This window comes from Trachemys scripta, chromosome 2 (genome assembly GCF_013100865.1).
Source record: "Trachemys scripta elegans isolate TJP31775 chromosome 2, CAS_Tse_1.0, whole genome shotgun sequence".
Taxonomy (NCBI): domain Eukaryota; kingdom Metazoa; phylum Chordata; order Testudines; family Emydidae; genus Trachemys; species Trachemys scripta.
In genome coordinates, this window is record NC_048299.1 from 55925205 (window position 1) to 55997293 (window position 72089).

General features: G+C 41.8%; 1 protein-coding gene across 4 annotated transcripts; it reads right to left on the minus strand.

Moving 5' to 3' along the window:
• Positions 1 to 24371: 24371 nt before the first annotated feature.
• On the minus strand, positions 24372 to 45985 carry TMEM196 (transmembrane protein 196). Of its 4 annotated transcripts, none has more exons than XM_034760586.1 (5): positions 45145 to 45985; positions 30497 to 30553; positions 28375 to 28629; positions 26411 to 26484; positions 24964 to 25047 (listed from the first exon to the last, which is right to left on the minus strand). In XM_034760586.1, the coding sequence occupies exons 1-5, from the start codon at positions 45289 to 45291 to the stop codon at positions 25041 to 25043; spliced, it is 540 nt and encodes a 179-aa protein (XP_034616477.1). In that variant the 5' UTR covers positions 45292 to 45985; the 3' UTR covers positions 24964 to 25040. The 4 variants fall into 4 exon arrangements, with proteins under 4 accessions (XP_034616478.1, XP_034616476.1, XP_034616477.1 ...); XM_034760584.1 differs by having other exon boundaries at positions 45127 to 45985; XM_034760587.1 differs by lacking the exon at positions 26411 to 26484 and having other exon boundaries at positions 24372 to 25047.
• Positions 45986 to 72089: the final 26104 nt, after the last annotated feature.

Sequence of the window (72089 nt, forward strand, 5' to 3'; positions counted from 1 at the left end):
AAACTCAAAAAAGAGACACAGCTGCACTGTTGGGCACTCAAATATGGACCATCAGAGCAAGCTGCAGAGGCCTTCGTAAACACAGAGTCTGATAACAAACTGGGAAGGGGGAAACAACCAAAAACCCAACCATTTTGTCCAGAATAAGATTCATAAGAGAGACCTACTCTAAACACAAGGTGGCACCTTTTTAACTAAAGGTGTGATTTAGAAAAATAGTTAAACTAGGCATTCTTATTCAGTGTAAATCCTTATATAAAACTACAAGCATTGCATCATTAGAACACTTTTACTGGGTGAACATAAGATGAAGGTAGGACAATATTAACTTTCAACAGGGTATCACAGGTGAAATGGACAATATACTTTGACATGCTTTATTACTATTAAAGATGTATGAGTATGAAAGAACTTGACATACAATATGACTTTCAGATGTTAGGTTGATTTGGCAGGGCTGACAGGAAAAATGTTTTTATCTAGAACATAAACTAGTTTGAGCTGTAATTACAGAAAATAAACACAGAACTCCGTTGGGCCATTTTTATGGAGTCTCTTAAAGGTAGAGCTGCATTTGAAATATACATGAAGTTGCTCGGTAAAAGGCATTAAACACATATAGTAAAAATCACAGCTGAACACTGCCATAAATAATTATTTTTAAACTAATAAAATGCACTGCTACTTGGTCTGACATATGAGAGGAAACTTGAAATGATTACTAATTATATAAAGTAATACAAAGAAAAAATGAAATGACATTTAGAGAAACATTATTCTAATAGAAACCTGATTTTAAAAAGATAGGTATAAATTTCAGTAAGAGAATACATTAAACATTTATTGCAATTAGGTTTCATTGTGTTAACCAAATATATCAAATGCAATTCAATAATATATCACCAGATGGCATAACAGAGCCTTGATGCTATTAAGCATAATACACAATAAAGAATAGTAACTGAAAACAGCAGAGTAGACTAAAACTATGAACTAGAATACAACATTCAAGTTACAGTCCTGTTTTCTCAGTGATTGCTGTGCCAATCTTTAATAGCTAGGAAAAGACTGTTACAGAAAACAGAGAAAAAACGGGATAAGATAGTAATTACCTTACATTTTTTCAATTAATAATTTTACATGATTTGTATTGGCAATTATGATGTCTGGGATGGGCATTTCCTGGCACTTAATAACTGGCTGGATTTGCGTTCGGCCCTCCATTCTCCTAGCGGGTCATTTAATGCCTGGAAATGGCTGATCTGAAAGTCATTATTGCCTAAATTATTAATCACTTTTTTTGGAAATAAAAATAATACAAAAATAAAACCTATTCAAGCAGTTCTCTTTTATCTGTTTTTAAACCCATGTATTCAAGAGACCCTTCCTTAAGCTGATCAATAATGAGCTATTGCTTTGTTTCCATGTTAACTTTTAAAATCTTAAGGCACTAGTTCTCAAAATGTAGTCGTGAAGCACACATTGTGATCTAGGGAGAGCTGGCTGGTCATATGATGCTAACACTTCTCGTTTCCAGATTGTAAATCATAATAAAAGTAGCTAAAACCACATTAAGTGATTTGAAAACATTACTTTTCTATGTAAACGATTGCTGTAATTCCCACAGAGATGTCACTGGGAGGAAAATGTGCCACATGATTATAGATGAGAAGGGAAATAGCCTACACAATTGTAAACAGGACAGGAGATGATCCACAAGACACTGTCTCTATTAGTTGGGGTCCATGCTGTGAGAAACTTTGAGCAAATCTGCTCTGAGGCTTTTAAAGAAGTAAAAGTATTGAAAATGATAAGATTGAAGGATCAAAGATAGCCCTCTCAGAGGAGCCCGCTGCGATTAATTTTTATTGAAAAAAATGTTTTGTCATTTTTGCAAACCTGTGTCCTGGCTCAGCGTGCTCACTGTATGGAGAGGACTGCTCTGGTTCTAATTGAAAAGAACACCCAATCCTTCAGAAGAGGCGCAGCCTGAACATGCAAAGTGCTGAGCACCTCTGGGAGATGCTGAGTGCTTTCAACTTGAACTGACTCCTAGTACTGCCATAGAATGCTCATTGCTTCACAGGACCAGGCCCATTGTATCTTTGTTTAAAGAACTTGGAGAACAGCCCGTGAGGCTGAGCTGTTTGATACCCATTGAGGATCCAGCCCCAAGAGCCCATTGATTATATTTTACAGGGGTTCTCAAACTTCATTGCACCGTGACCCCCTTCTGACAACAAAAATTACTTCACAACCCCAGGAGGAGGGACCAAAGACTGAGCTTGCCCAAACCCCACTGCCCTGGGTGGGGAGGCCAAAGTCCAAGCCCCGCCGCTCCAGGCGGGGGGGGGCCAAAGCTGAAGCTCAAGGGCTTCAGCCCCCGGTAGGGGGCGTGCAACCTGAGTCCTGCTGCCCAGGGTTTTGGCTTCGGCCCTGGGTAGTGGGGCTCGGGCTTCAGCCCCGGGCCCCTGTAAGTCTAAACCAGCCATGGCGACCCCGTTCAAAGGTCATGACCCAGAGTTTGAGAATTGCTCAATTATAATGTTCTATAAATTCGTCAGTTATCTTTTGCTTCTCTCATTTCTTTTTCTTTGTAGTTTCTTCTATGCGATTAAATTATCTAAAGAATTGCACCTGTGGATCAGTGCAAAATTTATCTTTTGTGATCAATAGAAAAACACATTTAGAGCCTGAACCTAATATCCTTACTCATACAAAACTCCTGTTGAAGCCATAGAAGTTTTACCTAAGCATAGAAGGATCTGGCCAGTAATATTACTTTACTTTTTCTGTTTCTCTCACTATTTTTCATTACTTAATAGGCATGATCTGTATGTTTGGCCAATAGATGTGGCCCTTAACCCAAGCAGCTTGCCATCTAAGGCCTGGGCCACACTTACAAGTTACAGCGCTGTAAAGCCTCCCCCAGCGCTGTAACTCACTCCCCATCCACGCTGGCAGGACACTTACAGCACTGTGTCTCCCTGGGTACACCGCTGCAGGTACTCCACCTCCCCGAGAGGAATAACAGCTGCAGCGGAGTGGCTACGACTCTCCCCTGTGAGTGTGTACCAGGAATCAACCTGCAGCGCTGTACTGATCACCTTGTCAAGTGGCCAATCCTCTCCATTGTTGTGACCGGCTGCAGGAATGCAGACATGCTGGTTTCAAAGCTCGTACCACAGAGAAAAAGCAAACAGTTTGCTGTTTGCTTTGAGTGAGTGAATGAATGAGCAGGGGGCCGGGAGTTCGGAACTTGCAAAATAGAGAGATGACATGCTCCAAAAAGCACTCTCTCTCCCCCCACACTCTCTGTCACACTCCACCCCACCCCACCCCGTTTTGAAAAGCACGTTGCAGCCACATGAATGCTGGGATAGCTACCCATAATGCACCACTCCCAACACAGCTGCAAATGTTGCAAGTGTGGCCACACCACTGCGCTGGCAGCTGTCAGTGTGGACAGATTGCAGCGCTTTCCCTACTCAGCTGTATGAAGACAGGTTTACCTCACAGTGCTGTACAGCTGCAAGTGTAGACAAGGCCTAAGAGTGATATTTCCAAAGAAGTCATTAACTTTAATGGAAGATATTTGTCTAAATTCCTTAGGCTGCTTTTTGCACTGTTGTTGTAGCTGTTTGGCCAATGACTGCAGAGATGTTAATGGGCCACTTTACCTTTAACAGTCGGTTAGAATGTGTGTTAACTTCTTGTGCTAAACAATCTGTTCCACCTTGTATTTAGCTGTGACACTGAATACCTTTCCCACACCTAAAGAGCTCTGTGTAGCTCAAAAGCTTGTATCTTTCACCAACAAAAATTGGACCAATAAAAGATTACCTCACCCACCTTACGCTGCTTTGAAAATCTCACCCTAAGGCCCCAGTCCTGCAATCTGATCTTTGTAAGTGGGCCCATGAAGATCTACACAGGCAGAGGCGCCGAGTTCCCTGGGGCTGCTCGATCCCCACTCTGCTCCAGGCCCCGCCCCCACTCCACCCCTTCCCTCAAGCTCACCCTATTCCCTCACCTCTTCCTGCCCCCGCTTTTTCCCCTCTCCCCCAGCGCTTCCTGCACGCCACTGAATAGATGGGAGGCACTGGGAGGGAGGCGAGGAGCTGATTGGCGGGGCCTGTTGGTGGGTGGGAGGGCTGGGGGGAGAGGCGATAACCAGGGGGGCTGCCCAGTGGGTGCTGAGCACCCACTATTTTTTTTCATGGGTGCTCCAGCCTCAGAGCACCCACGAAGTCAGCAGCTATGCACACAGGTAAATCTGGTTTCAGGATCAAGACCTAAATAATTTTTGTTGAAATTTATTAACAATGGACTTTAATGGAAAAAGAAAGTCCCGTGATATATGGTGATACTTTATTATACTTGCTTTTGTCTGTCCTTCCATCTATAGTGAAGATTGTATTTTTCATGCAGTCTAAAGAAGAATTTAGGAAAATAAAGAATCAACCTGCGCTTTCATCCAAAACTTGATGGAAACCACAGCCAAATCTTCTCTGAGGTTCAAAAAGTTCTATTAGCTTTTTGTTTGTTTTGGCACCTGACTTCACTCTGTGGTTTTATTTTGGACCAAAAGTGGAATTGCTGGGAATAACCTTTCTTATGTTATCCATTGTGGTTACAGCTTACTAGGAATCAAGGAATACCAGGAATTTTATGGGAGTTCCATCCGGGTTATAAACAAAGAGGTTTAGATAAACACCCAGACATTTGGATGTTGATTTAAAAAAAAAAAGTCTTTAAACATTTTGCTGTTTACCCATTACTGTCAACAGCTCCTTTCCCAAGAACATCTTTTGTTAACTGCAAAGGTCAATTTTTAATCCCAAATCAGAAATAAATTAGCTTGGAGAGATTATTGAGGAACTCTCTCTACAAAGTCCTCAGATGAGCAGAGAAACATGAAAACCAGAGTGGATGGCAATGCCATATGTATTACTGATTATCTTGGTGCTCTGCAGAGCTAGCATAACCTATGTTGCTTTAGGGCAGTGGTGCTCAAACTTTTGTACTGGTGAGCCCTTTCACACAGCAAGCCTCTGAGTGCGACCCCCCCTTATAAATTAAAAACACTTTTTAATATATTTAACACCATTATAAATGCTGGGGGCAAAGCAGGGCTTGGAGTGGAGGCTGACAGCTCATGATCCCCCATATAATAACCTCTCGGCCTCCTGAGGGGCCCTTAACCATGTTTCAATTGACAAGGCTGTAAACTGGGCCATGTCCTACATTCTCTAGATGAAAATAGATTTATTTGTCATCAGTAAGAATTGGGTATATGTATTGCAGGAAAAAATAGACCCTAATTTAGTCTTTTAAAGGCAGGTTGTAGATAAGTATTCTGGAATGTTTAACCAGTAGCTTCGTTGAGAGTATGCAGATTTGGGCATGACAGCTCCAGATATGGAAGCACCTGCGTCTGTTTCAATAATCCCACATTTTAATGGCTGCATACCGTGTGTTTACTGTAAATGTGTCATCTCTAGAGCAGGGGGGCTGGAACTATTTGTACAGTGGTGGTGCTGAGAACCATTGAACCAAACTGTAAACCCTGTATATAATGGAATCCACTTCAAGCCAGGGGGTGCGGCAGCACCACCCGCACCTGTACTTCCAGCAACTATGCTCTTCTAGAGTGTTTTATCATGGCATTTTTTAGGCAGTCATCAGGACTCGGATCCACAAAGGGTTTTAAACTTTGCAATGCAGAGCACCAACACCTCCTCCAGCCAGATTTTCAATAGGACCTGATCTGGTAGGCAGCGTTTGAGCACACCTACTGGATTGGGCCCCCACGTGAGCTATGCGGAGGAGTGCATATCTTCCCCTGGTTTGTGGATCCTCTTGGGGCTTAGGCAGGAGACAGGCATCTGGACATGAGGCAGCAGCGTGTATAGTATAGGATTATGGTGCATGATTGTGTCTTTAGTACAAACGTGTTTGTGTTGTGATGACAGCTGAACAGTTATGAGCATAGTTATTACCTTACCAGATAGAAACTCAACTTGACTCTCTCTCTCTCTGTCTTTAATGCCTTTTACTTTGGGGGCAATGGAAGCTCACTGTCACTGGAGGACAGGAAGCTCCTTTTTGAGAGTTCATTGGCCTGGTCTTCAGGGTTGCATTAATCTCAGTGATGTTTGCAGAGCTTCTGCTTTTTCCTTTGCTTCCCAGTCAGCTCAGGGTTTAGCTTGGCAGCTGTCAAGGTTCTCAGCAAACTGGGTCAACTGTTTACCATCACATCCATGATCCACCCACATGCAAAAATCCCAAGATGTCATGGTTATATTAAAACAAACCAAAGCCAAAACATGAGAATAATGGCATCTGCTGTGAGAGCTGTGCCCCAAATACATCCCTAGTGATCCCTATACTTGTGAAAACGATCAAATAAATTCTCTATGGGCAAAGTTCTGCCCTCAATTGAAAACTTGCCCTCGGTTTTCCAAGTGCAGCCTCAGTGGTGTTACTTTTCTTTGAAGTGAATGATTAAGCAAATATGTCATTTGTGTAAATTGTGAGCTTAGTCAGGGTTTTTTCTTTTTTTCTTTTTGCAGTTTAGTGAAATTCAAAGGCAATGGGCCAAATCCTAAATTTCTTATTCACCTTACTCAGTCCTTCTTCAGACAAACGTCCCTTGAAGTCAAAGGGAATTTGCCTGAATAAGGACCAAATAAATATCTTCTAAATTGGCTTGTGTTAATGCAACCTTAAAGCTAGGGTTGCCAACTTTCTAATCGCACAAAACGAAACACCCTTATCCTGCATCCTGTCCCAAGGCCCTGCCCCTTCTTTGAGGCTCCGCCCTTACTCACTCCATCCTCCCTCCCTCCGTTGCTCACTCTCCCCCACCCTCACTCACTTTCACTGGGCTAGGGCAGGGGATTGCGGTGTGGGAAGGGGTGAAAACTGTTCAAAACAATCCTCAAAGTGAAGTACCAAAATGAGCCACTGTGACGTTATTGACATAAACTGGGACCGTATAGATCATTGTTGCAACCAAGGTCCTGTAGTGGCATGCAAATCTTGTATAAAGGGGGTCAAATGGGGTGTCTAGGACAAGGTTATGGTTTACTGGTTATGATTATGCTGTCTATATGTGTGTATCAGTTTTGTAGTCGAAGTTATGAATATTGGCTCTGTCTGTATGGCAAACTTATGCTATGCTTCTGGGTGACATCCCAGACAAGCTGAGATTAGCTCTGCCTAGCCTGCTTGATGGCCCATTAAGGACCATCAGCTATACAATGGACCCATTGAGAGAAGGCAGATACGCCTTGTAACTCAGCAAAGTATGCAGGGACTGGCCCATGTGACTCCAGACTCCATTTTGCTGTAATTTTCCACAGTAAGAACAAAGAGGTGTTCTTACACCTGGAAAAGACTATATAAGGCTGATGCCTCATCTCCATCTTGTCTTCAATCCTGCTTCGTACCTCTGGAGGAACTTTGCTACAAGCTGAAGCTTTGAACAAAGGACTGAGGACCCATCCCAGCAGGGGATGTATTCCAGAGACTTGATTTGAACCTGCAGTTTATTCCATCGCTGCTGCAAGCCTGAACCAAGAACTGTGCCATTACTGTATGTAATTGATTCCATTTAACCAATTCTAACTCTCATCTCTATCTTTTTCCTTTTATGAATAAACCTTTAGATTTTAGATTCTAAAGGATTGGCAACAGCGTGATTTGTGGGTAAGATCCGATTTGTATATTGACCTGGGTCTGGGGCTTGGTCCTTTGGGATCAGGAGAACCTTTTTCTTTTACTGGGGTATTGGTTTTCATAACCATTTGTCCCCATAACGAGTGGCACTGGTGGTAATACTGGGAAACTGGAGTGTCTAAGGAGATTGCTTGTGAGACTTGCGGTTAGCCAGGGGGTGAGACCGAAGTCCTCCTAGTCTGGCTGGTTTGGTTTGCCTTAGGGGTGGAAAAAACCCCAGCCTTGGGCTGTAACTTCCCTATTTGAGCAATTTGTCCTGAGTTGGCACTCTCAGTTGGGTTCCGCCAGAACCGCATTGTCACAGCCACTTCCCGCCCTTTCTAGCTGGAATCCTTCCACAGGCCTCTACCTGCATGGTCCAACTCTTTGGCTCCAACAGGGCAGCAGGCAAGCTCCCTCTGCTGCTCTCCTAGTCCTTTCCAGATTTCTCAGGGTGCCTGAAGGAGCCACTCTGCTTTCTGCCTCAGGCTAACTGTAGCTTCCCAGGCGTCTGCCCCACCTAGCCATTCCACTCAAGCTTCCTTCAGCTTCTGTCTCCCCAGGCCTCTCCCTTATCAGAGGACTGACTGGGTCACATGACCCATTTTCCACACCTGGGAAGACAAGTTGAGCTTGTCATAGATAGACTGTGGCCCATCATCCTTTAAGGGGCTAGCCACCCTGTGACAGCACCCAGTGTAACTACAGTTCAGGTAACATTTCAGATTGTACGGTATAGAAAGAACAATTCAAAGCACAACTACTGTGTATTTGCACTATACCTACTGGGGTAGTCAACCTACCAGCGTAACGTCTGCAAATTGCAATTAGCTTTTCAAAACATTTCATCTTCAAAAAACGCTGTGACCCTCCAGCTCTGCTGGATTCTCCTGCTAAATACAGCATGCGATTGTTGTTATTTATTTACCAAATACAAATAATATGTTTGGTGCAGTAGGGAACACAGAAGAAATAACTTTTCCAGCCTCAAGGAATTTAAAATATAAGGCCCCAGTCCCACGAACATTTAAACACATGCATAACTTTACTCACATGAGTGGTCACATGAGTGCACTTCAGTGGGGCCACTAATGCAAATAAAGTTCCCGGTACTCACATGCTTAAGTGTTTGCAGGATTGGGATTTAAACTATGTATACAGACAGCATAGCCACACACAGTATTGTACACACATAGACCCCAATCCTGCAAAGGCTTATATGCATGCTTAACACACCGTGAGTAGTCCCATTGAAACTGATGGGGCTACTCACAGTGCATTAAGCTGTGCACGTGTTCATTTTTGCAGGATCAGAGCCATACATCTTAGGTATACATAGAAGGCAGATGAGTTATTGGTGGGAAGGATGAATCTTTATGCGTTTGGTGAAGTTAAACATCTAATACTTAACAGGTTATTACTGAAACACTTTGTGGCATTAGTAAGTTATAAGGAGGGTTTTGAATATGCAAAAGGCTTGATTGAAAAGCACAACTATAATCTTTTGCAAACACTTGACACAAAGTAAACAATTGGATTAATTATAAATATTTAAAAAAATATTAAAACATTTGCATGCTGTTAAAAATAACCTTTTGTTTTTCTTTAAGTCAATTGCTCTGCTTATAAATATCTCCAACTACACTGTATGCCTGGGAGCCTAGCACCAGAGAAAAGATCCAAATGTGCTAAAAGATTTCCTGGAATGTATCACTGAACCATGCAGTTGAACTGTTTGAACATTCTTTTTTCAAAATCTATTAAAAAGTATTCCCCGAGGGTTGCAGTTACCATGGGTATGTTGAGATTAATTACAGAATACTGGTGTGTTATTTTTTTTTCCAGTCATTGCTGGTCAGATAATAACTGGTTAGAGGATTTAATGGCCGGTTTAAGCAAAGTGTGCTGGAGGTTCTCACTGGTAATGATCAGAAAGCCATATATTACTACTATTAAACCCTCTTTTTCTTTTCTGCTGTTGCCATTAAAGAGTTTCTCAGAGTCACTTGTCTGAAAATCTGATTAATTTCACTTCCTTCTTTTTCAAAGAAATTGATGTGACTGGACAGTTTTCAATATTGCTTTTTTACCGAATAACTTTGACATGACTTTGGAATCATGTATGTTCATGGTGTATGTGCATGTGGTAAAAGTGGGAGTGAGAACTCTTGAGCTCTACCCCTCAGCTCTGCCACTGAGTGAATGTGAGATTTTGGGGTAGTTGCTTTACTGCAACCTCTTTGCCTCAGTTTACCTATCTGTCAAATTGGTACAATAATACCTATCTCACACTGATGTTGTGAAGCTTAATTAATGTTTCTGAAGTGCTTTGAGATCTTTGGATGGAAGGTGCTTTAGAATTCAGAAATATAATTATATAATAATAATAATTAATAATAATTAATCTTATTTCATCACAATGAGCAGGAAACATGCCAGTTTTCTTTTTTTCCATTCTACGCTCCTTCCCCCCCAGCAGGAAAGCAGCTGGTTCGCATAGTTGGGGCTTTCCTTTGAGAGATTATCACAAGCAGCAATTAAATACACATTTGTTGGCAATTAGAAATTAGGTTATGGTAGCATTATTTTTATTATTGTTATTATTGACACCATCATTATGTTATCATTAACTTACCTTATGAAGGAAAAACTGTTTAATCAATATGTACATTTTTTACCAAGTCACCATAACCATGCCATTTTAAAATGTCAGTTAACACAACAAATCATTTTCTTCCCATTGGTCCAAAACCCTAAGAGCAAGTTACATACAGCAAGGAGTGCATTAAGGTTCCCCTCCAAAGATGCTATTGATTTCACTGGGCATTGGATCAGTCCCAGATACACATAGCCACAGAAAGTGGTTGTATAGGAGGCCAACCAGTCCTGGGGGCATCCAGCCTAGTGCCATGGGAGTAGAAAGACAGAGGGTGTGGAGCAGATAAAAGATAATGTTTTCATTAATACATGAGCTTTCTGACTTCTGAACAGCTTTCCATGAAGACTGATTTGGTGTAAATGCATTGAGCCAAATACATCATTGGTGTAACTCCATCAATTTAATACAATAAAATATTAAAATTAAAAGGTTATATAAGGACATGATTTCTTCCATTAGTAGTAGCAATGCAGGAACAGTATTTTCTGTAGTCACTAGAAAATTCCCTAAAAGCATACATTGAGGTGAATGATACAGCTCTTCACATAACCTGATCATTATAAAGGATCAGTGTCATTCTTCTGGGTAATAGTCTTACTAACGTGATATTGGAATTACGGTAACTGTTGTTTTAGTAGATCATAGGAAAGTACAGTCTCGAAATACACAGACTGGAACAAGTTTATTCATTCTTTGAATGTTCATGCTGCTTGCAGATCTTACCAATCCTTACTTAATTTGCACATGCATTGTATGTCTGTGGGACTTTGGATGTGTCTTAGGTCTGGTCTACACTAGCAGGTTATGTCGAATTTAGCAGCGCTAAATCGAATTAACTCTGCACCCGTCCACACAACAAAGCTATTTAGTTCGACATAGAGGTCTCCTAAATTCGACTTCTGTACTCCTCCCCAACGAGGGGAGTAGCGCTAAATTCGACATGGCCATGTCGAATTAGGGTAAGTGTGGATGGAAATCGACGCTAATAGCTCCTGGAGCTATTCCACAGTGCACCACTCTGTTGATGCTCTGGACAGCAGTCCGAGCTTGGATGCTCTGACCAGACACACAGGAAAAGCCCCGGGAAAATTTGAATTCCTTTTCCTGTCTGGGCAGTTTGAATCTCATTTCCTGTTTGGACATCGTGGCAAGCTCAGCAGCACTGGCAACGATACAGAGCTCTCCAGCAGAGATGGCCATGCAGTCTCAGAATAGAAAGAGGGCCCCGGCATGGACTGATCAGGAAGTCTTGGATCTGATCGCTGTGTGGGGCGATGAGTCCGTGCTTTCGGAGCTGCGATCGAAAAGACGGAATGCAAAGATCTACGAGAAGATCTCCAAAGCCATGACAGAGAGAGGATACAGCTGGGATGCAACGCAGTGCCGTGTGAAAATCAAGGAGCTGAGACAAGGCTACCAGAAGACCAAAGAGGCAAACGGACGCTCCGGATCCCAGCCGCAGACATGCCGTTTCTACGAGGCACTGCATTCCATCCTAGGTGTGGCCGCCACCACTACCCCACCACTGACCGTGGACTCTGAGGATGGGATATTGTCCACGCCCGCTTCCTCTGAGATGGTAGTGGACGGGGAAGATGAGGAAGGAGATGAGGAGGACGAGGCAGTCGACAGCGCTTACAACGCTGATTTCCCAGACAGCCAGGATCTCTTCATCACCCTCACAGAGATCCCGTACCAACTGTCCCCAGGCGTTAACCCGGACCCAGAATCAGGGGAAGGATCAGCCAGTGCGGACCACTGTAGAAGCAGGAGCCTGGCATTCCTCGAGTTTAGAAGCGTCCTTTGCATCAGTACACTACACGACAGTCTGCGTCCCAGTTTCAACACTTTACCGCGAAAACAGTAATAAAGAAAACGTTGTTCATTAACAAATTTTCAGTGATTTTATTTTTAAATGTGGGTTGGAAGGGGGTGAATGGGGTGAATGGGGTATGAAACTGGAGAGGATAGTGAACAGTCACTGGGTAAAGAAACGGGGGCAGGTTCAGCTTCTCTGTAAACCAACAAAATTGTCACAGGTTACCCTGCTCACTCAGGAACCTAGCTTTCAAAGCCTCCCGGATGCACAGCACATCCTGCTGGGCTCTTCTAATCGCATGGCTGTCTGGCTGGGCGTAATCAGCAGCCAGGCTATTTGCCTCAACCTCCCACCCCGCCATAAAGGTCTCCCCCTTGCTCTCACAGAGACTGTGGAGCACACAGCAAGCTGCAATAACAATGGGGATATTGGTTTCGCTGAGATCGGAGCGGGTCAATAAGCTTCTCCGTCTCCCCTTGAGACGTCCAAAAGCACACTCCACCACCATTCTGCACTTGCTCAGACGGTAGTTGAAGAGTTCCTTTTCACTGTCCAGGGTGCCTGTATAGGGCTTCATGAGCCATGGCATTAGCGGGTAGGCTGGGTCCCCGAGGATCACTATAAGCATTTCCACATCCCCAACAGTTATTTTGTGGTCCGGGAAGTAAGTACCTTCCTGCAGCCGTCTAAACAGACCAGAGTTCCTGAAAACACGAGCGTCATGAACCTTGCCCGGCCATCCGACATAGATGTTGGTAAAACGTCCCCTGTGGTCCACCAGGGCTTGCAGCACCATGGAAAAGTAGCCCTTTCGATTAATGTACTGGCTGGCCTGGTGGTCCGGTCCCAGGATAGGGATGTGAGTTCCATCTATGGCCCCACCGCAGTTTGGGAATCCCATCGCTGCGAAGCCATCTATGATCACCTCCATGTTTCCCAGGGTCACTACCTTTGACAGCAGTACATCAACGATTGCCTTGGCTACTTGCATTGCAACAACCCCCACGGTAGATTTGCCCATGCCAAAGTGGTTCGCGACTGACTGGTAGCTGTCTGGCTTGGCAAGTTTCCAAAGGGCTATGGCCACTCGCTTCTGAACAGTCAGGGCTGCTCGCATCCGGGTGTCCTTGTGCTTCAGGGGATGGGACAGCAACTCACAAAGTTCAAGGAAAGTTCCCTTCCCCATGCGAAAGTTTCTCAGCCACTGGGATTCATCCCAGACCTGCAGCACTATGCGGTCCCTCCAGTCAGTGCTTGTTTCACGTGCCCAGAATCGCCGTTCCACGGCATCAGCATGACCCAGTGCCACCATGATGTCCACAGCGCGGGGTCCCGTGCTTTGTGACAGGTCTGTGCCACTCTCAGACTTCATGTCCTCATCGCGCTGCCGTAGCCTCCTCGCCCGATTTCTCACCATCTGCCTCTGGAAAAGGTGGCTGATAAGGTGCGAAGTGTTGACAACGGCCATAACTGCAGCGATGGTCGCAGCGGGCTCCATGCTCGCAGTGCTGTGGTGTCCGCGCTGTCACTCAGCAGAAAAGTGCGCAAACTGATTGCCCACCGGCGCTTTCAGGGAGGGAGGGCGGGAGTGACGGTTGGATGACGATAGTTACCCAAAACCACCCTTGACACATTTTTTCCCCCAGCAGGCATTAGGGGCTCGACCCAGAATTCCAGTGGGCAGCGGGGACTGCGGGAACTGTGGGATAGCTGCCCACAGTGCACCGCTTCCAATGTCGACGCTTGCCCCGTTAGTGTGGACTCACACAGTCGAATTACTGTCCTTAGTGTGGAAACACATGTTCGACTTTGTAATATCGATTCCACATATTCGATTTAAGTGACATCGAAGTACTCTTGTAGTGAAGACATACCCTTAGTGATGGATGGGCAGAGCTTGATTCTTCTCTCACACTGGATTTACAACAGTGTGACTTAATGGGGATAATCCAGATTTACACCAGAGTAAGCAATGGGAAAATTAAACCCTCAGGGGGGTTAAATATATTTATTAGTTTGAAGTGGCATTTGTAACGGTTTGTTTCAAAATGCTAGTGATAAAAACAAGGGATCAATGACTCTCAGTAGGTTCACTCCTGAAAGTGCAGAAAGAGAAGCAATAGCTACACTGGGTGGTGCTGATGAAGCAAAGGCCTGAACTCTTAAAGTCCCATGTAAACAAACCTTAAAGTGGATTTAAATTATATTTAGACTCACTTTTAGTCCACTTTACACTGTCCAAGTAGTGTAGGGATTGCTCATGTAGAAAGATGCTACTCAGAATGAATTAACGGTAACAAAATCTGATCCTTTCTTTCTAGTTCTCAGAGTAGGAGGAAACATGCCTAAGTAAGCTCTGTTCAAAATAGAATCTTGGGCATGCTCCATAAATAATTAGCTGACAGAAGTACCTGAAACCCTAGCGGCCAAGTGCTTCTCTCTCTTCCCCTGCCTGTATACACACTGATACAAACATAGCTGGTTTGTGTGCTTAATGCCTGTATTCTGCTTATTTCAAACTCAGTTGAGAAAGCTGGGGGTTCCTAATGGAAAATGGTCTCCTCATAGGTCTCAAAGCAACTGTATTCAGTGTAATTTTCAAGAGAACCTAAGTGAACATTCTTACATGCAATGCAATTTTCCTGGCAAGTAGATGCGATTTTAATTCACTAGTTAGGAGTAACTAGCAATCTCCAATGTATGGATTTACCATAATTGAACTCCTTGGCTGTTGCACACTTTTGGAATGAAATATTATATATGTTTCCATGGAAAAGGATTTAAAGTTCTTATATTTGTAAAATGAACATGTCGGCCAAGTTATGTAACTTTATTTGGAAATAAAGTTCCTACTTTGCTTTACTTAAGACATCAGTGTAAACATAGAAATATAGATGCCAAAAATGAGAATCTCCAAACAGGGAGTACTGACAATTCAACTCTTAATTATAAATAAATGCACTGTTTTGACAGTCAGTCTCCTCTTTGCCAGTAAGATGGTGGGGATTTGCTGTGTTTCCATTCCTTGCCAAACTTGATGAATGGTCTGGAAGTCCCCAGAATGCACATGTATATAAATACAAAGTAAATTTTTCCAACCAAGCCTTCAAAATTCAAATGTGAACCTTTATCTTGTGAAAAATGGGAACTGTAAGGGAATTATTACAGCTAAAAATAAGAGGCTCAGAATTAAGATGTTTCAGGCTTACATTAATTGAAAACTATAAAATAGGTCACTTACTAAACTTATCCTGATTGATCAGCACCATGGTTCACAGAGTGCCCTTCATCTGCACACAACTCCCATGAGTATCAATTGAAATTTTGCAATGGTTTTTGGGCTGCATTTGTGGAGATAAAGGGCCTGATTCTCCTCTCAGTAACACCAGTGCAAATCTGGAGTAATTATTGAAGTCCATAGTGTTACTCAGAATTACGCCTCAGTTCAGGAAAGCATCCCTATTCAGGAATGGCATTTAACGCATGCTTAAAGTTAAGCAAATGTTTACGTGCACTCCTGAAGAGTGACATTAAATTAGAAAGAGTATAATCGGGCCCTGTCAGAGGGTAGCTGAACTTTGGCACTGGTCAGATGCCTAACCTACCTCTGACAGGGTCCACATGGAGGTATGAGGCAGCTCAGGTTCACCTGGGAGTAGTTAACTCACTGAGACAGTTAACTAGGTAGGAAAGGACCTGAGAATCATAGACGGTTAAGGACCTCAGTTAGAGGGAAAAACTCCAGAGGAGACAGAGGAGGCCTTCAGCAAGCTGGTGAGATGCTGCCAGAGAAAACGAATGCTTCAAAGAAGAAGAAATTAGGCAGGAGGCTGGGGAAGATTCTAAAGTAAGAAGTAGCAGCAGGGTAGCACGGGACTGAGAAGGACTGGTTCTGGCTGTCTGTGACCTGGAACCCAGTGGAGTGAGTGAGTCTGGGTTCCCCTATCTGCCCCAGCTACGGACTTTCAGAGAAGATGTTCCTAAACTCAGTAGAGCTAGAACTGATTAGCCCCTACTACAGCCACACTCAGCCACAAGGGGGTGTTTGGGAGGCAACAGTGCCCTTTCTTCGGGCCCCAAATGCATACCTACGTATGCTTTGGTTATAAAATGAATCCAATTAAAAGAGACCTTGAGTTACAAGAGAAGCAGACACAGAGCTATATTCTTTTACTAGTATCTTGCTTATGAATCCCAAATTGTAAGCATAAAAAACCAAGGGAGCAGTCATCATAGGTTAATTCCAAGGGAACTGCTTTTAACCTGGGGAATTTCAAAGATACTTTGGCCTCAGTTACCATGAAACTTTAATTACACTTTCATGTTATGACTCGTCAATTTTGTAATTCTGTTTATTTTCTCAGAAATCTAACCTGTCTTTTTCAAACTTCCCCAGAACTGTAACAGGGACATGATAGATTGTTTAGGTGGGCACAAACCTCACTTGAAGGGTGATACAGTTACCACCCAACTAAGAATTTTGCAACATTTACTTGAGCTGCAAACTGCAACAAAATAGACATGATGATGTCACTGGAACTTATTTTAGAGCTGTTTTGTTAAATGTTCAATCTGACTACTCCAATTGCCGAGTAAATGCTATGTCCCAAATCCTGGGCCCAATAGTTTCCATAGCCTGGAGCTTGAAGAAGCTAGTGTCTGCTCTTCCTGAGAGGAACAAAAAAGCACTTCTTTGTGAGGCAGCCATTTATCTCTTAGGCAGATTCTAAACTCCTCCCCCATTCTGAGGGAGAGAGACCCAGACTCCACGCAGCCTAACTGCCATATGTGACAAATGGCCAGTGACATCAGCAGAGGCACTCGTATAAAGCACGGAGAATGAGTATGAGGTACAGTGCCCCCCAATGTGTGTGTGGGGTATTCCTGTCTCAATGACTGCCTGCATAGTGGAATTGAAGGGATTGACACCTCCAAAACATAGAGAAGATTGGGTCTATCCATCCAAAGACTCCCACTTTTGTAGCAATCAGGGAAAGAGAAGGCTCTCCACAGATCTCTCCAAAATCTTGCAAGGTGCACTACAGATATTTAAGTCTCTCTTTCCCCATCACCACTATGGCTAGAATAGCTTCTATGGCGCCAGTAGAGGCAAGAGAAGGATCGGGACAATATAATCTAAGATTCTACTAACATTCATATACACAACTGGGGAAGAATAAGGTTGCCTGGACAAGTTGAAAAGTGTTCAGGAAAGAGCTACAAGAATGTTTCAAAGTCTGGAAAATCTGCCTTACAGTAACAGAGTTCAATCTATTTAGCTTATCGAAGAGAAGGTTAAGAGATGACTTGATCACAATCTATAAGCACCTACATGAGAGGAAGATTTCTGATATCAGAGGGCTCTTTAATTTAGCAGAGAAAGGCATAATGAGATCCAAAGGCTGGAAGCTGAATCTAGTCAAAGCCAGGCTTGAAATAAGGCATCAGTGTTGAATAGTGAGGAATATTAACCATTGGAACTGGGGATGTGGTAGCTTCTTCCTCACTTGAAGTCTTCAAATCAAGACTGGATGTCTGTCTAAAAATATGCTCTGTCTCAGTCAGAAGCAATGGGCTTGATGCAGGAGTTACTGGGTGAAATACTATGGCCTTCATCATACAGGAGGACAGATTAGATGATTATAATGGTCCCATCTGGCCTTCAAATCTTAATTCTGGAATTTCCTCATTTTTGAGTGCTTGACTTTGCAGTCTTAAACATGTTCTTTTAATGTACTTTTTAAGTATGAAATTTCCTAAATTTTGTAAAAAAACACCCTAATGCCTCTCCTTTCCCATGACCCCACACTACAAAATTCTATCATGTGGAACCATAATGACCCCCATATGCCATCAGTAAAGTTTGAACCCAGAACCTTCAGGCAGATCTCTTCCACTTAAATTAAATGAGAGGTAGGCTGTTATCCTCAGTGTGTAAAAGCTATTAGAGGGATCACAACACACCACAACTTTGGCAGTGGATTACACAGCTATTTGCAAGACAGCAGTGAAATGTTAAATATCAGGATTGGCTTTTATTCCTGGCTTGGGAGGGACATAGTTTAGTGGTTAGCAACTTGATTACAAAAGCCATAGCCAAGCACATAGATTTAACACATTCATTCTGAAAGGCAGTTTGGCTAAGTGGGGGACAAGATTTGGATCTGCCATATTACAGACCTGGCAGAAGCAACCTTGTACAATCTCTCAGTTTCCTTATCTGTAAAATGTAGGCAATGATACTCCTCAAGTGGGCATGGTTCTATTGACTTGTGTGTCTTTGCATTCCTGTGGAACTATATACAACACAGTAGGGAAACTCTGTGGTGTGTGAGTGCTCATATTGTGCTTGTGATCAAAATATTAAAACTGTGGATGTGGGTGAGCATACATTTGTTTCCACTTTCCACTCCAGCAAGTTCCTATGAGACCATATCTTAATTTAGCCCAAGCCATTATTGTCATTGGAAACAAAGTTATTTTGCATTCAGATGATGCAGCAATGCCACCCCACTGTCTGTATCACCACTGCATGGTATTTTTAGAAGCACTCATGTTGCAGCAGATGACAGGATTAAAGTTTGAAGTCCTTCAGAAACAATTTCTTTAAATAACCCTTCTAGTGACAAAAAGTAGAATTGCACTGATGTGGAAATCAATAAAGCCACCCACTGTGACTCAGTGGTTACTGGACGTAAAAGATATCCTTGAGAAAAACAAACTTGTTATAAGGGAAAAATACAAACTGCCAATTTTATATACACTCATAGTTTATTTGAGTTAAACTTATCCAAGACTCACAATAATATCTCTAGAACACTTGCCTTCCAGAAATGAACGGACAAATCATTAGCCTATTGCTCAGGCTGATGGGACTACACCTGTGCACTGGGGGAGGGGGAGCATCATCCTCCCAGCTCATAGAGGGACTGTGAAGCTGTCTACACAAATTATTTTAGCCTTCATGTCCTGAACATGACTCCATTGCAGAGAGGTGGCAAGAGGAGGTCCTGACCCACTCCAGCTTACCTATGGCCTTCTTCCATTGAGTTGAGCTCTGTGCAATTGTTCAGGTGCATAGTTCCCTGGAATCCAGCCTTGCCCCTTGTGAAGGGGAACTACACCAATTCTATTGCCTAGAGTCCACCACAGCCACAGGTGGGGATTTGTTTGTCCCTAAATTAATTACAAGGACACTTACATGGCAAATAAACTGCCTCTCTAAATCAATAACATTTCCTATAAATGTGGCAATTGTAGATTCCCACCCTTGGGTCACTGCTTTCAGTATAATAGTGGTGGATATTTTTTCATAGCTTTAGAATTAGGGATACAATTGCCTTTCCAATCTAGCCTCTCAAATACACTTAGAGGTCGAAAATTGGTAGATTTAGTATGTTCATTCCAATCAAACTGTATTTTATAAAATCTACTGAGTATTTTATTCAGAGACTGTGGTTCTGTCTGGATAATCCTAGTCCAATTTTCCTGGGACGTTATGGGGCCAAGATAGGTATACAAGGGAGGACCTCATGGGACACGTCACTGGAGTATAGAAGAGAAAAAGATATAGTACTGTTTTCTTTCCTTCCTGTACCCTCCTGGCGCTGAGAACTTTGCCTAAAGTTTTACATTGCTGTGAAAAGGGGAAGAGCTCCATGTTGAATATACCTTACAGAATCAGGGCTTGAATCTACTCTTACACCAAGGTTAACTGGGAATAACTGCATCAAAATCTATGGGTGCTTTTGCATCACTGAAAATAATGCCACTTATTTAGGTACCTAAAAATGTATTTTGATACCTAACTTTTAGACACCCAAATTTACAAATTTGGCTTTACTTAGTATATCACATGTACTGAAAAGCCATACCACAGTCAGTAGTGTCAGCTGAGCTAACCAATAAGAAAAAAATGATCAGAAAAGGTTTGTTAAACATATTTTGCAGCTCTTTGTATTTCTCTGACAAAAGCAGTCTTTTCAATTACATAGTCAATTACTGATCACCAGTTTTGCATTTAAAAGGCTTTCATAAAAGGCATCAATGTAAAACTCATATTGTAGTCGTTGGCAAGCTTGTCTACATGTTACACACTCTGCAGCAGAGTAAGAAAGAGCAATTTAATTATACTTTGTGCTTGGTTTTTTTTTGGCCCAGAACCTACACACATACACACACACACACACACACACACACACACCTCTGCAAGTACCTATGCCCTGCAAAGTAGGAGAACTGTGCAGTTCCATTGTATGATTGGGATCCAGGCTTCAGATAGCCAACAACCTCTAGGACCGCCTTCCCTGTGCAAAACTTGAGAAAATGGGTGCTCTCTGGGGTCTAGGGGCCTTAGATCTTCCACCACCACTACCCACCACCAGGCTGGGAGGTGATGGTTTTGTGTATATAAATGACTTGCACACATAGCTGTTGGTACTCAAAGTGTGGTGTACAGTTGTGGGCTAGTGGAAACAGGGTTAAGGCCCAATTGAAAATTTGGCTCAAATTTTAAAACAATCATTTTCAAGGTGATAAGCAGGACATTCTCACAGAGCCATTACCAAGTGGCTTTTCCTTAAAGAATTAATCAGTTAATTAATTAGTTAGGGTATAATTTGTGGTTAAAGGTTTTGTATTATAGTGTAGCCAATTCTCATGATTTTATCATGAGTCTCACAACCTTTGGCGCTTTACTTAAAGCCTAACCTTCTGGAGTCATGTGATTATACAAGAATTTTAGTTTTCATTTAAAATGTGAAGAAAGCTTCTAGCCCTCTTGGGTGCAGAGAAAAGCTTGAAAACATGAATTCTAAAGGCTGAAACACCAGAAAGAAAATAAAAAGAACCCAATGGTTATTTAAAAACAAAAACAAAAACAAAAAACCACTGCATCCTTTCAAACCAATCTTATGATATTTTGAGGCCTGACACATGATTTGTGAATGCCTGGGGTTGACAGTACTGGCATTATGAATTATATCTGAATTACAAAACTGTAATATAATTTCTCAGCCACTGTGTTCTGCAGCCCGCATTTTGTAACTAATTTTATTAGACAGCAAGTAAAAGTAGCTTTAGATACTAGACAGCTTAAATTCAATACTAAGACACCCTAAATCAAATTGTGTGTGCATATATATTATTTATAGATACACACAGACCACATGCACAATAATGTGATGTGGTATAAAGGTTTTATGAGCATGGGTTTAGTATGCTGCATTACTCTCCTCAAGTGACAATGGCACAAGTAAGTTTTGCAAAACCTGGAAAATAAGTGTCAGTAAAAGCTTTATAAGTAAAGTATACTTTATACATAAAGTACAAGTAAAACCGCCTTATGTTTTTGGTTTTATGTGACATATTTGACAGAAAATCTATTCCTGAATTTTTAAAAATGTTTTAATATATTTTTGTGGGACTATTATTAGTTATTTGTAATCCTCTATCTGTAGAGCCAGGCTACCTTAGTATAAGGGCAACTCTCCCAGGGAAAGTAAAATTATAACTACGGTCCCAACCTGTACCTACTCACATGCATCAAGATAAGTGTGTGTGTATGTGTTATGCATCCGAAGAAGTGGGCTGTAGTCCACGAAAGCTTATGCTCTAATAAATTTGTTAGTCTCTAAGGTGCCACAAGTACTCCTGTTCTTCTTTTTGTGGATACAGACTAACACGGCTGTTACTCTGAAACTTTGCAGGATCAGTGGCTCTGTTTTTAGAAACCTCCAAAAATAAGTAAATAGCTTCTCTACTCGTAATAATGGCATGATTTTAATGTCTGAGATTTCATGTCCTTCCAGAGATTGAAACAAACACCTTATAGCATCAGAAATTCCCAGCTGCTCTCCAGTGGGATAAAGCACTTATTTCTAGTTCTGATGACTCACAAGATATTGTACCTTCATTGCATCACTGCTTCATATAGATGGTTGTTGGTTTTGTTTTGGGATTCTAAAAAGTTTAGGAACCTGCTGCCCCTAAGTAATGCAGTCATCCTAAATGTAATAACTAGACACAAGCCTACACCACAGAGTTCTGATCTGGATTCTGGAGTAGGGTTGCCAGGTGTCCAGTTTTCGACCATAACACCCAGTTGAAAAGGGACCCTAGCAGCTCCGGTCAGTACCACTTACTGGGCCATTAAAAATCCGGTTGGTGGTGCAGCGGGGCTAAGGCAGGCTACCTGCCTGCTCTGGCTCCGCGCAGCTCCCAGACGTGGCCGGCATGTCCCTACGGCCCCTAGGCGCAGGTGCAATCAGGGAAGCTCCTCGTACTGCACTGCCCCGAGCATTGTCTCCACAGCTCTCATTGGCCAAAAACCAATGGGGCCAATGTGAGATGTAGGGATGGCACCTGCGGGTGCGGGCAACATGCACTGCACAGAGCCGCCTGGCCTTATCTCCGCCTAGGGGCCGGACATGGCGGCTGCTTCTGGGAGCAGCACGGAGCCAGGGCAGGCACGGAGCCTGCTTTATCCCCGCTGTGCTGCTGACCGGGAGCCACCTGAGGTAAGTTCCACCTGGCCAGAGCCTGCGCCCTGAACCCCCTACCCCAGTGCTGAGCCCCCTACCACACCCAAACTCCCTCCCAGAACTCTCACCCTGAACCCCCTCCTGCACCCCAGCCTCCTGCCCTAGCCCTCAGCCCCCTCCCAGAGCCCACACCCCAAACCTCCTCCCACACCCCTTCCCCAGCCCTGAACCCCCTCCTGTACCCTGAATCCCTCATTTCTGGCCCCACCCTGGAGCCCACGCCCCCAGCTGGAGCCCTCACCCCCTCCCATACCCCATCCCCCTGCCCTAGCCTAGTGAAAGTGAATGGGGGGGCACCCAGAGAAGGGGCGGGACAAGGGTGTTCAGTTTTGTGCAATGAGAAGGTTGGCAACCCTATTCTAGAGGCTCCTCTGTCACACTCCATCTCCTTCCTACCATGCCCCAGTAACTCCCCTTATACTGGGTGCAGCGGGAGTTCCGCAGAGCCATCTATTCTGGTTCTATGCCTGCCAGGGATTCCTTTGCACTGAGATGGTCCTGAGATGCCCATTTAGGCACTGACTCTGAAAAAATATGTTCAGGTGCTTCATTTTATGCTCATGAATGGTCCCGCTGACTTTAATGGGACTATTCATATGCATTTATGCGTGCATACAAGGGCTTGCAGGATTGAAGCCTTAGAGCAGATCTATGGTTCACCACAACAGAAGTGCAGAAGATCCATAGTGTGCTCAGGGCTTTGCACTCTGACTTTAAAGTCCCATATAACTCATCAATGTAGGACTAGCAATAGTAGCTTTATATCACGGGGAAGGGGCAGTTCCCAAATTTCTAACGCGATGCAGATCTCCCGTGTAGCCCTAGAATATCCCAAGCTAAGAGACTTCAAGGCTGTGACATTTTTATGTATAAAAGAAAGCTATATTACATCATTTCAGGGGTTTTTATGGCTCCCTCTGAGCCTTTTATATCTGCACTCAGGGTAACTACGGCACCTGGCTTTATAAAGGAGGGATTTTTTTTTAAATAGCATGAATAAAATTTCTAAGAGCTCTAACACATTCTTAATTCATTTTCAGCAATACACACGATACCTACAGTATATGCTCTGGGGTAGGATAAAAATACCATCTGCCATCGTTTGGGAAGCCCAACATAACTCACTTGTATTTTGTCACCACTCATAAATGTACCATATCAAACTCATGCTGAAGATTTTTACGTCACCTCCACACAATCATGCATTGTCTATGTATAGTACACAAGTGTGTATACATGTATACTGCATATGTTAATGTATATTCTAAAATATGTTGTATATATTTTTCTGCTTGCCGTATATGTACACCTATTACACATGCTATGGTGCAGATTATGCCTCCCCTATTAAGGGTCTGTGAGGACCTGTTTGGTCCCAGAAACATAATAGGTTAGTGCTGAGTGCTGCCTTGAGATGTACCATCGCTTCAATACCCCCCAGGGGCAATTGCAAGCATGCAGAATTGCCAAGGTGCAGTTCTGCCCCGGCCATTCCACCATTCCACCCTCACCGTCTTCCAGCTTGTTTCTGCTCCACCCCCTAGTAAGGACGTTTTGATATTTTGTGCAAATATGCAAATACAATGATCCAGATTCACAGATCTTTCTAACAAGCAAAAATGAATTATTCTCCGTTTTAGATTTCATTTTATTTGTCATCTATTATGAACAAATTACGAAATATACTTCATTCACAAATTGGAAATATTTACAATTTCTTTACAACAAGGCATTGTTGAGGTTTTGATTTATGGAATTCTTAAAGCATTCTGTCTTTCAAAACAAAGACATCAGTGTTGTTTTCAGCACTCTCATCTTTCACTCATTTGGACTCTGCATGTGTAATGCACGTTTTTTACAAGTCTAATTTGCACTCTCTCCACTGTACAATCTACTGGTTAAACCCTCTCCATTTAAATGGGATTTTTTAAAAAAGTCTTCATGAGAAGAAGAGTCTGAAAAGTCTATCTCAAGTCCTATAATAATTCTGGAAAGTTATTCAGACAAAAAGAAAAAAAAAGGGAATAGAGATGGAGTGAATAAATACTGTATATCCACAAAATCCTTGGGAGAGAAATTTCAGATATGTTTCTAAAGGGAAATGCAACTGTGCTGTTCTGCAGTTGTGAAATTCTAGCAATAAAAGCCAAGACTGTTTCCATTTCATCTCAGTCTCTTGGTGTCTATTTGTTTGTCCAGAAGAAAATTGTAAAAAATTTTTTTCCTTGAACTTTTTAAATCTTTTCATACACTCTTCCATTATAAATCAGCTGTGGTCCTCCATTGCTCATATTGTCTGTCATTTCCTGTAACAAGAATAAAAAAGGACTGATCAAAATTAAAATTATTTTATTGATCTTGAAAAAGTATTTAACTAATGGTCTAGTAAATATTTAACAAGCCCTGAATGCCAACATTCAGAGAACCTTTATCTTTAAAAAAAAAAATCACATTATAAAAAGAAAAATTACCACATTTTTTTCATGTGAGTTGAGTGCTTATGAATGGTGCTAGACTGACTGCTCTAGAGATGGGCATTCTTTCTCCACAGAACAGATACATATCACAGATGGCAGCCGTGCAAGCTTCCTCACACTGTCCTGCCAATGTGCTTCCACTCAGACCTGGAGGGCAATGAATGAAATGGTAAGTCTCCATGTCCATTGAGACCTTGGCCTCTCTGCTGAGATGCCCCAAAGGGTGCCAGTTAACGCGAGCTCTGGAAGTGGTTATTGTGATGTAGATACTGGTCTGTTGAGGTCACCAAAGCCATTTCACATAAGCCATCAATCAACCTCTAGATCAGTGATACTCAGTCTGAGGCGTCAGAGCTGCAAGTAGCTCTTTAATGTGTCCTTTGCAGCACATGATATTAAAACACAGTGTGAATTGATTATTAACCAATTTAAGTTATTATCCAATCAGGATGCTTTTACTAGGTTATTAACCAATTGTAGTTGATAAAATAATAAATGGGCAATCATTTTGCTGTGAGAATAACAAACTAAATATTTCCTCGTCATACTGTTCAAATATGCATATATAGTACCATAGTAAATGAAACAATGAATTCACACTATTTTGTGGTTCTTTTGGATAATGTCGATCACTAATTTGGCTTCTGAACCACTGAGGTCTGAGTATCACTGCTCTAGATAATAGTAATGTTCTGTCAGCTGCGTTATGTGTGAGCTAGTGACCATGAAGTGAAAGTCTCTGTTTCCCATTTCTATCACTTTAATTTGTTGCCAGCATTTGCTATTTCAATATACTTATAATTTCAGAATGAAATATTCACAATCATTATTTTCCTGACATTTCTATTCTAAACAATAAAACTGTAGTTAAGTTTAAAAGCGGTGTTGGATTTAAGACATGAAGAAGCATATAAATTAGAAGTGGCGTGAACTGACGGTGGGTACATCCAAACAAGATTGTTTGGATGTCTACAGCTAAATATTTTAAATACTTGACTTACTTCCAAATCACAGCACTCCACCATGTAGAATTATTTCACTGACTGTTAGTACCTTTCCTGAATGCAGTACGTCTGGGAGTGACATCACAGCATCAGCCAACATTGATTAGCTGAAACTATGCCTCCTCTTAGAGGTGGGACTTTCTGAAGTGACATAACGTAACATGGTAGCTGCCTAGAGTTCAGCATACCTTGGAGGTAACTCTGGTGTCGGGGGAACCACCGGGCAGCTGGGCAGGTCGGTTATTTCAATACCCCTCAATCTCTAATATAAATATAACAATTATACAATAAATATAGCACAAACATATGCACATATAGTACATGTCTATACTACTGTATCAGTATAAAATATACAAAATATTATTGTATATAAAACACTTTAAACTTGTTTGATTAGGGCCTAATTTATTATTAATTTTTAAATTGCCTTCCATTGTTTTAAAAGACATGCCCTGGGCTTAATGTACTTTGAAAGATTTGTCCTTTCAGGCATGGTCTTTCTCTACTCTTCTCCCTGTTCTTATCTTGCATAAGGCCTCCTCTCTGTCCTCTTCTCACTGTTGATGCAAGAGCCTTCTCCTTTGCAGCTCCTACTACCTGGAACAGTCTTCCTGTATCTACCTCGTTGACTTTGTCTTGTTTCAAATTTCATCTGGAAATGTATCTTTTCTCCCTCTTTAATTTATTTTCTGTACATTATTTTAATGTAGCACCTACACTATTTAACTCTGTAAAGATTTTGTGAAAGAGTGTGTATGAAGGATACTATATGAATCAAATTATGTTGTATTATCATATAAGAAAGTACTGCATTAGAGATTATTATTATTATTGGGACATTTAGGAGGTGCATTTGACTGTGTTACATACAGAATTCAAAAGAAATAATGAAGTTTAGTCATATTAAAGCAATATATAATTGTGGCAATTTTTTGAAAATCATGTGAGTCCCAGCTACAGTTCTGCATGGAATCTAATCTCAGTTAAGAAAGTAGTGAGTAGTGATAAGACTGCAAAGTAGTCATTTTCCCTTATTATATTTGTTACTGTTACATCACATTTTATCTAAGAATCTCTCAAAGCTTTACATATATGAATTAATGTACCTCTGTGGGAGGTGGTATATATAATACAGGCAGGTGAACAGGCACAGAGCAGATTTGTGCAGGGTCACCCAGAGAGTCAGTTGTAAAGGCATGCATAGAACCCATGTTCCTGACTCCTGATCCCCGGTTCTATAAACACCATACCTCTTGAATGAAAGGAATAGGGCTTCCTGCCCTTACAGAAGCCCCAGGATCAAAATGAATATTTCACTCCCAGGGCAAGAATCATATCCTTACACCAAGTAGATGGCTTTAAGAACCTATATTCCTTTGGCCAACATCTTCAACCTTAAATTTAAAACACATAAATCCCTATTTAGTCACCTAAATATAAAAAAAAATCCTTTTAACCAGTGGAAGCTGTAAGTGCTCAGTACCTCTGAAAACAGGATTACCTTTATTTAAGTGTCTAAATATGGATTTAGGTGCTTAACTTTAGTAATTAGGGTTTGAAAACTGTGGCCTTTGTGGTTACATAGCCTTCTTTTTAAACTGAATATGAAGGGAGAGGAAAGAATTGATTAAATCCTGGAAACAGGAAATGATGTGGGTGCAGAAAGCATTCTGTACTTTTTTCCCAGTACAATACATGATAATTCATATAACTAAGATTTTCAATTATTTTTGAGGTGCTATCTTTAGAAGCTAAGCCTTTGAATAGCTATACAATGGAATTATGTTGAAAATGGATGTATTTCACTGAAATGGATGTACTGCAAAGGATGCACCACCTAAAAATAATTACATATACTGCAACAGAATAAAGCTTATACAGAATGGTAACATTGTATTTCCCAGAAGCTCTTCCTCATATGTAGTTGAAAATTGAATTCACTTACTGCCAATTATTACATATGTTAGAAAGACAAGGTGGGTGAGGTAGTACCTTTTATTGGACCAACTTCATAAAAGAAATTACCTCACCCATTTTGTCTCTCTATTATCCTGAGACCAACATAGCTACAACACTATACAATTGCATATGTTAACACATACAGTTGCTTTATAAGAAAAGCAGACCAAATAAAGAAAGGCGCCCAACTCACTTTCTCTGCCATTTCGTGGGAATGATGCAGTGAATGCTCCCTTTCAGAGAACATTCTCCTTTGTTCATAGCTGGCTAGCCGGCAAGTGAGCCAGGAAGAAAGCGTGCAACCTCCAATTCCAATGCATGCAAGAGACATGGAAGTAAGATGCAAAGAATAGAGAGTGGAGGACTTCTTTGTCAGAGCACGAAGGAACTGAAAATTTAATATTCCTCCAATTAGTCCGCAGATGCAACAGGCTGAAAAAAGGATCATCTGTTAGGAGAGAGAGGAGAAGCAATGTCACAGTGCCATTATTCAGAGATTACCGTCACAGACAAATTCACTCAGATTGAAAGTTAGCCTGACTATTATAATAATACTTAGCGCTTCTATAGCACATGGAATTTAAAATACTTTACAAACATTAATTACTAACCACCATAACTATTGTCTAGGAAGTAAGTATTATCCATAGTTTAGAGATGAGACACAGCAAGATAATGTGACTTCCCCAAGGTGATGGCAGATCAATGGAAGAACTGGACTAGGATTCAGGCCTCCTGATTTCCTTCCAGTTCTATATTCAAAACTCTAAACTAAACTTCAAAGGCCTGATTTTGATCTTAGTTAAATCAGTAAAGTATAGTGAGATCAGAATCAGACTCCACATCTGTGCCATTTATTTCCTCCACTTGAGTGCAGTGCTTTAGTGGTATTGTTACTGAATCTCTCCTACTTGTCTGTGCCCCCAACCCACCCCTCCTGTTCTAATCTCTTCAGGTCAATTTTTGCAGTTTGGTCCTGGCATCCTTGTTTGCTCCTCCTGCAGCTTTTATGCAATCTGCAAATTTAATCATGGTTGAATTTAAACAAGTGAAAAAATGACAAAGAAAAACCTGAAGCAGCTATGCAGGGTGCAGTGAAGTGCTATTTTTTAAGTTTAGCTGGTCAGAAAGATCTTCTAGGGGTCCCAGAAATATCTAAACTGGGCTACAAGTAGCAGGAAGTGTCACTGCTTGAAGACAAAGATATTTTACCACAATGATGGAAGCAACTTTGTGGAGTACCTGGGACTGCTCCATGGACCACTAGTACCCAATGAACCACTGCTGCGTGCCAATGGGATGATAATTTTAACAAGAACATAGTTCTCAAACTATTGTTCATGGTCCACTAGTAAGGGATTATTTCTTGTGGTCTATGAGACCACCAGAATTGATTAAAGAAATGGGGGTTATAAAGATCAGGCATGGTTGGGATGCTCCACACAATGAAGTAGTCCTCATAATTTAAAAAAAAAGTGACAGTCACTGTTATAGGAAATTGAATAGTTCACTGACTCTCAAAAATAACCTTAGAGAGAGTGATTCTTCCTTCACTTATACTAGATTTGCATCAGCATAGCTCCATGGACACCCATGGAGTTAGTTCCAATTCACTCTTGTATACATAAGAGAAAAGTCAGGCCTATAGAAAACTAAAGCCAGTTTTAATACTGAAATAAACATAAACAATAAAGAAGCTTTAACACCAGGCTTTATAATAGGATCATATTTTTAACACATAAAATATTTCTGCAGTTGCTTTTGTAGCAATTATACCATCTGTCTGCAGTCAGAAAGATGATTATACTTCAGATTCTTATATGGAACAAAACATCTGTAAAGATTTTAGAACTGGTTTAATCACGACTCAGTTTGAAATTTAAAACAGTGAACAGCTAAAATTTCTGGGATCAGTTTGGGACAGCAACCCTGGGGCCAATCCTGTACACACATATTACTTCGCTGGACTGGGGTCCTGGTCAGAAAAGCTCCAATCCGACTCCCACTGAAATAATTCGTAATCGTTCAATTGATCTTAATGGAACTTGGATCAGGCTCTTAATCAAGACAGGGATAACTACAGGGGCTACATTTTTGGACATGACTTGTATAGACCATTTTAAAATGTCCTCCCTTTGCTGTGCTAACCAAAGGGCTGATTGTATTTCTTTGACAGCCCGTGTTTACTTTTCATTTAATTTTGTTTATCAGCAACATTTTGGAAATGAAGGATGATGATTCCATGGTGAAGAGTTCAAGTTACAGCAGTTTACATTTCAAGTACTTATGCATAAAGCATGCAGTGCAAAACTTACGACAAGTCCAGATTTCTTTTTGGCACACAATATTCCACATATGCCACACAGCAGAAACTGCAAGGAAAAAAAATATCAGTTATTTCATAGTCTAAGGTCCCAAGCGCTAGATTAAACTTTGCTCTGTTATTGCAGTGGGGACCACAACAGAAGATTATACAGTTGTTACCATTGTCAGTGTTTTTATTACAAACTTTGTTTCAGGAAGTTATAACTTAGCCGTAAACACATTTATCCAGGAAGAAACCAGGATGAGAAGTCAATCTGAGGGTGACTGCTCATAAAAATAACAAAAATCAAATGTCTGTTTTTAAACTATGAGAATAAACAAAATATGAAAAACAAATGTTACCAGTGTAAGATGCTTCTTTTACCCTTGTATTGCTCAGAAATTAAATTTGGCAAGTCAGTGATCAGCAATATGGAGCAGGTATTCTGATACTTCCAAAAACATATAAAGTACTTATCCCCGCATCCTGACAATTGAACCACTCAGGGAGCCCATGTGGGGTATCACTGAAGTCAATGGGCCTCAGCACAGGAGCAGAGGTTCACTTGTGTGAATTCGATTACAGAATCTGGGCCAAACATTTGAAGTAGCTGAAATGAATATACAGTGACAACTGTTTATAGCCTGTTTTAGCATGCATATTTCAGACATGTAGCTGTCTGACATACCATAGGAAGGAGATTTTTCTTTTTTCCTTTATGCAAATTTAGGGCTCATAAATGAGCTGAACTGGCAATGCTGGCGACTTGGATTGGGCAAACAAAGTTCTGTGAACACAATTTGTTCCTATTTTTGAATGAATCCACTTGAGCTCTAGCCGTGCCCCTTTTGCTTTCTGTGAATGGCTTCTCCTGCTCCCCTACATGTGCATGTTAGCTCAGGCTTGCCCAGGGAACCAATGGGAGTACGGCTCCATAGGGAGCTAAATTGACAAGGGCCACACGATAAGGAGGGATAAGTAATCATGCAGGGAGTGGGCCTTCTTCAAGTCCCTAGCATCATTAGGAGATTTGTTTGGCTTTCCACACACCCATGGGCTAAGAGGGCTATTCTCTCTTCTCTGTGCTCAGTGAGACTAACCCTACCACATCACAGAAAGACTGGGAGGAAACTACATAGGCTTAAAGCCATAGACTTTTCCACCCAACTTTTGCACTTCGGTGGGATTTTCCATGGAAGACCTTAATTTGGCCCTTAACTGGGATGAAAATATCACAAGACAGACCTGGCCCCTACACAGTCAATAAAAATAATGTTAACATTTAGGGTCTGTATAAACTATATCATATATGTCTTATTCCCTCACAGAACTTTGGAATATTAAATATTTCAGTTGATGAGTGGTTGCAATACGCAGTTGGAGCAAAAAAAAATGTCTTTATTAGGTGTTTGCACATAGATGAGCACAAAAAAAATCAAGATCCTTAATTTTTGCAGTGAATCAGTTGCATACAGTAGTAATAGCTAGATTTTGTTTGTTATTCACTAGTATACGTAGCACAGGATATATAGGCTTCATGCCAGTCCATATATGCTGGCATGAAGGGGAAATTTGGAGTGGGTCAAGTAGCAAGCCATTGGATCTATGTTTACATGAGTGTAATGGCTGGAGGGACTGCAGAAGCTACTACACCCCGTAGGGTGAGGTACCAATTGCAGGGGTATTGAGATGATTCACTATGTTCTCCCAGGCCTGTCTCCCCCTCATTTCAGGGTACATTTCAGACTTCTAGCTCTTGAGCAGGATACGTGCATAAAGCTCTTTTACTCAGACGTTACGTGGGATTCTAGAATTTCACTCAAAATTCTGTCATTATAGATTAACTTCAGTTTATGTCATACTGTATTTCATATTTTCACTTCTCTAGGGCTGTCGATTAATTGCAGTTAACTCACGCCATTAACTCAAAAAAATTAATTGTGATATAAAAATTAATCATAATTAATCACACCTTTAATCACATTGCTAAACAATAGAATACTAATTGAAATTTATTAAATATTTTTGGATATTTTTCTACATTTTCAAATAAATTTATTTCAATTACCACACAAAATACAAAATGTACAGTGCTCACTATATACACCTCTACCTTGATATAACGTGACCCGATATAACATGAATTCGGATATAACACGGCGGGGCTGCGCACTCCGGTGGATCAAAGCATGTTCGATATAATGTGGTTTCTCCTATAACGCGGTAAGATTTTTTGGCTCCCGAGGACAGTGTTATATCAAGGTAGAGGAGTATTATTATTTTTATTACAAATACTTGCATTGTAAAAATGCTAAACAAAAGAAATAGTATTTCTATTTGTACCATAGTGCAATCTCTTTATCATGAAAATACAACTTACAAATGTAGATTTTTATTTTGCTATGTAACTGCACCCAAAAAACAAAACAATGTAAAGCTTTAGAGCCTACAAGTCCACTTAGTCCTACTTCTTGTTCAGTCAATCGCTAAAGCAAACAAGTTTGTTTATATTTGCAGGAGATACTGCTGCCCGCTTCTTATTTACAATGTCACCTGAAAGTGAGAACAGGCGTTTGCATGGCACTTTTGTAGCCGGCATTGCAAGGTATTTACATGCCAGATGTGCTAAACGTTCATATGCACTCCCATGCTTTGGCCACCATTCCAGAGGACATGCTTTCCATGCTGATGACGCTCGTTAAAAAAAAGCGTTAATTAAATTTGTGACTGAACTCCTTGGGGGGAGAATTGTAATTCTTCTGCTCCTCTTTTACCCACATTCTGCCATATATTTCATGTTATAGCAGTCTCAGATGATGAACCAGTGCATGTTGTTCATTTTAAGAACACTTTCAGAGCAGATTTGACAAAACACAAAGAGGGTACTGATGTGAGATTTCTAAAGATAGCTACAGCATTCAACCCATGGTTTAAGAATCTGAAGTGCCTTCCAAAATCTGAGAGGGATGAGGTGTGGATCATGCTTTCAGAAGTCTTAAAAGAGCAACACTCCAATGCGGAAACTACAGAACTGAACCACCAAAAGAGAAAATCAACCTTCTGCTGGTGGCATCTGACTCAGATGATGAAAATGAACATGTGTTGGTCCACACTGCTTTGGATCGTTATCGAACAGAACCCGTCATTGGCATGGATGCATATTCTCTGCAAGGGTTGCTGAAGCATGTAGGGACATATGAATCTTTAGCATATCTGGCACGTAAATATCTTGCGACACTGACTACAACAGTGCCATGCAAACACCTACTGTCACTTTGAGGTGACATTATAAACAAGAAGCAGGCAACATTATCTTCTGCAAATGAAAACAAACTTGTTTGCCTGAGCGATTGGCTGAACAAGAAGTAGAACTGATTGGACTTGTAGGCTTTAAAGTTTTATATTGTTTTATTTTTGAATGCAGGGTTTTCTTTTTACATAATTCTACATTTGTAAGTTGCACTTTCATGATAAAGAGGTTGAACTACATTATTTGTATTAGGTGAACTGAAAAATACATTTTTTTTATTTTTTATAGTGCAAATATTTGTAATAAAAATAATATAAAGTGAGCACTGTACACTTTGTATTCTGTGTGGTAATTGAAATAAATATATTTGAAAATGTAGAAAAAATCCAAAAATATTTAAATAAATGGTATTTTATTATTCTTTAACAGTGCGATTAATCACGATTAATTTTTTAAATCACGTGATTAATCACGATTAATTTTTGTAATTGCTTGACAGCTCTAGTTTTCACTATGGTGTTTTGTCATTCTAAGCATCCAGACAGAAAATATAAACAATTCTTTGTTCAAGATATCGTAATAAATTTCATTCATCTAGACTTGATGACTAAATAATGTTATTTCCTTCTAATTGTGACTCAACAAGAGTAAAAGGAAAATAATGCATAGAGAAAAGAACATGTATGGGTTATAGCAAGCTTATAAAAAGGATCTGGAAAATATAATCAATGTTATTTTCAACATGTAACTAGCGTATTTTAACTATGTAAAAAGCAAAATTGTGTATTTTCAAAGCAGTGTATTTCACAGTATAGGTCAGATTGGATGGGCTTTTCAAAAGTTTTGCAACATTGACTTGAAAGGGAGCAGATTTAAGCCAATACCGAGCACTTTTGAAAATCCCATCCATCATGACTCGACTATTACAATTCCCTCTACTTCAAGCTACAATCAAAAGTCATTCCGTTGCTTTCAACTAGTGCAAAATGTAGCAACATCTCTGCTCCCTGAACATATAACATCAGCCTTACTTTCTGCCAAGAGAGTATCAGAAGAATTACAGATTCACTTTGCTCATGTGGACTGGAATCCACTAATAGGAAAGATCTGCTATTGATTTACTGTCCTTCCAAGACATAGCAAGCTATTTCTCAAACCACCATGTGATGGTACCATCATCTCATCTTGAACCAATGGTTAATGTACATTTTCAGTGACAGTCCAATGACTAAGGAATCAGCCACCACTGCAGGTCTACCTTAGCCTTTGTGTTGTTCTCTAAAAAGATATTAAGTAGTGTTAAGATGCCCTAGGCACTAGTGTCTTTTACCACATCAAGGGAGTTTTATCAACATAAATGGAGTAAAAAGTGTTAGTGATTAAGGCACTGGGCCAGGACACAGGAGCTGTTGGTTCCATTCCTGGCACTGCCACAGACTTCCTGTGTGACCTTTGACAGGTCATGCCACGTCTACTGACTATATCAAAAGCATGCTGTGAAGCTGTATTTGCTAAGGTTCATGAAGCATATTTTGATGCTGGGATGAAAAACACTTGCTGAGTGTACAGTATTATTATTATTATTGTATTTTTGGATTGTTGTGTGCGTCATGCTCAGTACATTTTCAGAGAAAGGGATTGCCCAATAAATAGAATAATGACTATTTTTGAAAGTCAGTTACGCCCAGGATGAATTTGGTCCAATGTTTCAGGCAACTTAAAATCCCATAAAAATGTATGACTAAGTCCATCCGTTTTTGTCTGATGGTGGTGTATCCTGACCCAGTGGAACTGGTGCAAATCTGCTGCACAATGGGAGTATGGGGATTTAGGGACCTTACTCAGGGAACTGCTACTCTAGCCTATAGAACTCAGTTGCCTCATCCAGCGCAAAGAAAGCTTTGGAGAGAATAGGAAGGCATGGGAGATTATGTGGTTGACTCTGTCCAGTGCTGTCTTATTGGCAAACCAGGCATACACATTTGGACAATGCCCCACCCTGGAATTACGGTATTTTCCCATACATTTTCTGTTTTTTTTTGAGGACTCAATATTACTGACACTGGTGGTGTAATGTACGTGGGAGGCATGGCGCCATGTATACTGAAAGCAGGGCTTGTGTGCAGTTCACATTGGAAATAAATCCAATGGGTTTCTTTTGATTTGTCGTTTGAGTTTTGAACTCTTAGGTTTCACAATACTGCCAGCTGGAATACAACATGAGCCACGTTTTCTGTCTTGCCACACTGTATCCATCCATTGCTGGCCTCTAAGACTTCATCTTCACTAAAATATTTAACCTTGTTTAAACTGTATGTTTAACTATTGAGCTACTGGGAGCAGGGTTTCCCACAACTAGTTGACGGATGCTGAGCATGACTCATCCTTGTTTACACTGACCAGCAAGGTCAGCATCTTGTCACCTCGTTCACTGCATTGTTAAAAGTCCTGTTTAGATATAATTACATTTCCTAGCGGTGATAATAAGCCATAAGGGGACTGACGCAGCCATGCAGCACTTTCCGTTCAACTACTTCAGACCATTTCACCTTGCTGTCCTCTCTGATTCACTACAAAGGATTCAAAACATGTCTTTGCCCCACGAGGGAATGGGGGTTAGCCTGATTGTGTCATCCCCACTCACCCCTCTGTACTGGTAATGATTGAGCCCTGTAGAGCATAGACTGCAACTTGCAGAGAATGCACTGCCCCCTACAGTGGAAGCACAGTAAGATCATTGGCTGGAGCTGTACAGCAATACATACCCACGGAGAGAGAATTTATCCTCCCGGAGGCAAAAGCAATATCAGACAATTGGACTCGAGTGTCTAAAGTTGAAATATGCATAGAGGGGCATTGGTGCAATGATAGTATAGACCTCTATCTACCTACCTCCCTTTTTTAATCCAGAGTGTTTTATATATGGCCTTTCCCCATAATACCTAAGCTCCTTACAAAAATGAAATGACTCAGTGCCCAGATGTACACATCTCAGGCTGAGGAAAAGTATAAAATCTTTCATGGGGATAAGTGAAAGGAACCAGCCTGGAAAAATCTACCTGAGTAGCCAGGCATTGAGGGAGGGACCTTCAATCAGCACCAGTGGCAGATTTAACAGTCAGCAAGGTCAGCAAATGCTTACTGGGCGCCACCTGATCCAGGCCCCCCTGTCTCTTTCTCCCATGTGCCTGTGGCAAAGGAACAAAAAGATGGGTCCCAGACCAGGTTTTTATTGTGGGCCTGCACATGCCATCACATGTCCCACATTCAAATAAATTCTAACTTCCCTCATCCCCCACCACTCGTCCCTGCCTCTGCATCCCTGCTCTGTTCCCCCATTGCCCTGTCTGCCCACATCCAAGCTGTGCCATCTGCTCCCTCTGGCCTGGGTCCTACACCAGTGCTGCTACCAGTAGAATGATCGTCACTGCTCCCACCAAAGCCACAACTACTCCCAAGGGAGCCAAAGCTGCGAACCACCACTGCTGCTGCCACCAGAACTAGAATCAGAGTCTCTAGGAAGTGTGCGCGCTGGTTCCTGCTGCCCACATTTAAATTTGCCCAGGCAAAGGGAGACGAGGAGGAGCCTGCAACCAAAATGGAAGCTCTGCCATTGGCAGTCCCACTAATCAGAATACATGGCAGAGACCCCCTCCCTGGGCAAATTCAAATGTGGGCAGTGGGGGGCCAGAGCACTGCTGTGCATAGAGGATCCAGCAGCCTGGGCCGGTTATATGTTGTGCATCTGAGCAGCCCTGAGCCTGCAGGGATCCTCCAAATGCATCAGCCCCTGAGCAGCTGCACCAGCTATTCCTCTGCCATTGCCATCTGCCCTCTCCCCGGCTTGATTCTGGGGCCCCGTTCTAACAAGTAACTGAGTTGGTCACCCTGGCTGCCTCACAGCTGATGCAATTGCCTGGGTTGCATGTGTCTAACACTGCCCCTGGCCAGCAGCCCCCATTTTTGTAGGGGTCGCAGGGGACTCGCACCCACCTACAATGCCTTTGCAAAATCCCACAACCTTTGAGCATGCTGGTAATAGTGATGTTTCTTACCCCATCCTGCAGGGCTCACAGCCACTGGCTATGCTCCAGTGTGAGGGGCTGCTTTTGGGAATGTAGTTTGCTTCCATAGCCTCCCCTTGCTGAGGGACACTGAGAGGTACGTAGCTCTAGCCTCTCACCAGCCCCACAGCACTCTCCCCAGCCAGCCTCACTCTAGTTCTGCATATCCCTGCTAGATTCTGCACAGAAAAACCAACATTTTTTAGGATTACCCCACTATTGAAAGATAAAGTAAGCAGCACAAAAATATGTTTTATTTAGGCCTATACTTCTAACTTAGTTATTCTCATACTGGAAGGTATCTGAAAATGAAAACCATAAATACAAATACAAGTCCGGTTTTAGAAGACACAAAGAAAAAAGAAATTTTGTTATTATATACTGCCTCCAAAGAGCTTAAGCAGCAGAAACTATCGCTTTGTAAACGTCCTGATCAGCTCCAGCAGTCTGAAGTAGAAAGTCATGTGCAAAGCCAGAAAACTGAACTCACTAACATGAAAGAAAGAAAATCCTGATATTTCACTGTCTTTACTTTTTAACTGAAGAAAAGAGAGAAAGAAGCTGAAATTCCAAATGGGTGCACTGACCAGAGAAAGGGTCTGAAATCACTAGGGGCGCCTGTTTCGAGTGACATTGCAATGCAATGGTAAAATATTCAGAGTGTGGATCATGAAAAGCACAAAATCCACACAAGCAGATAAGGAAATCAAGTCAGAGGAAAAAGAGGAAGAGACAGAGAATAAATCCATGACAGAGAGAGAGAGAGAGACTCCAGCAGGGAGGCAGACCAAACAGAAGAAAGGTCAGCCATAAGAAAACAGGAAATTACAAACAAACAAACAACCCCCGTCCCAACCCAAACCTATAGAAAAGAAAAGATGTTCTCAGAAGATCTCAGCAAAGCATATTGAACACAATTGGGAGATTTTCAAAGGCACAGTTGGTAGTTAGGCATTTAATTCCCATTACCTTTCAGTCAGACTTAGGTGCCTAAGTACCATTTTTCTGATAGGGGAAGATTTTTAAAGTACCATTTGTGTCTTTAAAAATCTTCCCCTACCAGAAAAAAAAAAAACTATTATGGTAATTCAAATTCCAACACAGTAGTTAATAAACACCCTGCTTGCCTGGGGCCTAAACGCCTAGATCTAAAATTCATTGAAGTCAATAGAAATATTCTCATTGACTTCAACAGGGTTTGAATCAGGCCTTACTGCTGAATGACAGAATAAATTTCACTTTATACCGTGATTATTATTGTTTCACATCAGATGTTTCATTCAGAGTATGTAAGTGTTCTTGGGTAAATTTTTCTTTCCTTTAAAAAAAAACAGAATCAGAAGATTATTTCTAGCTTATCAACTAAGGCCTGAGATCAGCAAAGAATTTAAGCGTGTGTTTAAGTCCATCCCTATTCAGCAATGTTCTTAAACATGTGCCGAACTTTAGATAGATGCTGAAGTTCCATTGGAGCATATGGTGTATGTAATTTCCTGCAGACTAGGAGAATGGTCTACTGGAAAATCTTGCTGGAAGGTTTGAAAGTAAAAGAAAACCTGTTAAATCTTCAGGGACAGATCCTCAGCTGGTGTAAACTGTCATTGCTCCATCAAAGCCAATGGCTTCATAAACAATTTACCCCAGCTGAACATCTGCACTTCAGAATTCTGTGTTCCGCTTAAGGACTTGATCCTGCTTCCATTGAGCTGAGTGGAAGTGTTGTCATTCTTTTCAACAGGAGCTGCCAAAAAACATGGTTAGTGTGATGAAAATGTTGCTTTTCAATAAGTCTAGGAACATTGGGGAAGTTCCAGAAGACTGGAAGAAAACTAATGTTGTACAAATATTAAAAAGGGTAAATAGGATGACTTGCATAATTATAGGCTTGTCAGTCTGTCATCAATCCAAGGCAAGAAGATAGGGTGGCTGATACTGGATTTTATTAATAAAGAATTAAAGGAGGGTTTATTAATCAATGTCAGTCAATATGGGTTTATGGAAAACTAGATCTTGTCAAACTAACTTGATATCTTTTTCTGATGAGATTAAAAACTTGGTTGATAAAGGTAATAGCATTGGTGTCAGATACTTAGACTTCTGTAAAGCATTTAACTTGATCCCACAGAACATTTTAATTAAAAAACTTCAACAATATAAAATTAACATGGCACATATTAAATGGATTAAAAACTGGCTAACTGATAGGTCTCAAAATGTAATTGTGAACGGGGAATCATCATCAAGTGGGTGTATTTTTAGTGGGGTACTGCAGGGATCAGTTCTTGGCCCTATGCTATTTAACATTTTTATCAATGAACTGGAAGAAAACATAAAGTTATCATTGATAAAGTTTGCAGATGACACTAAAATTGGGAGTGTCATAAATAATGAGGTGATCAGATCACTGATATAGATTGATCTGGATCTCTTGGTAAGCTGGGCACAAGGAAACAATATGCATTTTTTATATGGCTAAATGTAAATGTATACATATAGGAACAAAGTATGTAGGCAATGCTTACAGGATGGGGGACTCTGTCCTGGAAATCAATGACTCTGAAGAAGATTTGGGGGTTTTGGTGGATAATCAGCTGAACATGAGCTCCCACTGTGTTGCTATGGCCAACAGGGCTTGTGTGATAAATGGGACTCTCGAGTAGGAATAGAGAGATTATTTTACCTCTGTGTTTTGTACTGGTACAACTGCTGCTGGAATAATGTGTGCAGTTTTGTGTCCACAATTCAAAAAGGATTGGAAAGGGGTCAGAGAAGAGCCATAAGAATGAGAAAACATGCTCTGTAGTGACAGACTTAAGGAGTTCAATCTACTTCACTTAACAGAGAGAAAGTTAAGGAGTGACTTGATCACAGTTTATAAATACCTGCATAGGGAATAAATATTTAATAATGGGCTCTTCAAAGTAGCAGACAAATGTATAACAAGATCCAATGGCTGGAGGGTAGCTAGAAAAATTCAGACTGAAGGGCTGAAGGGTAAACTAGACAAATTCAGACTGGAAATAAGGTAGACATTTTTAACAATGAGCATAATTAACCACTGGAACAATTTACCTAGGATTGTGGTAGATCCTCCATCACAGGCAATTTTTAAATCAAAATATGCTCTAGGAATTATATTGGGGAAGTTCTATGGCCTCTGTTTTACAGGAGGTTAGATCAGATGATCACAGTTGTGGCCTTGGAAACTATGAATCTATGAAAATGTAATGCAGATGCTTAAATAAAGTAGCAGCACATCTGCATTTTGTCCACGTTAAATAACAATGTGAACTGTTTGAGTGTTCATTTAAAATAACCCTTTAAGTTTGACTATTCTTTTCCAGAATAAACAAGGCAAGTAGTCAGTACTGACCATTAAAATTGGCAAACTTTCATTTTTTAACATTACAGACCACCAACATTGTTTGAGCAGTCCAAACTTATCCCTTATTCTGTGATGTTTCCATACTGATTAAACTGCTTGTTTGAAAACTTGAGAAATAAAAAAGTCCCTGTAACCATGTATTCCAGGTGTCAAATTGGAGCAAATTCTTATAGCCAAATTATAAATGGTTCACTCTGGAGGTTCCTATTGAAAAGGAAGACTTAGGTGTGCAATAATCACAAACATGGAAAGATTACCTGTGTCTGTATAGAGTCACTGACTGACACTCTGAGAATGCATAACACTTACAGGTGTTTTGACATTTGTCTTCATGAGTGAGAAAACTATCATTCCCGAGTGTTGTAGCCATAAGGGCATCATTAGGTGTCTCCACATGAGTGAAGATAAATGGCATTTTTGACAGAAGACTTGGTGTGTGGGGGGGGGGGGGGGGGGGGGTGCAGGGGCTGGGACTGAATCTCATTTACAATAAAGCTCTACACCATCGCAATGCAAATGAGAATCAGACCCATATATACTTGAGAATTATAGTTATAAATATATTTTATATACACACACAACTTAAGATTTCTTCTTGGCTATAGAATATTTGACAACTTTTAACATTTCGTTGTATTATGTGGGAATATTTTCTGAAAGAATATTGTTTTGATTTTTCTTTTGTGCAACAGCCATTGCAATGCATACTATCAGGTTTGTTATACTTGTGTGAGTAGTTCAGCATGCTCATGCTATTGGTTGATTTGTTTCTATGGTAAGTCAGAGAAGTGAATTTTAAGTGGTGGAATTCAGAAACGCAGCATGATTTCTACTCATTTGGAGAAACTAACTATAGCAGGTGGAATAAATTGTGATAAGACATGCAAAACAAATAGGAAAAAAAAATCCAGAAATCAATAGTATGTCAACTGTAGTAGAGGATTTTGATAACCTTGCAGCCAACCATAATATTTTATAAAGAGCACAGATACACTATATATTGTATGTGTAGTAAAATACAGTAGATAAACATCTATTCATTAGCTAGATTGAACGATCAGTCATAGATAGAGATGTTTTCATTTGGATCTTTTTCTCTACTAATTTTCTTTATCTTAATAGAGGTCAATTTCATAAACTATGAGAGGAGGGCGACTATGTGGGTGGAATTATAAATTTATAATATGTTTTCCCATGTATTTTAAATACCAGTAGATGAGTACCCTAATTCAGACTCATTCACATCTTTCTTTTACTTCATTGCCAGCAATTCAGGACCTTTGGGCTCGATGCTGTACTGTGCAGAGCACGCTGGTCCCAGTCGAGCAAAGCACTTAAACACATGCTTAGCTGTAAGTATGTGACTAGTCCTATTGACCTCAGTGGGACTACTGACATGCTTTAAGTTAGGCACATGCTTAAGTACCTTGCTATGGGGTCATAAACAAGACAGCTGTTATTAAACCAGAAAATCTATTTTTTTAACAAGAGGGCTAATATGCTTCAGACTCAACATTATTACATTCTATAATTGAAATGATAATGTCATTTCAATATTAACACAGTTTAATCTTGATTGCAGCTGCATGCATGTATATGTGTACGTTATACCTGTGTGAATATCATGTTTCCTGTGGTAATGTTACCTGAAAAGGTCACGAAAGACCTTTGATCCAGCTCTGACCCCACTTACATAGGCGTCACTCAGCGGAGGCCCAGTTTCTCACGTAAGCTGATAAAGATGAGGGTTACTATGGAAACCTTAATTCTGGTGTTTGTGGATTTTAAATCTCACACAACATGATAGACAGATACAGATATAATGTGTGTGATTTAAAATCCACAAACACTAGAGTTAAGGTTTCCATAGTAACCGCATCTTCACTGGGCCTTGGCTGAGGTACATCTATGTAAGTGAGGACAGAACTGGGTCAAAGGTCTTTCATTACACTGTCAGGTAACATGACTGCTGGAAACATGACATTATTCAGCTTATATCCAATGGTTTACCCTGTGGAGGTTCAAAGTAATAGTTCTCCTTCTCCCTTTTACCTTCCCCATGAAGGGAAAATCTTGATTCCAGAGCACTGAATCAGAACACAGTTACTTTGTGTGACATACAAAGAGCCTGGTCCAGCCAAGATAGGCTCAGTAGGAGACCCAGTGGAGAGGATAGGTGGCTCCACACCACTTTTGGAGCACCACAGTCCTGAAGCTGGCAAGAAGGCAGGTCAGCCTCCAGGGCTAAGCCCACTATAGCTGCTCTAGTTTGTGTCTAGTTAGGAATGGCTGCAAAGAGATGTTCTATCAGTCAAGGATCTCTAGAGAGGAGTGGCACTCTGGCCATCTGCCACACCGCCAGCATTTCCCCTATGCCTAGCTACGCCCTCTATTTCTGGGAATCATCAGCAGGCTGGATAAGCCATCTTTACAGCCCCTTTGAATGAGGGGTTTAAAGGGCTGCAGTTGAGGGGGAAGATCAGCCCAAGATTTCTACTTTTATATTCCAATTAAAAGCAATATAAATACAATCCTTTAGCCATTACAGAAAGCAGAATACTTTGCTGAAAGGCATATTATAAAGGAGCAAAACTAGTCTATTTAAAAGAAGACCATTATATAGGCAATATACATTGTTGTGAAATGATTTTCAATTGTAATTTTTTATTACTTGAGGTGAAATCCTGGCCCCATATAAATCGATGTCACAATTCCCATTGACTTCACCCCTCTGTCTTCAAATTTCTCCTTAACCACAGCTCTTTGAGCAATCCTTGCCACTCTTTTTTTTAAAATCAGAAATCCCCCTTTAGCTGCACTGATGTTGGTAACTCCCTTACCTGTTATCGGGTGTGTTGTATTATCTCGTGATTGTATCCTGTTTGGGGCAGGAACTGTGGCTCACTACGTTTGTACAATATCAGGAATATTTACAGCACTATGTAGGTACATTTATTTATAATTATTAGTAACAAGGATAATATTACATTAATCCTTTTGGTGGAAGAGACCTGTAAAGATTACCTGAGGCTTCATCAGTGGTGAGTAATCAAGAGTTTTCCTGCTTCTTATGAAGTAAAAAGTAAACAATCCCTTTAGCAATATAGTTGTTTAATCATAATCAAATAGCCCTTTAGAATTTAAACATGCTCACTTATGTTTACCCTGGATAGTCCTTGCTTGCAAGTCTTGGCTTCATCAGTTATCATACTATTTTTGGAGGTGGGCACTTACTAGACAAAAGGCTCAAACTGAAACTATATCAAACATGTTCTGAGAGGTGGAGCTTACAATAAAAAAGCTGTCTGGGGGGTTGGAGGAACACAGCCGGATGTTAATTGTGCTCACTCAGATCTTTTTATTTTTCCAGCTAAATTCTTCCCAGAAGCTCAGATTATCCCTGATCCTAAGAAAATATTGTAAGACTCCAAGAACTCTTTCATCATTCTTCTTTTTTTTTTTTTTTTTTTTTTTGCTTCCCCAGCAGCTCTGGAACACGGAGGCCATTATTCTAAAGGGGTCCTGGCCATTATTCTAAAGGAGCCCTTAGCTCTTCCTGACCAATGACAGGGCCAGATGGGGCCTTTTGGCTTTTACACGCAAAACTCCCCCTTGGTTTCAGGTTTGCAAGCTATGGCCCAACCTTCTGAACACTGGAATCACACAAGGGTCCAGGGAGTTCACACCAGAGGGGAGGGGAGAGGTTCAGAGACAGTTCAATTATTTGCATACAAAAAAGAAGAAAAAAAGGGGGGGAGGAAACCCCTCTGAAAGTGCAAATCCTACCCATGTGCATGACCAGTGCACAGAGCGAGGCTTTCCAGCCCGGCGGGCATACGGGGGGGGGGGAGGGGGGGGGGGGGAGGTTTCAGAGGAGGTTTGTTCACACAAACGGATCATCACCACACAGAGTTAAAGAGAGAGTGAAATGGCTAACGTACACACACCCCGCTCCATACCGGAGAAGAGTCTCCCAGCTGAGGCTTATGCTCCGCAAGGACCAGGCTGAAACTGACCGCCCCGACGGCCACGCTGGAGACCCCCAGCCCTATCTCCAGCACGGAGAGCACCAAGAGGCTCCCAATGGTGTGGCTGCTGGTGCACATCCTCGCTGGGTCATCGTTCCTTCCAGCTCAGCCCGGAAAACAAACCATCCGCCTTCTCTCCAGCGCCCCCCTCCCTCGGGCTCCCCCAAACTTTTCTTCCTCCTCCTTAGCGACGAAGCGTCAGAGCCGCAGCTTGGAGGCCGGGCATCCCCAAGGCAAAGGCGCCTCTCCTCCGCCACCGGACAGGAGACCCCCTGCCCCAGGCAGCCTCGCTCACAGGGATCCTCCCGTTGGCCGATGGCTGGAGCCCGGCAAATCGCCGCCCGCCGCAGCTGCGGCCAGCTGGGCTAATCCTCCGGCGCGCCTGGCAAGGCGGCTGGCTCGGAGCTCTCCAAGGTACCGCCGCCTCTTCCGATCCCACCCCCGGGGTCACGCTCCGATGTCTCCAGCAGCCTCCACCGGAGCGCTCCGCACGGCTCGGCTCGCCCAGGGATGGAGTGGGGTTTCTGACGGGCCCGGCCAAGGCTTCCTCGCTTTTCCCTGGGCTGGAGCTGTATTCCAGCGTCTCTCCCCCGCTCTCCCAGAGGCTGGGGAACGCAGATTAAATTCAGCACCACGCTCCACTCGCAGGCTGTGTCTCCTCCAGAAAAGTCGACCTTGTCTGATCGCCTCCTTCACTCTCATTGAAATGACCTCACTGGGGTGGGTTCTTTTTGGGGAGGGAAGTGGGGAAAATCCACCCTGGCTGTATTTATGTATGAATCTGGGGCCAATATCCAGGCGAGCCTCTATAGCAGCTCCGCCCCAGGGTCCAAACACAAGGCACCCTCCACCCCCAAAACACACCTCCTACATCCCTACCCCTACGCAAAGCTGCCAAGGGAGCAGAGAAGTGGTGGTGCTGGCAGCAGAGTCCCTTGATGCAAAACTTTGGGGGAAGGCAAAAGCTGGATTCTGCTGAATGCCCCCCCCCCCAAATGCTGTCACAATATAGAACAAGTGTAAATCTTCCAGTTGCAACAATCGAATCCAGATCTCAGAGCAAGAGCACTGCAAAAACTCAGATCCAGCACCAGGATCCTGGCATTTTTGGACCCCTACTTCCCTAGTGCTAATGCCCAACTAGAGCACTAGAATAGATGCTCCTGTTATACCAGTGCAACCCAGATCTCAATGCAACGCAGAGCAAATGAGCCACAACTACTCAGAGCTGAATGTTGCTGCTGGATCCTTCTAGTTTTTGGTACTAGTCATTTTGCTGCTTAAATAAAGAGCATGTTCACCCACTCCTATTGCACTTTAAAAATCCAGACCCTGATGTGCCTCAGTGCAACAGTGCTGCAAAAATTCAGAGGTGACATCTAGACCCTGGAAATTGTACCAACAAAACAGATATTAGGTGTTGTGTTTACAATTCCACCCAAAAATGTGGACCCCAATATATCTTGGTACAAGATAGTTGCAAATACTCTTAATCTGTACCAGTATTTTGCTGGATCCAGCTAATTGTGGGCTGCATACTCTCCAGTTTTACTGTCTAAAATTGGTTCATATGTAGCTTCTCCTAGCCAGCAGAATTATCCAGGTCCCAACACTGGAATGCCAAGATGCATTGGGTTCCAGGTTTTTGGTGCAGTAGGAGAGCCTAGACTTGTTCCCTATTTTAATGATACAATTTGGAGACAAGAATCCAAAAATTAGTAGGATCCAGGTAGATCCTGCTTTTTTCAGACCCCAAAACTTTCTTCTGAAAAGAGACAGAATGATGTGCAGGGACGGTGCAAGAATATTTTGTGCCCTAGGTGAAACTTCCACTTTGCGCATCCCCCTCCCCCAAATAAATCATATACATTATACACAATACATGGTCACAGAGTAACATGTTATAATTTAGAATTTATGTTTCCACGCTTTAAGTTTAACAAACTTAGAAACAAGTTCCTCCAAGTCAATGCTGTGAGCAATGTCATGTTCTATTGACAAGATAGATAGCCCAACAAGTCTTTGTTGCAACATTGATGTTCGCATATACGTTTTTATCAACTTGAGCTTTGAGAAGCGTCGCTCACCACTGGCCACAGAAACTGGGAGAGTCAAGAGGATGTGAAGAGCAATAACTGTGTTAGGGACACTATCCGTCAGCTTATTTTCCCACATTCTGTCCAACCAGCCATGCACCTCCAAATGATTAAAAACATCAAACTCAATTTGAATGAAAAGTTCCATTTTCTAACTAAATAGGTCACACACTCTCAAATGGTTGCCAAGTGCTCTCTGTGGTGGTATGCTCATCTGCTCTAAATGCCTACTAACTTCCCTGTGAGAATAGACTTTGAGCCAATGAAAGCAGGATGGAAAAGCCCCCCCACCCCCAGAAGACCTAAGACATGATGGCTGGATGACATAAACAGACACCTGTCCCTTACAGGCACTATCTCATAACATGCCAATTTTGCTCAGGACAGAACATCATAGAGGAATATTATGCATTCAGTGGTCTCTACACTAGTCAAGCAACAGCATGACAACTAACTTAACCTAACCTAACCAGTCCATCCAACGTTTTTGACTGCTTCTTGGGCACTGGTGAGGGGTAGCAGTGCCAGACTGAGCCCGGTGACAGGGGTGCACTACAAGTCTACAAACCGAGGCAAGGTGCTGGGCCTAGAGTCCTGCTGAGAGTGCTGTCCTGCGTCAAGTGGAGCACAGCCTCCATGAGGAGAGAACTCAAACAAATATCATGCTGCTTCTGCGTGATTCCCTCAAGCACTTCTTCAGACAGCTGCTATGGGGGTCACTCACAGGCTTAGGCCTGCCTGTTGCAGGCATAACACAGCATCAGGGCTTAAAACTCAGACAGGGCCACCCAGAGGATTCAGGGGGCCTGGGGCAAAGCAATTTTGGGGACCCCTTCCATAAAAGAAGTTGCAATACTATAGTAACATGTATTTGGAAATATAAAAAATAACTAGTGAAATACATTCAAAAATGAATTTGTAATAATTTGAAAATACACTAAATACATTATTTAAAAACATTAAAAGCTGTAATGGTATGTATACATTTGCAATTACATAATGGGCTGTTGCTGGGTGATGGTGATGGTTGGTACCAATGGGTTGTCACTGCCTGGGGGTGGTGCAGCTGTTGCCCAGGGCTGGGTGGGGAGCTGGGCTCTGGGCTGGGGTGTGCCCGGCTCACAGGGGCTGGACTCAGGGCTGTGGGGGGGATGGGGTTGGGGGGGTGCCTGGCTCAGAGGTGCTGGGCTTGGAGCTGGGGGTCAGGGCTGTGGGGAGGATGGGGGCAGGGGGTGTCCGGCTTAGAGGGACTGGGCTTGGAGCTGGGGGTCAGGGCTGTGGGGGATGGGGTCGGGGGCGTGCCTGGCCCCGGCCCCTTACCATGCCACTTACCCCTTTTCCCAGGAGCCTTCGACTTACTTGTGGGGCAGGGGGAGCCTCTGACATACTCATGGGGGCCCCTGCGGGGCCCGGGGCAAATTGCCCCACTTGCCCCCCCCCCTCTGGGCAGCCCTGAACTCAGATACCGGGCATGGCAGAGGCTGGGGCAGGGAGAGGGGCCACTGGGGCAGTTCAGCTCTGCAGGCTGCTGTCCTCTCCAGCCGCCCATGCACAAGGGGAGCAGGAGCAGGGACCAGCCAAGGACCAAGGGGTCAGGAGCACAGGCGCCCGAGGCCGAGCTGTGGGGAAGCGCTTACCTTGCGTCGGGGTCCTCTTTCTTCCTCCACTCCACCAGACCGCCGCCCGAGGCTCTTTTCTTCTCCATGCCCCCTGCTGGGGCTGTCCGTGGAGGCTGAGCCAGGAGGCAGCCACCCGTTTCCTCCCGAAGCCCTGCTGTTGCGCCCGTCGCGGGGCTCGTGCCACCTGTGCTAAGCGGAGCTGCGGAGCTCTGCCCAGCTGCCAGCGCCCCCGCCAGCAATGACGAGAATCGCATGGGATGGAGCGGCCGCTGCACTGGGAGGGAGAGGGAGTCTGAGCCGCACACCATGTCAGCGCGCCGCTGGCAGCCCAGAAGAACGCTGTAAAAAAAATTGGGGGCACTGCTTTTTGGTGTCCCCAAATCTTGGCGTCGTAGGCAACCTCCTAGTTGGCCTTAATGGTAGCACCAGCCCTGATGATGTGACCATGAGATGAAGCGGGATGCTCACTGTGAAAAAGTTATCTAATCTATCTATCTATCTAATATACATGGGGGAAGATCATATCCAGCATCTGTGGGCCACATTCTAGATTGCACGTATATCCAAAGTAGCTCCACTGACATGGGTGGAATTATTCCAGATTTGCACTGCGATCAGATTCAGATTTTATACCTAGATGCAATCTAAATAGGACATATGAGAAAGAGAAAGCAAAGGAAAGACTATATAGCTATAGGATTGATAAGATGTTATCATCTCATCACTTAGAACAGCACCTGCAGCAAATCTTTTCACACTTGCCCCAATGCACAATAGCAGATAAGCTAATATTTTGTGTCACTTTCCTAAAGGAAAGCTACATTGCAGGTGAAAGCAAAATTGTCCCCTCTCTGCTTCTCATGTCTTCTGTCTTAAATAGAACCTGACATCTGTTATGATAAAAATCAAGGCACAGTATAAAAGCTCCTAAACTCTATACTTTTGTGGGAGCATGGTTCAAGTACAGATTTTAAAGCACCCACATGGGTGTAGGAAGATATTTCTGCTATGTTGGTACCTTTCTTATGTCAAATTATTATACATTTTACAGTGTTGCTAAGGTGCAGTGATTTTCCTCATCAGAACATATATATTTTTCAGAACTGGTGGTGATAAGATGGGAATTGGATAATGAGGTATTTAATTAATCTGTTTAATGCATGTAGCCAGATACAGTATGTGTCATGTCAGGACAGCGTTTGTGTAACATAAATAATGTTTCTGGTGAACAGCTTGCTTTATATAACATTTCCACATCAGTCGTAATAAGCTGTCAGAAACAAAGGGAAAAAGAGGCCTTGTAAGAAGTGATTCTGAGTTGGAGATTGGTTGATATGACTTCTGTTAGGGACAAGGATATATACTGGAGCTCAATGGCATAACGGGGGGTGTCTTAGGTGCATGATCCCTCATATGCAGAGAAGTAAAGAATGGGGCAAGACCTCAAACACTATCCCATTGGAGCTGAGTGAGCGATCGCTGTTTTCCACCCTTTAAAAGAAAGAAAGGAAGGAAATATATTTCAATCATTATCTTTTTCAAATAAAGATATTCTTAGCTTCTGTAACTGCTTTCATTTATTTGTACAGCAGTGCTGCGTCATCATTTAGGCCCTGATCCCTGAGATTAACTTTACATTATTCCCCCCGCATAAAAGTAAGCACATGTATAGGTTATTGCAGCATCAGGGCATTCATGTTTGGATGTATCTAACTGTTTACTGTTTGGATATTTCTATGTTTTATTGTGGTTTTCCTATATGTATTTTCCACAGCAGAATAGTACAATAATATGCCCATACAATTTTTAATTGTAACTCAAAAACTAGAACACGTGGCTTTCCCAAGACCTGAAGCACAACCTCAAAATACAATTAGCTACCGAGTGATAGTCTTCCAAGTGATAGTCTTTAACTACTTTTTATTTACCAATACAATAATCAAGACATGGTGTTTTCTGTTTAGAATACATCAATCTTATATAATTGTTCTTCCTGGAAGAATTCAAAGCTTATTTTCAAAAAGTAATTTGAGAATTTTAGCAGGAAGTGATGAGACCTCATCTGGAATACTGTGTGCAATTCTGGTCTCCCATGTTTAAAAAAGATGATTCAAACTGGAGCTGGTGCAGAGAAAGGCTACTAGGATGATCAAAGGAGACATAAGGAGCTTTGATTGTTTAACCTAAGAAAATGAAGGCTCAGGAGAGATATGATTGCTCTCTAAATACATCAGAAGGATAAACACCAGGGAGGGAGAGGTGTTATTTAAGTTAAGAGCCAATGTTAGCACAAGAACAAATGGATATAAACTGGCCATCAATAAGTTTAGGCTTAAAATTAGGCAAAGTTTCTAAAGGAGTGACGGTCTGGAACAGCCTTCCAAGGGGAGTAATGTGGGGGGAAAACTAACTTCTTTTAAGGCTGAGCTTGATAATTTTATGGAGGGGATGGTATAAAATGATGGTATGGTATGATGAGGTTGCCTAGAATGGCATATGGCCCATCCGTGACAGCTATTAGCAAATATCTCCAATGGCTGAAGATGGGACAGTACGGGGGAGGTTCTAAGTTACCACAGAGATTCTTTCCCAGGTGTCTTTCCTCTGAGTAGTGGGACTTTCCCACATGTTCAGGGTTTAACTGGTCACCATATTTGGGGTCAGGAAAGAATTTTCACCCAGGTGAAATTGACAGAGACCCTGAGGGTTTTCGCTTTCCTCTGCAATGTTGGGCATGCGTCACTTGTTGGTTTGAGCAAGAGTAAATGCAGATTCTCTGTAACTTGAAGTCTTTAAATCAAGTTTTGAAGACTTCAGTAACTCAGACAGAAGTTATGGACCTTCCATAGGAGTGGGTGGGTGAGGTTCTGTGGCTGGCAATGTGCAGGAGGTCAAACTAAGTGATCATGTTGGTTCCTTCTGGCCTGAAAGTCTAGAGTCCATGAGACTCCCTAATAAATAATGATGTCTTTTTTGTTGTTGTTGTTACACTGAGAAAAAGAAGCTTGTGGGCCATATTTTTACTCCGGCTTTTTTACACCACTCTGTCAGTGTAAAGGATTTGTAGAGTGCATGAAATGAAAGAGAGATCTCTTGATCATTACCTGTTAGGTTCACTCCCTCTGGGACACCTGGTATTGGCCACTGTCGGTGGACAGGATACTGGGCTGGATGGACCTTTGGTCTGACGCAGTATGGCCGTTCTTATGTTCTTAATTTAGTCCAATTCTAATTCCACTTTACACTGACAGAGTACTATAAAGGGCCCTAGATGTAAATGAGAATCAGGCCTGTAATATTTACGCCATTGAGTCTAGTCCAGTCCAGGTAAGTAGTGAATATAAAATGAAAATATAAAGCAATCTCATGCGTGCTTAGTGACAAATGAGAAATGAGTTATCACTATTCCTAATGAACAGGAATTCTCGTTGCAAACATCTCTGCCACGAATGGGTAGGGTGTCAAGTGGTAGTGTCAAGAGAAGAGATGGAAAAACAAGTAGTCCTGGAAACTGAACTACTCTCTCACCTTAAAGAGTTTCCTCATGGTCAGGGTTAGGGCACATGGGCTGGGCTAGCATGACGCAACGGACACTGTTGCAGCCCCTACTGAACTTATTCTATTGCTAAATGGAAAAATTCACCCTCAAGGGCTGTCAATGAACCTGGCACCTTTCATGAGCACTAAATTGACTGGCTTTTAGGTTGCTGACTTTACCACATTTCACTAGTTTGTCCCTGGAACATTTTGACCAAATTTTGCCTAGGCAAAAACAGCCTAAAGAAACACTCCAATGGCAGCCTCTAAGCTCATAGGGTGATATGATGCCATTAGTTGTTAAGGAGAGATCTCCACTGATTTCATCCCAGAACAGCCAAAATTGGGCCTGGCCCATTTATTTAGGTGCAATGGGTAGGGAGGGAAGACCTCCTTCCCTCTATTTCACACCCATTCAGGACATGGCATAATCTACCCCTTAATATGTTCTTGATTCATATTAGCATGTGTTGCTTTCTAATGTGGGAAACAAAACCAATCAGAAAGAATACAGAAGTGCATTTTTTTGCAATTGATTTTTTAAAAAACTCCACACCAGCCAGGCTTTCTGCTGAGTAGGTAGCGCAGCTTCCAGCAAAACCAGGATCTGTGACATTTTTGTGACCTGCAAAGCCCAGTAGGTCACAACTGTTTTGGTAGCATCAAGCCTTTAAAGTATTGGTTTATAACAAAGAATTATGTTGATAACATAATATGAAATTACGCGGCATGCATTTTATTCTAATAGAAGCTAGAGGGATTGTGATTGTATGTGCTTCAATTTTAATTATGCTTAAAGAACTAATGTCCCCAACCATGGGAAAAACTGTTCCTTCGGTGGAAAGTTTTGCTAATTGCTCTGATGCGGTGGGGGTGCCTGGCCAGTGGGAGATTACACTAATCTCATGTGTTCTCTATCCCCCTGACACTCATATGGCCTTCACTGCTGTAATACTTGAGAAACTCACAGTCATGAATAGCTTTTATCCTTACAACACCCCAATAGTACCCCCATGTTACAATGGGGAAATGAGGCACAGGATAATTTACATGGCTTGCCCAAAGTCACACAGGAAGGCTGTAGTTTTGCCAAGAATCAAATGTTGGTTTCTCAGATCATATGCCAGTGTCCTGTCAATTAGACTGTCTTTCCTAGCCGCACAGTTCTTGTGGGATCAGCTGGAGAGTGTGATCCCCACAGATGCCCTTTGCCTCCACACTACCTCTGGGTTCCCAGGTCCTCACTAGACTACTCCTTGGCAACCCAGTTTCTGCAGGCAGTGACTGCCCTTGTGGACCCTTTCTAAAGGATGCTCCCCATGATGAGAAGGATGGCATGAAAATGAAATACTTTTATGGGCTATGTGTTTACAATCAGTCCTTCTCTCCCTCAGGGATGGTGGAGGATGATGTGGGTTTCTCTTGTCCTCTTCATTCTTCCTCCAGTCAGTCCATTCTGCTAACCACTCCCAGCATGGATCCCTGGATCTCTGCAAGCACTGCTATGCTACCTACCCAAGCAGGATGGGTAAGGCCTGTGTGCAGAGGGAACCTCTTGGTTCATTGTGGGGATGGGCCATGATCTGACCCTAAACTATGTTGTATAAATATGATAGCACAATGCTAAAAAAAATCCTAGTTGAGAGTTATTTTCTGTCGTTTCATTAAAATAGCTTCACAGTCCATGAGCCAGATCCTGTCTTATGCCCTAGTTGGTGCTGTGCTTATCAGGCAGCCATGGATTCTCCTGGTGTAGGGGAATCCCAGATGGTGTAACGGGCTCTCTGCTACCCTGCTCTTTGGTTCTCCATTATAGAGGACATGTCCAGGGTAGGGAGAGGCTGGAGTGAAATGTTGTCCAGCTGTCCTTGCTGACTAACATCTCCTTGGGGTCTGTTCCAGTTGGTGTAAATTAGAGCAGCCCAGCGTCATACATTAGATAATTGGCCTCTGGCAGCCCCAGGGATATAACCTTTACTATCCGTGTCCTCAGTTGTGCTGAGTGGAACTCTGGCTCCTGCAGTCCAAGATGTGATTTTGATTGTTCTATCACCTATTGGTTACAAGGTAATCTTCTAAATTATGCATCTAAATATTTGATCTCTGTATCCAGTCATTATATATATGTCAACTTAGCATGGTACATATTCACCCTCTCCTGCAGGGTGGACTGGCCCTTAATGGGAAGTTGGGCTCAGCCCCACCTGTGCCTAATTAACAACTTCCCAGATGATGGGTTGGGGCTTGGGCCAGGGCAGTTTATCAGGCATCATGTTAGGTATCTTTGAGGTGTGGCTTCCTGTTAGAGTGAGCTTGTTCTCTCAGAGAGAAGGGAAACCAGGAATGGCTTTGGGTGATGCCTGTATTGTAGGATGAACCTGCTGAGAGAGTGTGCATGCTCTGGAGTCTCTTGCCCTGATACAAGGGTAAAAAGGGGAGATCCCTGCAGAGGATTCAGGGGGGACTGTGGGTCAGAGAGGACTGGGGAAGAAGGTCTCCCTGCCAGCTGGGGGAAAATGCCTGACGGGAGCACCTGCACTTAGTGGTAGGAGTAAAGCCCTTCAGGGGGCTAATGGACTGCTGAGAAGAGGGCCAGGAACTTCTAGTTTTGAGCTAAGCTGTTATTTTGTTAATAACCCAAAGAAAAAGCACCAGCTGGGGTGGCTTGTTCCTTTGAATAAGGGAAACCCTGTAGAAAGGACAGAATCTGTTGCTGGAGGTGGTAAATCTCTTTTATGCTCTAACTTCTCTTCTTTGTAGCTGAGGGGATACACTTACATTATGAGTCATTTCTTAACGTGTTTTGTGCAAAACTCTCACAGATTCCAAACCTGTAGAAGAACTATTCCATAGGGTTGCTCATGACTGGAGCTATAAAGAGACATTCTGGATCTAAACAGCATGGAGCTAATGCTTTGGCACAAATACTCCCTTACCAGGCAGTGCCTCTACAAGCATGTACCCAAAAGTCACTCAGACTTCTGGCTGGAATAATCTGCAGATGGCATAATGGGTGTTGGGTTGTGACTGAGTGTGTCCAGGCAAACATATTTTGACCACAATATTTCTGTTTTGTATCCTACACAATACATTGCAATTTAAGAAGCAATTACACGTTGAGTCAGAATATGGTAAGAAACTAAGCCTCACAGTGCCTATGCCACTAAGTGCCTAACTATATTTTTATACGGTGTAGTCTTCTTTTCATAGTGCCCTCTGTGGTAAAATGAGCAGTTCTCAAAAGAGATTTGGCATGATTCTAGCAAGCAGAGAACTAGTCCATTTACTCTGCTGATCTGACACAAACCCTTACTGTACGGATTTAAAATAAGACAGGACACAAGCATAAATTCTGATCCATTTATTCAACGTAATCTCCAGAAACCTGACTTCTTTTATCATACATTAACCTTGGATGTGCAAAAGGAAAGCAAAAATTAGAGTATGATTGCTGTCTTGTTGCATAAACAATCAGAACATTTAATTCAATTCCCTATAGAAAGGCATGATTTAGATAACGCACTTGACACTCTGCCATTCTTGAGTTCTGTGGCCTTCACTTTATTTCTGGGAATAAACTTTATATCCCACAAGTCCACTAAGTCAAGGTTTAATTGAACTCTGCCAATCTGAATGCAGTACAGAGCTTTCTGTATTGGTACATACTGTAAGAAAGCAGTTTGAAACCTAACATGCCATGAAAAAAGTGTCTGCATAGAGTCTCAGTACAATCTAGAGCTTCCCTGATATTTTGAAGTCCAGTAGAGCATTCAGGTGAAAGGATGAGATTCTATTAACATTTTAGTAATATTGGCCTTAATTCAGCAAAGCACTTAATCATGTGCTTAAAGTTCAGCACATGCTTATGTGCTTTGCTAAATAGGAATAGATTTAAGAAAACAAACTTTCAGAGTTAAGCATATGCTCAAGAGCTGTGCTGATTCAGGGCCATTATGGGTTTTATCATACAGACATTACTCAAGCAAAGCTCGCATTTATTTAAGTAGTAGGGTTGTCTGAATAAGGAGTAAATTATGTAGTAGGAGTGGGTACTATTGGTTTGGTCCTGCATATGTTCAATGGCCTTGGCAAAGAATGACTTCCTCTCCTGCCAGAAATTAGACAGCACACAGACTGCTACTTAGACGAGGTGCTAAATTCCAGGAATTGGCCCTTACCAGTCTATCACTGGGGGGTTGGTGGCTGAGGCTATTGGGAAGACATGGAATGGGAGATGGGCTTTGAATAAACAGCTCTGAATTTTAAGGGCCTGTTTCTCAGTTTGGAAGGCTGAAGGGGCTTTAAAGTGGGCATAAATGTAACTTACACACACTTTCAAGCCACTTACCATTGCCAGAATGGTGTTGAAGGGCCTTAGTGTCAAATAAAATCAGGCCTGAAACCTTCAGTAGTACACTCATCACTATTTGTATTATCAGACTATTTTTGCCTTCAGGTTAGTAGTCTATTAACACCTCAGCTTCATCAGGGCCATTCAGCTAATTGACTAATTTTTTTTTTAAGAGCTATTGATTGAAATCAGATGGACAAGATAATTCAGGACAGTTTCAACTAATGCCTTTATATTCAAAAGCTAGAATATTGCAGAAATGTCAAGTATAACTAGGAATAATTTTTTTCAAGTGAGATGATTTATATAATATTATGCTACTTTGTTTCTCTGTATTTACATACCATTGACAGCTGTGTGGGACATCCTTTTACCTTGTCATCTGGCTGACATCAGCTCAGCTGATCTACTTTGATAAATACAAACTCATTGGGCCTTTTTCTCCTGGACTTGCTCCCTTTACTGCAGTCAAATGTATTGCCATCAACAAAGAAGATGTACACTATATGAACAATTAGCAAAGCGGATTGTTTCTAAAGGGGTCAGTTTCCTGTTCATAATGAATTCATCCCAAGGTGCACTTGCTACTGGAAGTCTTACAGCTATATATATAAGAAACATCCTCATTCAGATCAAAATACAGTTACACTTGTTTACATTAGGAGTGAATTTGGCTCCATATTTTGAAGAGAATCTGTAAGAGAAGATAAGTATGGGAAAGTACTCTTATGGGGTTAAGATTGTGTCCCAAACCTATAGTAAGGAGGTTTGTGTTGCTGCAACACACCAGGAGTAGTGCAGAGAAGGAAATATGGCTCTCTGAGAATCGTAATTTCCACTCTGCTCCTACCTTGATTGATGGGGCAGTAGTATACCATTCGTCCCTGGTGCATTGTGGGGAACAGGCCTGAGCCAAGGCTACAATCATTCCCTGCCCATCTACTCAGTGGCAGAGGGAAGTAAATGAATGCAGAGCCCTTGAATCTTGTGCACCGTGGCTCAAGGTCCAGGTAGCTTAGGCAGTGGAACAAGGTGGATTATTTCCCCTGTTGCTCCTGTGATGGTGCATGGTCTGGATCAGAATCATGAGGAATTCTTTCTGCTGAGTCTGATTAACTGTGTTAAGCACATCTCAGCCAGACTGGGACTTTGGGCCCTTAACATGCTAAAACCCAAAGGATAAATTTAACTGTTGATCAGGTGGGAAGATTTTAAACAGGATGTCGATTTGTGGTATTATAATTGTGCACAATTATAAAGCAGGAAGGATGTGATTGTGTGACCAAAGCAGGGTACAGCAAGCAGCCATGCAAAAAAGGGAGTGGTGTGCGGGGAGGACAAATGGAAAGAAAAAAGGACCAAACTCCTATTTTTCCCCAGTCTTAACTTGGGGCAAGAGAAGAGAATTAATGGCTAATAAAAACCTTCAACTATATGTGCCTGTGTCAATCTTCTGTTCTGCCAAACTGAAAGTGATCATTTTTATGGAAGCCACACGGTACAGAGAATATTGGAAGAAGTGGAAAAAGGAGACTGAAATGGTGAGCTCACAGGGCATAGAGCTGGAAGAGTGATTTGTGAACATGCCTTGAAAATCTTGGACAAATGCAGCAAAATGTCAGCCTTTGTAGCATATGGTTTCATTAAAAATCTAGAGACCTAGTCCAATTCCCATTGTAATCAATGGGAATCTTTCCACTGACTTTAATGTGAGCTGTACTAAGCCCTGCAGGCATTCAGTGTCTGCCATAAAAACTCAGTATTTGCTAACCACTTCCACAAGGTGGTGGCTGAGCTACCACAGAATATTCTGCTAGACTAGTAAATACTGCAGTAACCCAGCTACTAATCTAAAGCCACCTTTTGGTCAGTGTCGACTCTTTAATGGTGGGCACTGTGTATGAATATATGTAATGGTCAGTATATTAACATTAGTGTTTTCTCTACTCCCCAGCCCTGTAAAAGGAAAGGGTAGTTCACTGCCCATAAAACTGAAACATTCACCGGTAGAATTGCCCTGTTGAATATTACTTGCTTGGTGTTCTGGATCATTGTCTGTAGTTAGTGAAAAATTCTGACCCAATGCCTCTGACTCCCACTGATTACAACAGCAACTCTCACACCTCTGAAGGAAGAGCTGGACCATGTAACCTTGTTCAGGTGCTACTCTCATTGACCTCAGTGGCTTTCCCTTGTATAAGTGAGAGTAGAATAGGAGCCCTAATATACTGAAGCAAGACACAACTTCCATTTGTGCTACAGAAAGATGGTGTTAATGAGCTGAATTTTCATGATCCCTCCTTACCAAATTTTAAACATTAAAAATGCCTAGGCACTGTGGAAGTAAGAGCTACACTCCTTAGGTGAATAGTACAGCAATTGGATTTATCAGCTCCATAGGTGTGCAAGGAAAAGCACAACTTTGGAAAAATAACCGAGCAAGCATTTTAGCTTCAATTGTTTCAGGATTCAATACTGAGGACACGAGAAGCATTGCAAACAATGGATTCTAAATTGCATCTATCTGGCAGCAATTACCATAGATGAAAAAAAACCATGAAAAATAACATACCTAGCTCCACTGGTAAAACAGTGAGTACTAACTAGCTGGAAGCAACGATCTGCATGTGTGTGTGTTAGTGAGGGAGGGAGAGAGAAGTCTCCAGCAATCAAGTGACAGTAATCTTCTCTCCTTCACTTAGTCTCCATTTATACCATTACCATGGGTCCATCTAAACAGGACAGTCATAAAACTGAGCTCTGGCCTTGGATGTGAAACTCACTCCCCAAAGCTTGGGACTTTTGATACAGGCCAGCTCTAAACTAGATATTACACAGAACTTCTCAAAAGCTGCGTATTATAGCACAGTGGCTGCTTCCTACATGGAGATGGGTAATCAAGTTACCTAAAAGTAAACAGATTGGCTCCTAAGAGACAAGTTTCTTAACCTCAAAAGAACCCCTATTGCCTTTCCTACAAAGGATCTGAACAATTAGTCGTGCATCTAGCGCTCTTCTTTTAAAATAGCAAATGAACAGTGCCTGCAGCAAGAGAATATGTATCAGAGGTTTGGTATGGAAGGAACTACATGTAGGAATGAATTCCATTGCCATGAGCCAGGTGCTTTCAATCATTTCTGGGAGACCTCTTTCCCATATTAGTTTTACATTTCTTATTTCATGGACTGTTTCCCATAACAGCAGCATAAGTGCCTGTACTATGGCTTCCAGGTTCTCAATATCTTAACAGCACAGTAAGAAGTGGCTGTGAATTTCACCCTGATTGCTATCTTGTACCTACTATAGTGAGAGCTGGCTGAAAAATCGAGGTTATGAAAAATCGGTCAAGTTTCCTCTTCCTCTTGGTTTGAAAGAGACCCACTTTTTGCAACTTAATTGCTGATACGTTTAATTGAGCTTTTTATCAACATTTTTATCAGAATATTGGGATCATTACTGAAATTTTTCATTTACAAAAAAAGGAGGTTAAACATAAAATGTCAATTTAAAAAATGAGTTACATATGTGTTAAGAATTTCAGAAAAACTGACATTTGTATTGAACACTTTTTTGTGTGGAAACTTTTTTGCAGGGGTGAGGGCAAGGCCTGTTTTTTGAGAAACTCACATATCAACCAGCCTTAGGAATGGTGCCCAGAAGCCCTTTCACAGTACTACTCTAAAGCAGTGTTTCCCAAACTTGGGACACTGCTTGTGTAGGGACAGCCCCTGGTGGGCCAGGCTGGTTTGTTTACCTGCCGCATCCGCAGGTCCGGCCGAGCGCGGCTCCCACTGGCTGCAGTTCACTGCTCCAAGCCAATGGGTGCTGCTGGAAGTGGTATGAGCTGAGGGATATACTGGCCGCCGCTTCCAGCAACTCCCATTGGCCTGGAGCGGCGAACCGCGGCCAGTGGGAGCCGCGATCGGCTGGACCTGTGGACGCGGCAGGTACACAAACTGGCCCGGCCCGCCTGGGGCTTTCCCTACACAAGCGGCCTCCCAAGTTTGGGAGAAACTGCTCCAGAGGAAGAGCACAGATTGCTTTTGACTAGCCACATTTACCTCCTGCTGCCTTCCTTGGGGATAAGGCTTTGTTTAGTTCAAGAACATTAGCAAGTTGATATTATTTATATCAAAGTAGTAGCTTGATGCCTCAGTCAGGGATCAGGGCCTCATTGTACTAGACGCTGTTGTGACAGTATGTAAACTTATAAATTCCATTTAGTTTTATGAACTGTAATTATGACTAACATTCAGCATGGCACTAAACATCCATTTTTATGGCAGAAGACAGACCATGTCTGAACTGGAAACAGGGCTACCAACAATTGAATAATCTTACTTGGATGATTCCATGGAGGTGACAGGCTGAGCGTAAATGATCCCCTGCTACCCACTCCATTCAGTGGCAGGAAGGATGGAAGCAGCAGCAAGAAGAGGTGTCAAACCCTGTGTTTAAAATGGTCAGGTTCTCTAGCAAGAGTGGATCACTCTGTCTTCAGAAGACTGAGCAGGGGAAGTGGAAGGTTGGAGGGATCTAGCCTCATGGAAGGATGCTGACTCAACCTCCAAGGAGTGCAGAGGATTCAGAGGGAGGGAATTGTATTTAGGTGTGTTATTTCTCTCTCTCTCCCACCCCCCATATTACACACATCTGTAAATCTCTTTTGCTGTCTGAGTAAAGTGTGTCTAAGAAGTTCCTCTGCAAAACCTGTGCTCTCCTTACCTTAACAGTCACATGTCTCTGGATCTCTGAGGACATGAGCGCATAAGCTACTGGGGAAACTTGAGGGTTCCATACCAGCCTTGGGGCCAAGGTCATCTGGACTTTGGGGCTGGGGTCCTCACCATCCCAAAGAGTCCACATCTTGGGAACGTGACTAAGAGTCCAAACTAGGGAGAGTATGTGGACACTGCCCAGACCAGTGGGTTTGAAAGCATGTGGGAATCCAAAATTTGGGTCAGGTTATAACAGCCTGGGGTGGGTGCAGGGAGAGACACAGCCTGCTCTATAATAGCTGTATAGACCAGAAGCATAGTTCCTGCCCTGAAGAGTTAATCTTGTTCATGACAAGATGCAACAAATGCACAAAACAGATGAGGTGTAGATAAGATCAAGTCTTGGGTGGTCAGATGTCTAAGCACCTAAAGTCCTTAGACAAACCTATTTCAGTATAAAGTAAACAAAATCAGCATTTACTCTAATTTCTCAGAATCCAGAAGAGCCTTAGGTTAAACGCTGAACATATAGATACCTTCAATGTATTGAGCTACACCAATTTAAACCAGCTGAGGATCTGGGTCATGAGAACAGACCCTGAAAAAATGTTCTCAGCTGAACCTAGGTTTTAGCTACAGTATAACTGTAGCTTTTATCTGGCTCACCACAGCCTATAAATCCTTCATTCCCAACAGCCTGTCAGAGCATCAGTCCCCCTAGGGATGGCACTGCATCTCAGAGGATGTGTATTCTGTTCATTTATAGTTCCCTCTCATTTTTGATATAAAGGTGTCACAGCTCAGTGGGGGATTCATGGGATGTCACCATTGCTGGCTGTTGTTTAAGCCAGCCTATCTTTTGTTTTCAATCTGTTTTTAACTTTGTTTCAAATTGTTCCCCCTCCCCCCCCCTTCTGGGTAGGGGTTTAGAATGAACACCTGTCCAATTCCAAAAGGATCTCTTAATGTCCCAGCTACGTGAACAGGCCACTTACATGCAATTCAATTAACAAGCCTTTTGAATTGTTTTAATACCTACACAAATTGTTAGTACTAAAATGAGCATAGTTTGTCTCATGTAGGTAGGTGAAAACCTCCAAAAGATTAAACATTGGATAGCTTGGTGACACTGCTAACAAAAAACAGGCAAATTCAGAGGTGATACAAGACCTCTTATGCAGACAGTTATACTTATACTTAAATATGTTGACATCTGATGTCTAAGGGTGTCTCCTTCTCCTCTCCAACAACTGGCAGCTTGCTACCTTATCTGGAGTTGACAATCACTTCAATTCAAATACAGCACTGGGTTGTTTTTTGATTAAAATAAAACAAAGTTCCATGTTGGTTTCTTCCCCGAATGGGGTGCATTTTGCTAAAATGCAAAATGATTTGTGGCTGCCCTGTTTGAAGCAAATGAATGGCCTCTTGACATGTGATTGCTCTGACACCTGGCTGGAGGCATCAGCTTGTCCTTTGTCTGGGGGAAACATGTTTACCCACTCCCCAGGCTTGTCTAGTAAACACATTTTATTCCCACATTTTCTCCACATTTGTGTGCTCCCTTGGGCATTTACTGAACATACATAACATAAGAATATTAGTGATCCATTTTCCAGTGATACCTTACATGATGTATGCCAAATACAGTTTATGACGTTAATGAATTGGGGTACATTGAACTGGTCAGGCCAGCTGAAACTCCCCACCAGAGACCAGTGAGCCCCTTGCCCTCTTGCACTGGGATGCTGTTAGGTCACAATATTATAACACCTTGACACTTCCATTCTGTGGTAAATGTCAACATTTTGATTTTGTTCCGAAGTGGAACAAAAAAAAAAAAAAAAAAAAAAAAATTGATGTCAGAAATTTCCCCTGGAATGCAAATGCCATTTTCCAGCTGGATCTATCCAGGACCAAAGTGATGCTTTGAGGCATCAGTGGGCTGAAAATTAACTATTTTTATCTACTTTGCCCTACTTACTTACAACCAGTGTCAGGTAATAAGACCATAGTAAATGTCCTATCTGACTTCTTTAGGATACGCTTCAATTTGTGATCTCCAAAGAAATCCTGGGGACCTGATCCTCCAACAGTGTAAATGAACCTAGCTCTACTGACATTTACAGAACTATCTGAAATAGATGAAAGGTTCTTCCTGCTCTCCAAACCATGGAACATGGCAGGATTCAAGCCATCTGGTCTTTCTTCTGGCTTTCATATTTTTGACTCATTCACCATGATGTTGCTCATCTGTCATCTCTGATCCTCCATCTCTGTTTGATAAACAATACAAAGGTCCCTCAGAGACTCCCGTGGTATCCGGTGAATGCTTAGATCTACAAATATATGGATGTATTATTTTAGTCCCTCTAAAGTATGATTCTGTTCAGAAAAAGTCAGCTGTATACTTAACATAACTGCTATCTCTATGCATCTGGTCTTCAGATTCTCTTGGTATCAGGGATTATGGGTTTGATCCAAAGCTCACTGAATGCCATGGAAAGACTCCCACTGGGCAGATTGTAAATTGGAATAGCTAATGCAGTAAGGCTAAATGCAGACTTACAAAAATCAAGTGTCAACAGTGTGAGACAGTCACACCAACTTAAACTGTTGGAAGTCTGGCCTGTTTGACTTCAAGGGGTTTTGGATCAGTCTCTGTATTTTTTTTAAGTCGCATCTACTTACTTTTACTGACAAACATGCTATGTTGGCAATATAGTGCCAAAACAGCTTTCGAAAAACAAGCTGGACTTTTATCTGCCTCAAGTATCAGCAAAATTCCCAGATGAATTCTAATTTCAGATTATTTGACAGGTAATGATGTAAGAAGCAAAGAAGAGCACAGCTTGTATTTCAGATATGGTTGAGTTGACTGAGCTGACAGTTAGAAAAATCACATTTTGATTTGTAAGATGAGCACATCTTCTCTGGATGTCACTGACAATAAATATGGAACCTTGCAAGGGATGAAATCCTGGCCCCAAGCTAGACCCCTGATGGTTTTGCCACTGACTTCAATAAAGCCAGGATTTTTCAATGTCTGTTACACATAAATCATTTTTATGGTTCTAAATGTCCGGAGTTTATAATAAGAAGTGAATAATCTTTGTATGACATTTATAGAAGGATTTCTTTGCAGACAGGGCTTTGCTTCTTTCCTTGTCAAAGCTGGCCACAGAATGCAGGCAAGCTGATCACACTGACTTCAGCAGGGGCTGGGTATTTTAGGATAGAATTTGGTCCTTGAACTTTGTGCATACCTGAGGTGGCATGCAACCAACAAAAACCATGTATTGTAATGTAGTTCCTTATTGTTGGTTCAGCTGTTGACTGGAATTCAGTGGTTCATCCACAGTTAGATTCAGGCTTGAAAGGTCTCAAAGCAAAACTCAGAGCATAAAGTGTCTAACGCTCTCAAATGCATGTGCACATCTCAAAGTCATGCCAATGCACAGGGTTTCTGAGCTAACTCTGCTACAGTTTCAGATAGCATATTCTGTGTTCACAATATAAAATAGCTTACAGTGTAGCCATTTAGCTCTGAGCAATAACTAACTCAGGAAATCGCTCTAGTTGAGAAACCTATAGAAGTTTTTTAAAATGGATTTTTTTTAAAATGAACCTTGGGTAGTTTCTTGTAAACCCACAAGGATAAGTTGTTTAAATAGTCTAGTTGGAGGCCTTTGCCTCTTCAGTCCTGTAGTTTTCTGTTCTTTAAAGATGCATCTGATTTTTTACAAGCCTTGCATCTCATGTAAAAGCTGCTTAAGCATTTTAGGATTAACACAGTGGAATGCTAAATATTTATATTTTGGGGAATGAGATTACAGCCCAGATCCCCTCAGTGTGCAACATTTATGTACAGCAAGCTGCATTTTGGCCTTCAAATGCTCAAGCAGAAACACAAGGGAGATGCCTGGCAGCACAGGATATGTTCAGGGCCTGATTCTGCATTGTCTTGAACATCATCTGTGCAAAGTGGGCATGAAATGGGTGTAAAATGTTACCAAATAACCAGAACAAGAGCATTTTGTTCCCACTTCACACAGGTGCACAGGGTGACAAAGTATGGGGCAGGAGAAAATCTGGCCCAATGGTTGCTTTCTGATGCATGCTACCATACTTTTTCATTTATATCTGCTCTTATCCACGGAAAAGTGAACTTGTGTATGAAAGTCTACCTCTCCATAGATATGTGCCTGACATCCATGCTCACTGAATTGAAAGCCACTGCCACATGTATACCAGATGGCTTGATGCTACAGGTGAGCAAATAATTGAGTGAATAAATTATTCATAGAATTTAAACTCTCTCTCTCTCTATATATATATATATATATATATATATATATATAAAGTGTTCACAAAATGCTTCATTTTTTCAAACTTCTCACTATTGAAATTTATGTGCTGGATAGCTCCTGCAACTAATTCTTCATCTCTATATAACTTGCAAGTAGTTCATCGTAAGTATTTAATGCTCACAATTCTAGTCAAATAACTCCTGTGGTCTGTTCACCTTCCCTGAGTGTCTCTCTTAAAGTCACATTTCTGGTGCAGTACTCCTGGTGCAGTTCAAAATGGCGCAGTTCAAAATTTGCTAACATGTGTCTAGAAATGGCACACAAGGGAGAAGGAAAGGCAAAAAAAGTGAAGAAAATTCAGCCACTTATTGCGGTGAAATTTTATAGCCATTTTCTTTAGGGAATTCACCAAACTTTACTGAAAACAGATGCAGTAGAGGCGTGCAAAAGTGGGTTTAAATAACATTTTTATGCCCACTTGTTCCTGATGAGCCACTCTGCACAAGCAAGACCCTAAAAAGCTGCTCTAATTTGCCTTTCCTGCCAAAGGGTCATCCCAGTACCCCAGGATTACTTGAGTACAATTCCCTACTCCTATAGGTCATGCATCTGCACCAGGAACAAAAGCATGGCATAGGAGTTGCTGTTGTGACTTTATGCCACCTAAGCAATCTCCTGCCCAGGAGGAATACTTCTATAACTGGACCCATAGAGCAGTCAGTCTTGACTCCTTGCTGGGGATGGTTTGGCCCAATTATTTCAAGTTTAAATTCTTCACTGGGCCTCTAGCTTAGTATTTTGCTAATATTTGAAAAATAACGGGGAAAAGCTCAGGTACAGGTCAGTGCAAAGTTGACCCATACCAGATTTATTTATAAGCCATCTTGATTTAGTAGATACAGTAGGCAAACTACAAAGGGATTATTACACTTTAAATGAAGATGCCTTTGACTTAAAACTGCAGGGGGAAGTAATAAAATTTTGTTTAGAAGCTGTTGCTTCTACATGGTAACAGGTATTAAAAGGACACTGTCAGCATCTTTCATAATTGTTTTTTCCCCTTGTTTTTAATGAACCTGTGGCAACTCAAAACTAAAACATGTTTTCTTCCCAAAATGCTATTTCCTTTATCTCACACACATTGTTCTGTCACTGTAGGGCTGCCTCTCTTCTTTCTCAGCAAACAGAGAATGTTTTTTTGGGGGGGGAAATCCCCTGCTATACAGCCAAATTCTGTTCTTTACTATACTGAGGCAACATCATGGAAATTAATAATTCTGTTCTCAGTTGTACTGGTGTAACTGGTCGTTGTCCCCATCCCCTCTGACCCGCACCAGTGGAATTTTGCCACTGTGGTAAACACTCAACCCTTCTTGCAAATTTAATTACAGGAAGTGGTGAAAGAGAAGAGAGTAAAAAATCATCGACCAAGATGTCATCTCAGTTTTCTAGTGAAACTAGTGAGTTTTCTAGTGTCCTGTCATAATCTGAACTTTCCTAAATTCTACAGGTCTGAAGCTAATTTTCTGTGGAACTCTTTCAGGATCCTGCCCTGTGGAGTTTAGCATCTCTGCAGGACTGAAACTCCTGATTATTTCAGCCCTTGGTTTTATAAAAATCTTGGGTGTCCTTAGAGTGCCCTGTAAAATCAGAATTTATTGTACTTTGGCTAAAGCTAAGCTTACTAAGCAATGGCACGTTGCATATTTTCTGCACATTTGTCTTGTGCCCTGTTCAATCTGCCAATTACAGGGCTCAAATCTCCGGAGAGGTTATTCTTTAGCTTCCAGGAGCACAATTTTGGCAGCACAAGTAGAGTATATTTTGATTATTGATCTTTGTGACCGAACCTGGGACCTGTGGATAAGTAACAAACTCTAGAACTCTAGGCACTAGTAGGGGACAAAGAGCACCCTGTATGAAGATGAGTTTTACTGCCACAGAGGCAATTCACAGGATTTTCTCCTAAGTGCACTAAGGTGGGGAGGGACTATATTCACAGTAAACTCCTTGGCTTGTTTCTATATGGTTAGTGTACTGTACAGGATATGTGTAATTTGGTGTAAGTATAGTACGGTAAGTACAGTTTCTGTTTTGTTTGCTCCCTTTTAACTATGTACATGAATTCTAAATGGAATGTGTTACTAGCAAGTTTAGTGTTTGATGAACAGGTGCATTTCCATCTCTAATTGCATCCTGTACTCCCTTTCCACCATAAACCACAAATCACTGCTGAATTCTTACCAAAAGAGCCAGATTGAGATCTTTACTCTGTTTTTACTCAGGCCTGTATTTGTTTATAAGGGGCCTCTTCCCCTCTTCAACAGAAACAATTCTCACTGATGCTAATAAAGTTAGACAAGAGCATGTCATCAGCTCCCATCACTGGAACAGACTTTCTGTATTTCTCCACCTGAAATTTTTAATCTTATCAAAAATAAACTGAATGTATTCTCCTCTGTCTAGTCCTCTCTCCACATACCTTGTTTTTAACTCTGTATATTTTGAGATACATTTTAGAAATTAAAGTGCAAATAAAAATGGCATTGTGTTTATCAAATGGAGGACTGGTCATTTTACTAAACACCCACATAATTGATTACTGACTTTTACATGAAAAAATTGGGCTAGAACAGTCCTGTGGTTAGTGAATGGGATTAAGAACCAGAAGATCAGAGTCTTATTTACTGCCCAGGTTGTATCTTGAGGGAGAAGGCACTCTGGTCCACATTTTCAAGGGTGGTTTTAATATGTAATACCTCCGTTTGTGGATGTGCAATGTGAGATGCCTCTGGTCTGATATTTCAGAAGTGCACAGAACTGCAGAAGGAAGCCGTTAAGAGCTGCAGATCCTCTGTAGCTCAGAATATTAAGTCCTACATGTCTCAAGGTGTATTTCCACTAATGTTAATAATGGTGGTGCTGAACTAAGGGCAGGGAAAGCTGATGGGGATGGGTGGGAGGTCTAGTGTAGACAAGGCCAGTATGTCTAAACTAGCTCATTAAAGTCATCCATAAGGACACAAAATAATGCATTTTTAGAAACAGAGAAGGGCTTACAGGTAGTGGATGGAAGAAGGGAGTTGGAGACACAAGACTTCTCTGGTTAATAGATTTGGCTCATCTCAACTGAGAATGGGGAGGGTTTGAAGAGAGGGGATTAGGATATTTTGTTGCTGTTGGCAATTTCTCCTTTTCCTCTCTTCCACAATGATGTATGCACCAACTTCAAATGACTTTCTCTAATTTCTGTACAATACTAGAATGGTACCAGTTGTTGATTGCTACCTAGTACCTAAAGCATATTCTTCTGCCTCCATGTGCTGTTTCTTTCCTTTCAGTAATGAGTCACATTTCCTTGTTGCCTTCCTGGTTCCATTTGTTGAGATGCCATTTCTCAGAGATACAAGCAAGTAGCCTATGTGACACTGATAGTTAGGTATCACTCACCATTTTGTGTGTCAAGGCTTGGATATGCCTTAAGTCACTTTTAGTCCAGGATCTGGTCCAAGAGGTGAATCTTGCTGAACTGCTTGGTAATAGAGACCATAATATAATACAATTTAACATCGGGGGAGGGGAGAAGCCCACTAGAGTAGCATTTAACTTCAAAAAGGGGAACTACACATAAGTGAAGAAACTAGTTAAATGGAAATTAAAAGGAACAGTTACAAGTGAAATGCTTGTAAACTGCATGGAGACTTTAAAAAAACCCACCATAATATAGGCTTAAATTATACGTGTACCCCAAATAAAAAAGAGAACCAAAAAGATGCCACCATTGCTAAATGACAGAGTAAAATAGGCAGTTAAAGGCAAAAAGGTATCCTTTAAAAATTGGATGTAAAATCCTAGTGAGGAAAATAGAAAGGAGTATAAACTGACAAGTCAAGTGTAAAAGTATAATTAGGCCAAAAAAGAATTTGAAGAGCAGCTAGCAAAAGACACAAAAACTAATAGCAATTTTTTTATAAGTATATCAGAAGCGAAGTGGATTCTTTGCATTAATCTTCACTGCGGAGGATGTGAGGAAGATTCCCACACTTAAGCCATTCTTTTTACATGACAAATCTGAGGAACTGTCCCAGATTGTGATGTTAAGAGGTGGTTTTAGAACAAATCGATAAATTAAACAGTAATAAGTCACCAGGATCAAATGGTATTCACCTAAGAGTTCTCAAAATTGAAAAATAAAATTGGAGAACTACTAATTTTGGCATGTAACCTGTTGCTTAAGTCAGCCCTCTGCACTAGATGACTGGAGGATAGCTAATGTAACATTGATTTTTTTAAAAAAACTCCAGAGCTGATCCTGGCAATTACCAGCCAGTAAGTCTAACTTTATATAGTTTCAACCAATTTGCCTGGTATTAAAAAACAGAATTATCAGACACAGAGATGAACATGATATGTTGGGGAAAATTTAACATGGCTTTTGTAAAGGAAATTCATGCTTCACCAATCTATTAGAATTCTTTTCTTTTTTTGGGGGGGAGGAGGAGGAAGAGGAGGCTCAATAATCACATGAACAAGAGTGATCCAGTCAATATAGTGTACCTGAACTTTCAGAAAGCCTTTGACAAGGTGCCACACCAACACATCTTAAGCAAAGTAAGGAATCGTGGAATACAATAGAAGGTCCTCTCATGGATCAGTAACTAATTTAAAAAACAGGAAACAAAGGGTAGGAACAAATGGAGAAAGGTAAATTAGGGGGGGTTCACCAAGGGACTGTACTGGGACCAGTGCTTTCAACATATTGATAAATGATCTTGAAAAGGAGGTAAACGGTGAGGTAGCAAAGTTTGTAGATGATACTAAGTTATTCAAGATAGTTAAGTCTAAAGCAGGCTGCAAAGAGTTACAAAAGGATCTCACAAAACTGGGTGAGTGGGCAACAAAATGGCAGATGAAATTCAATGTTGATAAATGCAAAGTAAATTAGCTGTTACCACTCAAGAATGAAATTGCAAAGTTATTGTGGATAGCTCTCTGAAAACATCCACTCAATGGGGAGCAGCAGTCAAAAAAAGCTAACTATGTTAGGAACCATTAGAAAAAGGTTAGATAATAAGACAGTAAATATAATAATGCCACTATATAAATCCATGGTATGCTCACACCTTGAATAGTGCATGCAGTTCTGATTAGCCCATCTCAACAAAGATATATTAGAAATGGAAAAGGTTCAGAGAAGGGTAACACAAATAATTAGGAATACAGAAGCTGTTCCATATGAGGAGAGATTAAAAAGACAGACTGTTCAGCTTGGAAAAGAGGTGACGGGGGGGGGGGGGGAAGATATGACAGAGGTCTATAAAATCATGAATGGTGTGGAGAAAGTGAATAAGGAAGTGTTCACTTCACATAGCACAAGGACCAAGGATCACCCAATGAAATTAATAGGAAGCAGGATTAAAAACAAACAAAACTTAAAACTTCTTCACACAACACACGGTCAACTTGTGAAACTTGTTGCCAGAGATTGTTGTGAAGGCTAAAAGTTTAACTGGGTTCAAAAGAGAATTTAGATAAGTACATGGAGGTTCGCCAGTAGCTATTGGCCAAGATAGCTAAGCCTCTGACCAGGGCGGGCTTTAAGCTGATTTGGCCGATTCCCCGGAATGGGGCCCCGCGCCTAAGAGGGCCCTGCAACGTCCGGGGCTGCCGGTGGAGTGGGAGAAAAAAAAAAAGAAAAAAAATGCCACGTCCTGCTCCTCCCCCCTCCCTCCAGTGCTTGCACTGCCATACAGTTGATCAGCTCAAGCCTGGGAGGGAGGGGTGAGGAGGAGGAATGAGGAGTGCTTGGGGAAGAGGCAGGGCCAAGGCGGGGATTTGGGGAGGGATCCAATGGGGCAGTGAAGGGGCGGGGCTGGGGCGGGGCCAGGGCGGGGATTTGGGGAGGGAGCCAATGGGCCAGGGAGGGGGCGGAGTTGGGGCGGGGGGGGGCGAGACAATTAGCGTCCCGGCGTGGGGCCCCACACATGCTAAAGCCGCCTTGCCTCTGACTACCAGATGCTGGGAGTGGATGACAGAGGGTGGATCACTAAATAATTGCCATGTTCTCTTCATTCCTTCTGAAGCATCTGGCATTGGCTACTGCCAGAAGACAAGATACTGGACTAGATGATCTGACCTAGTATGGCCATTCTTACGTTCATATTATTTAGTCTCCTGTCAATTCAATATATGGGTGATATATTGCCCAATGCCAGCCACTAATTGCATAGCTTCTCTCTGGAAAT

Excerpts from the sequence above, each read along its gene's own strand:
- TMEM196 (XM_034760584.1), bottom strand. The coding sequence starts at position 45,291 with ATGTGCACCAGCAGCCACACCATTGGGAGCCTCTTGGTGCTCTCCGTG. Across the intron at positions 30,554-45,126 it reads CGGTATGGAGCGGGGTGTGT|TTTCTGCTGTGTGGCATATG; the intron begins GTACGTTAGCCA and ends TTTTCCTTGCAG. Across the intron at positions 28,630-30,496 it reads AAAAGAAATCTGGACTTGTC|ATGATCCTTTTTTCAGCCTG; the intron begins GTAAGTTTTGCA and ends CTCTCCTAACAG.